Source organism: Hevea brasiliensis, chromosome 13 (genome assembly GCF_030052815.1).
Source record: "Hevea brasiliensis isolate MT/VB/25A 57/8 chromosome 13, ASM3005281v1, whole genome shotgun sequence".
Taxonomy (NCBI): domain Eukaryota; kingdom Viridiplantae; phylum Streptophyta; class Magnoliopsida; order Malpighiales; family Euphorbiaceae; genus Hevea; species Hevea brasiliensis.
The window spans coordinates 70,651,327-70,723,415 of record NC_079505.1 but is presented as its reverse complement, the minus strand read 5'-3'; the positions used below and the strand labels follow the sequence as shown (position 1 = coordinate 70,723,415).

General features: G+C 32.9%; 3 protein-coding genes across 3 annotated transcripts; 1 reads left to right on the top strand and 2 right to left on the bottom strand.

Annotated features, from left to right (window-relative positions):
* Positions 1-5,145: 5,145 nt before the first annotated feature.
* On the bottom strand, positions 5,146-8,020 carry LOC110655607 (probable receptor-like protein kinase At5g24010). The gene has a single exon (XM_021811993.2). The coding sequence runs from the start codon at positions 7,899-7,901 to the stop codon at positions 5,409-5,411; it is 2,493 nt and encodes an 830-aa protein (XP_021667685.2). The 5' UTR covers positions 7,902-8,020; the 3' UTR covers positions 5,146-5,408.
* Positions 8,021-45,999: 37,979 nt separating this feature from the next.
* On the bottom strand, positions 46,000-47,845 carry LOC110655763 (berberine bridge enzyme-like 14). The gene has a single exon (XM_021812214.2). The coding sequence runs from the start codon at positions 47,810-47,812 to the stop codon at positions 46,199-46,201; it is 1,614 nt and encodes a 537-aa protein (XP_021667906.2). The 5' UTR covers positions 47,813-47,845; the 3' UTR covers positions 46,000-46,198.
* Positions 47,846-64,649: 16,804 nt separating this feature from the next.
* On the top strand, positions 64,650-66,405 carry LOC131171915 (berberine bridge enzyme-like 7). The gene has a single exon (XM_058132185.1). The coding sequence runs from the start codon at positions 64,685-64,687 to the stop codon at positions 66,272-66,274; it is 1,590 nt and encodes a 529-aa protein (XP_057988168.1). The 5' UTR covers positions 64,650-64,684; the 3' UTR covers positions 66,275-66,405.
* Positions 66,406-72,089: the final 5,684 nt, after the last annotated feature.

Below are 72,089 nucleotides of genomic sequence, written 5' to 3'. Positions count from 1 at the left end.
ACTCCGGATGCAGATTTGAAGGCTCACCCGGTCTGATGTTGGCTGGGCTCCCCAGCTACGTCTCCAGTACCTGTGTGTGGCAAAAGCGACATGCTAAGCAATTTTGCTTAGTGGTGACAATATAAAATAAAATAAAATAACTAAAATAATGGAATTATGCAGAATGTATGTTTACATTTTTTGTAGACTTAATTTCTGATATTTATTGCAGTATTATTAGATTAAAATTTGGTAAGGTTTATTATCATTGCCCGAGTAACCCATACTAGTCGACTGGACTGGATAAATGGGTAAATTGGCACTGGGTACTAAGTACCTCGGACCATCACACCATCGGTTACATTGTGTCTCCCGGTGTGCAACAGAACAACTAATAAGCTGTAATAATTATCAGGGTTAAAACCCGAGTATAACAACTCAAATAACATAGCCAAAGGCTATTATGTCACAGAATGGCGTGGGAAGCCATGAAACATAGAATGGCATGAAGCCATATGCAGTACTGCTAACAGAACCCTATTGGCATTCCAACCTATCTAAACTAATCTTGCTAGGTATACTAGGGCATATTACACTTTTAAACTTTACAATTCTTGAAATTTAAGTTTGGGTGTTACTATTCATTTCATTGGTCAACTAAAATGTTGACTTTTGCATAGACAACAGGTACATTGGTTCTAATACTCCCAACATACCACATTTTGCATTTTAAATTTGTTGGTATTGATTGCTAATACCATTTCTAAACTTAATGTTAACTGGATAGAATTTTCAGTTTTCATGCTTTGTCTTTACTGTTTCCATTAGTCATTTTTGCAGTGGGATTTTGGCAAAATGATCAACATGAAAGTTGTTTCTGATTTTTTCTAGTTGCATTTCCTTTTTTGAATCACTCCATTTGGAGTTTTGTAGCTCTAGTTATGGCCCAAAAACCACAACTGGCCGGATTGAAATTTTTCCAGAATTTCTGGACTGACCAAATCTACAGTACTTGGAACAGTGATTACAACTCACTTCTTGAATATATTCTGGTCATAATTTGGGTTAGGTTTCTTTCATGAAAGTTATAGATCTATATCTCAGCTTGTTGCTGGTAAAATTTCAGGTCAATTGGACCTTTTTACACTGAGTTATGGCCAAATGACTAAACACTGTTCATTTGGTCATTTTGCCCAAGCAGAATGCAGGTCACCCGGATTAGGGCAATCTTTTGGTCAACTTGGTTTGGTTTTCTGGGCATGGTTTCTTCACCAAAGTTGTGCCATTATGTGTCTAGTTTCATGTCCAATTGGCTTTACACCAATTGAACCTCTACAATTCAAGTTATTGCTGCCCAAACCTACTGAACTCATGCCCAGTCCTGCAGGTCACCAAGGGCAGCCACACCAAACTCAAATCCCACTACACATTTCACTTCATTTCTGATTTAAACAGAACCAAATGGTCACTAATTGACCATTAAGACCTACTTTCATCATCACATGATCAAAGTCTCATTTTTCACCCCAAACCCTAACTCAAACATTACAACCCATGCATTTTCATTGCATTTCATCACTCCACTTACAAGATGCATATTAAGGGCAGCCATACTAGCATTTTAGTTCCATAAAGCTCATCACAAGCATACCCCAACCAAGGCTGCCGAAATTTAGGGATGGCATACAAATGGTATTCAACAATTTTTCTTGATAATTTACACTCATTCAAAGTCCTTAAACATAAATTTAAGGTGAAATCCAAGGTTAGGTCACAAACCTCTATGGAGTGAGATTTCCCACTTGTTAGGGTTCCTCTTTTCCTTTTCTTTTTGCTCCCAAGAGACTCTCCAAGGTGTAAGAACACTTTTTTGTGTTGGGAGTATAGGGTTTAGTGGGGTAGAAGCTAGTGGAATCAAGCTTTCAAAAGCTTGAAAATGGGTGGCTATGGAGGGAAGGTCACGGCAAAGAAGAAGAAGAGAAAGAGAATTCTGATTTTTTTTTTTTCAGCCCAATTTGTCTCTTTTAAGTAAGCTTATGCCATGTGTCAACATTGGATTGGTTGGGAGAATTTTAATGACATCATGATGATGTCATAATTCCATTTTCTTTCATTTTCTCTCCATTTCTTGTCTATTTAATTTCAATTAAATTTTTAACAATATTTATTCATATTTTATGTTATATAAATTATTTATTTAACTGGACAAGTTGGCCAAAAATCATCTCTGAAGACGAAATGACCAAAATGCCCTCCATTTGGCTAAACGAGCCAAAATTGTGTGTACCGATAGAAAAAATTTTCTAAGCATTTTCTTGGCATTCTAATGCCATAAGAACCTCAATGACCCTTCTCTGGAGTCCCAATAATTATTTTATAATTTTTCCCCCCGGTCTAGGGTTGCTAACGGCCTTCACCGTCACTTCCCCTTCGGGTTACTCATCTATGGTGTTTTGGCTCGTTTAACCTTAGTGTATTTGGTTTCTAAAAATTTTCCTTAATTGTTATGAACATTATTTAGATTCATTATAACTCCTCACTCTAGTCTATTTATAATTTCAAACATTCTAGCTGTCCGGACCGACATTGGTTACCAGAACAGGAGACTGTAAGGACTAGCTAAAGTGAGGATGTTACAACTCTTCCCCTCTAATAAAAATTTCATTCTCGAAATTTACCTGATGCAAACAGTTGAGGAAACTGTTGCCTCATTGTCTCTTCACTTTCCCAAGTTGCCTCTTCAGTGTTGTGGTGCCTCCAAAGTACTTTCACCAGTGGAATTTGTTTATTTCTCAGTTCCTTCACTTCCCGAGCTAGGATTTGTATAGGTTCTTCTGTATATGTCAAGTCCGGTTGGATTTCAATCTCTTCCATGGAAATGACATGTGAAGGGTCTGAGCGATATCTTCTCAGCATAGAAACATGGAATACATTATGGATTTTATCCAGTTCTGGTGGCAAAGCTAGCCGATAGGCCACTGGTCCCACACGTTCAATGACTTCATATGGGCCAATGAACCTAGGGCTTAACTTACCCTTTCTTCCAAACCTCAGTACTTTCTTCCACGGTGAGACTTTGAGAAACACTTTATCGCCAACTGCATACTCGATCTCTTTTCTCTTCAAGTCGACATATGATTTCTGTCTATCTGAGGCAACCTTCAGATTAGCTTTGATTATCTTCACTTTCTCCTCAGTCTGTTTCACCAGGTCTGGTCCTACCAGCTTATCTTCGCCCAATTCAGTCCAACACACTGGGGTTCTACATTTCCTCCCATATAGTGCTTCATACGGAGCCATTTGAATGCTAGCTTGGTAGCTATTGTTATATGTGAATTCTGCCAGTGGGAGGTATCTATCCCAACTCCCCTCAAACTCAATGACACAACTCCTTAGCATATCCTCCAGGATCTATCACATAATTCATATTGTTACCATTATTTCAATTTATTAATTGTGAAAATTCAATTAGTTCTTAGGTTTACCTGGATTACTCGTTCTGACTATCTATACGTCTAAGGATGAAAAGCCGTGCTAAAACGGAGTTGTGTGCCCAAGGCTTCTTGCAACTTTTTCCAGAATCTTGATGTAAACCTTGGATCTCAGTCAGATATGATGGAAAGTGGGATTCCATGCAGTCTAACTATCTCACTGATATACAATTCTACTAGCTTCTCCAGTGAGTAGTCAGTCCTAACTGGCAGAAAATGGGCTGACTTCATCAATCTATCCACTATCACCCATACTGCATCATGCTTTTTCTGGGTGAGAGGTAGACCACTAACAAAATCCATAGTGACCCGGTCCCATTTCCATTCAAGTATGCTTATAGGCTGTAGCAATCCTGATGGAACTTGATGTTCTTCTTTAAGTTGCTAACATGTCAAACACTTAGTCACATAGTCAGCTACATCCCTCTTCATACTACGCCACCAATAATGAGGCTTCAAATCATTACTCAATTCAATTTTTATAGTAAAATATCAATTTAACAAATTTGATTGAAAATTTATATATTTTTATATTTTTAGTAAATATTATATATAAAAGTAAATATATATTCTTAATTAGATATTAATAAATTCAACTAAATTAATTGAATTATTTTGATTTTTAATTTTATTTTTTTAATTTTATTTATTTATTTATTTTTGACAATTCAATTGAATAGACTAAGGGGGTATTTGGTTCACCTATTTGGTGCAGCTGATAGCTGATAGATACCTAAACAGGTGAACTAGAGTATTTGGTAAGTTTAAAAAAATAAAGCTGATAGTTGATGGGTAGCTGATATGGTACCCATCAGCTGCAGTTTGTATCAACTCTATTTTTAGAGCTGTTTCTCATTAGTTGATAACTGATTTGATTTTATTTTTTATTTTAAATATATTATTATTATTTATTTAACTCAAAAATTAATAAGGTTGAAATACGATTAATTAAAATGTTAAAATTATAAATAAAAATAAAAAAATTAATATTATTATTATTTTTTATTTATAATTTTATTAATTTTTTTTTATTTTTATTTATAATTTTAACATTTTAATTAATCGTATTTCAACCTTGTTAAAATATTTTTTTATTAATAATATAAAATATAAAATATTTATTTATATCTAAAAACTTAAAATTAATTATAAGTTTTTTCTTTATTAATAATAATAATTACTTTATTATTTTATCCATATTTTTAAAGTTATTTAATTATTTTTTAAAAAAATTTAATTATTTTCTTATTTCAATAATAAAATAAATGATATAATATAAAAGAATAATAATTTTATATTTATTTTAATAATATAATAAATGATATAATATATTAATTTAATAATTGTATATTTAATTTAATAATGAAATAAATAATATAATATAATAAATTTATAATTTTATATTTATTTCAATAATAAAATAAACTATATAATATACACCCTTATTAGTCATTTCACATATTAATAGCAACAGCTAAATAGAGTTTTACCAAATATTTAATATAAATCAACTATTATCAACTACTAGTTATCAGCTAACAGTAACAGCTATCAGCTAACAGTTATCAGGTGTATTCAGTAGTTAAATCAAACAGTCTTTGAATCCAATGAAATGTCCGCCCCTATGTTTATCATATGATACTTCATTTCTAATGCCAGCTTATGTTTTAGCAGATAACACAAAAACAAAATCAATCGATTTAATTTCCAGCAATCACACCTGCATCTTATTTATCACATTGATTTCTGCAGCCAGTGATAAAGACTAACTTACAGAAACCAACGAGCTCCTTCCTAGTAGGAATCAATTTTACTAAAAAAGAACTTACAGAACTATTCTCTTAGAACATCCACACATACTGATACTGGTCTAAATGTTGCAAAAATTCAATATAGTAGACGCTAGACATTGAATCATCTGAATGCTGATTGTGGAGATTATCTGGGATCATCAATCATTGATCGGGAGAAAATGGGCATCGAATCTGTTTCATCATCATCTCCGACAAATATTTCTTCATTGGAGGCGCTATTATAATGGGTCATTACAAAATTCGATGAAACGTCTGTTGTGCTATCCTCGTGTGGTTCTCTGGGCACTGGAGTTTGTTGTAGCTGAAGTGCATATTCCAAGTCCCAGCACACATCAATCATTGTAGGCCTGCCAGCTCCTTCTACCTTCAAGCACTTCTCAGTTATTTCTCCAAACTTTCTCAGCGAGTTAGGATTAATCTGACCAGCCAATGAAGAATCAATAATTTTTTCTAGTTGCCCTTTCTTTTGCCAGAACATTCCCCATTCAGCCAAGTTTATTTCCTCCCTCCTAGAGGAATTCACAATAGGCGGTCGAGCACAAAGCACTTCAAGAAGCACCACTCCAAAAGAGTATACATCAGACTTCTCTGTTAACCGAAGAGTTCTAAGATATTCAGGATCAAGATAACCGAAGCTACCTATCAGACTCATTCTGTATTGGTTTGGATCTGGAGGACCTGATTGCGAAAGACCGAAATCAGCAACTTTTGCCACATAATGTTCATCAAGTAAGATGTTTGTTGATTTAACATCCCGGTGAATGATTCCCCAATCTGAACCAGTGTGAAGGTAATGGAGACCCTTAGCTGCACCGATACAGATTTCAAGCCTCTGCTTCCAAGTCAAAACAGGTTGTGTAGATTCACTCTTTGAGTTCTCTTTCCAGATGTATAGGTGGTCTCTCAGAGTACCCTTTTCCATGAATTCATAAACCAGAATCATTTCAGATCCTTCATAGCAGTACCCAATCAAGGAAACAAGGTGGCGGTGTCGAATTTTGGATAGGACTGTAACCTCAGTCTGGAATTCTGGAAGCCCTTGGCCATGGCTTGAATCGCTTCGTTTCACAGCCACTTTTATTCCAGTGGGAAGAGTTCCTTTGTAAACTTTACCAAATCCACCTTCACCAATCAACAACTTGGTGTCGAAGTTGCTAGTAGCAGCAAGTATTTCAGAGAAAGGCATCTTTAACTTGAGGTTCAAATTAGGAAGAGGGGAGAAGGAATTGACAGTTGTTGCAGCTATCCAACTGTGAGGCGTTCCTCTCCCAGTAGGAGCGTCATCCTTCAGAAACATAGCTTGAACAGGTTTAGCTTTCCTACGTCTCACAGCAAACAAGAATAAGATTATTAAAATGGAAATCAGAACCACACCCCCAACTGAAAAACCAATAACAAGATCAAGATGTTTGCCACTTGGATGTTCTGGTTCAAGTTGATCCAATTTCATGCTTGTATTGGTTACAAACTCCATAATCTCCAATCCGTTTAGAAAGGCAATTTTCCAACCAGAATCATTGTTAGGGCCTATACTGAACCTTATATATCCAGAATCATCAGATTGAACAACGAAATCCTGGAAAAATGGTGCTGCCAAAGTGCTGCCAAATATTTGAGAATCAAAGACCCGCCTAAATTTTGTATAAATATAAAAATCGAACTTCCACAAACCAGCTGATGGACTGAGAATATCGCAGAAGTGTATACGAACAAGATGTATAGCTTTCTTCCGCACATTGAAACGCCAAGTTATGTTACCCATACTCACTTCTTTGCAGGTAACGTACACATAGTCCGGGGCAATATCTTGAATATACGTTCCTCCAGAGGCCTGATTAAGCTTACCATAATAAGGAGAACAATTTTTTGCAGAAGACCCTGGAACTAGATACTGATCATCCCCCACCCAGTTCCTCCAGAAGGGATCACTACCATTAACATTTTGTCCGACATCGATCCTGTATAGAGTGTGTAAAGCATTGGACAGCAAACCATGGAAAGAACCATTTGAAGTACCTAACGGAGGGACCGGTATCACATAATCATCCTTGAAGAAGTCCAGAGGAAGGATAAGGACTTCCATGGCACTAACGAAAGCAAAAGATGTCTCTGTAGCGGGTATGAAATAGATACTAAGCTTGTCTGAATTGATGGTGAGAAAGAACTCCTTTATCAATGGTAAACGGGCAGTGTTCTTGACGCTAAAATTAGATAAGAGCAAGAATTTTGAAGTGGAAACATTGAATAAAGCATCAGAAAGATCAGTCTCTTTGGAGCTGAATGGGAAGAAATGAAGACGTACCAAGTATATGCCATTATCAGTGATTTTGAGCTCATATGATGACAGCTTCTTGAAAATTCTCGCGGTTTGATAGATAGGAGAAGGGTTTTCAGGTAATACTGAACTGTTGCTAATAGAAACACCATTTCCGGCGAAGGAATCAGATTTTTCGTCACCCACAAAAATCCGGCCATCAAGACTAACACTGGACCCTGATCCACAGTTTATGGAGTAATTAATTGCTAGAGTGCAAGTAGATGATGAAAGAAGTAGCAGACAAAGGAATTGGATGAGAAACAGAGGATGAAGAATGGCCTGGAAATGAAAATTGGCCATGGAAATTTTTATGTTTTTGCACGAGTGGAAGAGAAATTTGTGCTTACAAGCAGCTCAAGAGGAAGCAAAGGGCAATCATTAATCCTAGCCACCCAAACAACTTGCAGAATAATATTGTAAAGGAAATATCTAAGGAAGACTTTCTGTTGACTTTGCATTTGCTAGGTCCTAATATTGCCGAAAATTGAATGATATATTTTGATTTCTTAATTTAAATTTTGCAAAAAGTACAAAAGTAATCCTATTTGGGCGTAATGGACACTGCAAAAAGTCTCAATTTTACTTTATTTTATTTTATTTTTTTATTTTTTAAAAATTTTTCTCAAATCTATCTTGATAAGTATTTAGTCAAATTTAATAAGAGGAAACGAAACAGCGAAAGCGGATTGTAATAAAAAAACAAGAGGAACCAAAAATTTACATATAAATCCTACTTTGCTACATATATATATATATATATATATATATATATATATATATATATATATATATTAACAAATATTTACTTTATTCATTCATTTATAAAAATATATTTTTTTCAAAAAAATATCTATATTTTCGTATTTGTGAGTTTATTTAATTTAGTTATTGTTAATAACTAATATTTATCGCTGTAGTTAACATATTTTTTTTCTCCCTAATTAAAATATATGTAGTTACTACTCTATTACTGGACTATGTCCACTTCTATTAAGTAATTAATAGCTGATAGGAGATACTTGATGGCTAATAATTGTTATCATTAAATAAAACATTATTAACAGTCATTGTTAATAAATTAAATTGCTATTAAGGATATGATATATATATATATATATATATATATATATATATATATATATATATATTGTCACACCTTACTTCTCTGTAAGGTATAACATAATCCCGTAGAATACCTAATGAACTACCGAACTTCACCTACCGATAACTCATTAAGTACACTACAAGGGATTTTAAAACCATTTTCTTACATTTTGAAAGTGGTGAGCGTTTTGGTCGGAATTAAAAACATTTATTCGAAGTTTTAAAACTACTTGAAATTTTTATCTTATTTTATTTTTCCACAAATTTTATAAAAATTTCGGCAGAGTGCCGTCTATATTTTGAGAAAACAGTTCTTCAAATACCTAAGAAAAACACTTCCAATAAATTTTTCCACAACTCCCAACCAAAATCAACTCAATTCCATTTCATTCCACAATTCAACCAAAAATTTGTCATCTCAAAATATTTCACAATTTCATTCACATTGCATATAGTACGAAATTTACAAATACAAATCTTACAAAAAGAAAGTCCAAAATATCATTATTACAATTTATTATACAACTGCTCAACTTTACATTGATACATAAAATATTACAATATTTACATCAATTAACTATAAGGGTATAAATAAATACCCATACAAAAGATCAGCGAAGGCTTTTCCAGTTCAGCAGCTCACTCTGCTACTTTTTCTTTGCTCTTATCTGCGACAGCAAAATAAGCTATCGCTGAGTATAAAAATACTCAGTGGTGCACAATAAAAATTTGAAATGCAGTACATAAAATATTCATTGACAAATCACAATTTAAATACTTCATAAGTACAATTCACAAATTATCAAAACTCATTATAGCACAATTTTGGTCAAACAATTTAATAAACATAGTGTTGCCAATTCATACACAACTTAAGCCATGACACAAAATTTCCGATCAATGTCGTGTTGTACATCACGACAAAGCGATCTACAACCCCACTAATCGAAATCAATGAGGGAGGTGGCTAGCTAGTTAATGAGTACTCATCCGATCTACAACCTCGACTGGTAAACCAAAGAGGAAGGAAAATAATCGATCTCACCCCATAAATGGAGGAGGAATAATAAGGCACTATCATGCTAAGTGTGAATCAAAAATCAATTTCAAACATTTTATTCAAATAACTCATGAGAAATCCAATAAATTTTCAAAGTCATAGTTTCATTCACAAGGTGGCAACACAATTCATAATTAACATCAAATTTTCATAAATCCTATTAAATCAATTTTTCAATGATAAAATGCTCAAATAAAGTTTATTGTGCACAAACCTGACGTGAGTCGCCTCTAGGCTTTGACTCAGTCTCTCAGACATTCCGAGTATTTCTCAGCTGAAACACAAAATTTATAGTGTCTTAATATTTTTGCTTCATAATAATTAAACTAGAAATTAAAAGTTTAGCTTACTAACCTCACTTTGAATTTTCACCTCTTCAAAACTTCTTCCTTTCTTCTTCTTTTTGTTGTCAAGTTCTCTATCAAAGGTTGAATTCAAGATTTAATGATAGAAGTTTAAATTTCTATAGTGGGATTTAGGATTTGATCAAGCTCAAAATGAGCTTCCATGGAGTTTCTAGAGAGAGATGAAGGAGAGAGTAAGGACGGCAAGATTGGGAAGGAAGATGACAATATTTTTCTTTTAATTTTTGTATATTTATCTTGCTTTTTGACTTAGTCAATTTTTATTTAATTAATTATTCTTTTATTGCATCATACATGATGTCACAAGGGTGAGGTAATAATTCATTTTTTTTCCTTTATTTTTCTTTAGTTCTTTAATTTAATTCTCAATTTTGAAATTTTTTTTTCTCCAATTTTATTTGACAGTTAGGTCAGGAGTCAGCTTTCGGGGTCAATTGACCAATTTGCCCCTCGCCAGTTTGACCCGGTTTGCAAATAATTCAATATTTCTTCTGGATCCCTAACCTAATTATTTGACTGGCTTAGCAGTCCTTTTCGTGATTTCCTCTTTTCCACTGTGTTCGCAATAGTCCTAAGGACAGCAGCGTCACATTTTATAATTCGAAATTTGAGTTTAAATCGACTCGCAGTCCTTCCCGAGAAGGTCACCCATCGCTGTGACTCTCGGCTCGTTTAACTTCTTATATTCTGTTTTTCTTATTTATACTTAACTAATTGGCAATTACTAATTATTTGTGTTCAGGGCTTATCTAGTTATCTTAAGTGTGATTCTAATCTTCTCAGTTGTCCGCACCAACACCGGTCACCCGAAATAGTGAAATATACTAGGCTATGCAAATAGGGGTGTTACAATTCTCCCTCCCTTAAAATAAATTTCGTCTCGAAATTTTACCTGGTATCAATCTTTGAACAACTGTGGGTGCTGTCTCCTTATGTCCTCCTCTCCTTCCCAAGTTGCTTCTTGGCTCGAATGATGGTTCCACAGCACTTTCACTAACGGTATTTTCTTGTTCTGTAGCTACTTCACCTCATAAGCCAGAATCTCTATGGGTTCTTCTTCATATATGAGGTCTGGATTCACTTCAATTTCTTCTACTAGTAGCACATGAGATGGGTCTGATCGATACCTCCTCAACATGGATACATGGAAGACGTTATGTATCTTCTCCAACTCTGGAGGTAGTGCCAACTGATATGCCAAAGGACCCACTCTTTCCAGAACCTCATATAGCCCAATGAAATGAGGACTCAGTTTCCCCTTTCTGCCAAATCTCATAATTTTCTTCCAAAGGGAAACCTTGAGGAATACTTTCTCACCCACTGTGTACTTAATATCCCTTCTCTTCAGATTAATATAGGACTTCTGACTGTCTGATGCAGCCTTGAGTCGATCTCTAATCATCCTGATCTTCTCCTCAGTCTGCTGAACAATTTCTGGCTCAATCATCTTTTTTTTACCTACCTCATCCCAACACAGGGGAGTTCTGCATTTTCTGCCATACAAAGCTTCATATGGAGGCATCCCAATGCTTAATTGGTAGCTGTTGTTGCAAGCAAACTCAATCAAAGGCAAGTGTATGTCCCAACTGCCCTCAAACTCAATCACACAAGCCCGTAGCATGTCCTCCAAGATCTGAATTACCCTCTTAGACTGGCCATCTGTCTGTGGGTGGAATGTCATACTGAAGTTCAATCTAGTTCCTAGGGCTCTTTGAAGACTACCCCAGAATCTAGAAGTGAATCTAGGATCTCTATCTGACACAATGGATACTGGCACTCCATGTAGTCTCACAATCTCATCAATGTACAACTTGGCCAATCTTTCTAAACTGTAGTCCAACCGAACTGGTAGAAAATGAGCAGACTTGGTCAATCTATCAACAATGACCCAAACTGCATCATGACTCTTTTGTGTCCTCGGAAGTCCCATCACAAAATCCATCGTTATTCTCTCCCATTTCCATTCTGGTACTGGTAGTGGATGTAACAACCCAGCGAGTACTTGATGCTCTGCCTTCACTTGCTGACAAGTTAGGCATTTGGAAACAAATTCTGCTACATCTCTTTTCATACCCATCCACCAGTAATGCTCCTTTAGCCCTCTATACATTTTTGTGCCCCCAGGGTGCATGGCAAAAGGAGACTCATGTGCTTCCTTCAAAATAATCTATTTTAAATCAACATCATTAGGAACACACATTCTACCCTGGTGTAGCAGTAGACCATCATCTCTAATTGAGAATTCTGGTTTCTTGCCCTGCCGGACTTCTTATAACAGCTTCTAATACTTCTGATCATTCTGAGTAGCCATTCTAATCTGATCACTCAATACTGGCTGTACATGCCATACAACTGTTGTCTGCCCCTCATCATCAATCTCAAAGCTGGCATGTAATGATCTCATCTCATATACCATAGACAAAGGAGTAACCCGTAGACTTGCCATAGTCTTGCGACTTAAGGCGTTAGCCACAACATTAGCTTTCCCTGGCTGATAGTCTATCAGACAATCATAGTCTTTTATCAACTCTAACCATCTCCTCTGTCTCAAATTCAACTCTTTCTGAGTGCCCAAATACTTCAAACTCTTATGATCTGTGTAGATATAGCACTTCTCCCCATACAAATAATGTCTCCAGATCTTAAGAGCGAACACAATAGCTGCAAGCTCCAAGTCATGTGTCGGATAATTCCTCTCATACGATTTTCAGCTGGCGTGATGCATAGGCAATGACATTTCGATCTTGCATCAGTACACAGCCTAACCCATTGTGAGAAGCATCGCTGTAAACTGTATATTCTTTATCCGGAGTAGGTAAAGTCAGGACTGGAGCATCGGTCAAACATTTCTTCAATTCATCAAAACTCTATTGGCATTTATCCATCCACTGAAATTCCACATCTTTTCGAAGTAATTTGATCAATGGAGATGCCAACATGGAGAACCCTTTCATAAATCGACGGTAGTATCAAGCTAACCCCAGAAAACTGCGAATCTCAGTGATATCTCTAGGTGGCTTCCAATTAAGGACAGCTTCTATCTTGCTAGGATCTACCTTAATACCTTCTGCTGATACTATGTGCCCCAAAATGGATATCTCCTTCAGGCAAAACTCACATTTCGACAATTTGGCATATAGCTGTTTCTCCCTCAAAGTTTGCAGTACAATGTGTAGATGTCTATCATGCTCTTCTGCATTCCTCGAATAAACCAATATATCATCTATAAACACAACTACAAACTGGTCGAGGTATGGTCTGAAGATAGTGTTCATCAGATCCCGGAGCATTAGTTAACCTGAATGGCATGACCAAGAACTCATAATGGTCATAGCGGGTTCTAAAGGCAGTTTTAGGAATACTCTGCTCTTGTACTTTCAGCTGATAATAACCTGATCTCAGGTCAATTTTGGAGAACACAACTGCACCCCTCAACTGATCAAACAAGTCATCAATGCGGGGTAATGGGTATCTATTCTTTATTGTCACCTTATTCAATTGCCGATAGTCAATGCATAACCGGAGAGTGCCATCTTTCTTCTTTACAAACAATACTGGCGCTCCCCAAGGTGACACACTAGGGCGAATGAAGCCCTTGTCAAGCAGCTCTTGCAACTGCACTTTCAACTTTTTCAATTCTGCTGGTGCCATTCTATATGGCGTTATGGAGATTGGGTCCACACCAGGCATAACATCAATCTCAAACTGCACTTCTATTTCTGGAGGTCCTGGCAATTCATCAGGAAATACATTCAAAAAGTCACATACTGTGGGAATGTCTTTCAATGCTGGACTACCCACTTGGGTGTCTATCACCTACGCTAAGTACGCTTCACACCCCTTTCTAATCATTTTTCTGGCCAGTGCAGCTAAAATGATGTTTGAAGGCAATAACTGCCTCTCCCCATGTATTACTACATCACCATACTGAGGAAGACCAAAAGTGACTGTCTTCAGTCTACAGTCAATCATTGCATGATGCCTGGCTAACCAATCCATGCCCAAGATAATGTTATAATCTCTGAAGGGAATTTCAATCAAATTAGACAAAAAAGTGTGTCTTTGGATCACCAAAGAACAATATCTATATAATCTATTTACCCTGATCTCCTGGCCTAATGGACTAGTTACTCGCACATCATAGTCCATTGGTACACACTGAACAGCAGTAGAACACATCACACTAGCACTGACATATGAATGTGTGGAGCCAGGATCAAACAACACATATACATCTTGGTCAAGGATGGAGAAAATACCAGCTATTACGTCTGATGTTTCAGCCTCCTCCCTCTGATGCATTGTATACACTCTGACTGGTGCGCCAATGGGTACTGGCTAGTTAACAGTGCTTTGACTTCCAGGAGTGTTACCAGGACCCCTACTTCTGCCTCTACCTCTACCAGCTAGCTGTGACCATCTAGGTGCAGAGACTTGGGCTGATCCCTCAGATGTAGTAGAAGGTCCAGACCAGCGCGGACTAGTACAATCCTTAGTGAAGTGTCCACTCCCTCCACAGTTAAAACATGCACCAGTGGCCTTAAAGCACACCCCACCATGAGTTCTACAACAAGTTTTACACTGCCAGACTGATAAAGCTCCTCGGGGTGCTTGCTGGGTCTGTTGACCAGACCGGGGTGGTCTTTGGCCATAGAATCTGCCTCTGCCAGGTCTGCGAGAGCTAGATCCTCCAGACTGTTTTCTCTTCCCTAAACCACTTTCAGGTGCTTGACTAGTAGTCTTTTCACTCTTCTCTTTCTCTGGTGTACTCTTCTTCACTACCCCTTTTGATTCTATCCTTTCCAGTTCCAGGGCCTGTGAAATCAGCTCAGAAAAATTATGGTGTCTGAATCCCACAACTTGCATTCTTAAGCTAGGCCTTAACCCAGCCTCAAACCTCTTACATCTATCTTTGGGAGTGGAGACTAAGCTTTCAACATAGTGGCTTAGCCTTGAAAAGTCCCGCTCATACTCTGCTATTGTTCTGTCCCCTTGCTTCAAACTCAAGAATTCTTGCAATTTCATATCCACATAAGTATCGGGAACCCACTTCTGTCGAAACTCCCTCAAAAAACTGACCAGGTCAACACAGGTGGCTCAACCAGACTGTGGGGGATGGTCTTCCACCATTTATATGCATCCCCTTGCAGTAGAGAAATAGAGTACTCAAACTTCAGCTCTTCTACACACTGCAGCTTTCTAAAAATCCGTTCCATTCTCTCTAACCACTGTTCTGCCTCCAGTGGATCCACAGTGCCCTTAAACTCAGTGGCCCCAAATTTTATTAATTTTCATATTGCCGAGCCGAGGGCTATGGTTGTGCTGTAGGTGCTTGCATCTGAGCTTGAGGTGACACATTTCTCACCATTTGTTAGAAAAATGCAGGCATCTGTTGTGCAAAACTGAGCAGGAAACTGCAGTGCTGGAGTAGGAGCTGGAGTGGCTGACCCACTCACGTTCTGGAGTGCTGGGGCTTCCCCTTGAACCTCAGCCTCAACAGATTGTTTCACGAAATGATCTCCCTCTTCCATTCCGTTTCCCAAAAATTTCTACTTTCTGAGATCAAACACAAGGAGGTTGACCTCCATTAGTGCATATTCATGATGTAAATATGTCATATGTATCAATTAAAGACACTTGAGCAATTGTACTTATCAAAGAAATATTCACATACATAGTCCAAATTTATTGTAAAACCATGCTCTGATACCACTAAAACATGTCACACCTTACCCCTCTGTAAGGCATAACATGATTCCGTAGAATACCTAATGAACTACCGAACTTCACCTACCGATAACTCATTAAGTACACTACAAGGGATTTTAAAACCATTTTCTTACATTTTGGAAGTGGTGAGCGTTTTGGTCGGAATTAAAAACATTTATTCAAAGTTTTAAAACTACTTGAAATTTTTATCTCATTTCATTTTTTCACAAATTTTATAAAAATTTCGGCAGAGTGCCGTCTGTATTTTGAGAAAACAGTTCTTCAAATACCTGAGAAAAACACTTCCAATAAATTTTTCCACAACTCCCAACCCAAATCAACTCAATTCCATTTCATTCCACAATTCAACCAAAAATTTTTCATCTCAAAATATTTCACAATTTCATTCACATTGCATATAGTACGAAATTTACAAATACAAATCTTAATTTACAAAAAGAAAGTCCAAAATATCATTATTATAATTTATTATACAACTGCTGAACTTTACATTGATACATAAAACATTACAATATTTACATCAATTAACTATAAGGGTATAAATAAATACCCGTACAAAAGATCAGCGAAGGCTTTTCCAGTTTAGCAGCTCACTCTGCTGCTTTTTCCTTGCTCTTATCTGCGACAGCAAAATAAGCTATCGCTGAGTATAAAAATACTCAGTGGTGCACAATAAAAATTTGAAATGCAGTACATAAAACATTCATTAATAAATCACATTTTAAATACTTCATAAGTACAATTCACAAATTATCAAAACTCATTATAGCACAATTTTGGTCAAATAATTTAATAAACATAGTGTTGCCAATTCATACACAACTTAAGCCATGACACAAAATTTCCGATCAATGCCGTGTTGTACACCACGACAAAGCGATCTACAACCCCACTAATCGAAATCAATGAGGGCGGTGGCTAGTTAGCTAATGAATACTCATCCGATCTATAACCTCGACTGGTAAACCAGAGAGGGAGAAAAATAATTGATCTCACCCCATAAATGGAGGAGGAATAATAAGGCACTGTCGTGCTAAGTGTGAATCAAAAATCAATTTCAAACATTTTATTCAAATAACTCATGAGAAATCCAATAAATTTTCAAAGTCATAGTTTCATTCACAAGGTGGCAACACAATTCATGATTAACATCAAATTTTCATAAATCCTACTAAATCAATTTTTCAATGATAAAATGCTCAAATAAAGTTTATTGTGCACAAACCTAACGTGAGTTGCCTTTAGGCCTTGACTCAGTCTCTCAGACCTTTCAGGTCTTTCTCAGCTGAAACACAAAATTTATAGTGTCTCAGTATCTTTGCTTCATAATAATTCAACTAGAAATTAAAAGTTTAGCTTACTAACCTCACTTTGAATTTTCACCTCTTCAAAACTTCTTCCTTTCTTCTTCTTTTTGTTGTCAAGTTCTCTATCAAAACTTGAATTCAAAATTTAATAATGGAAGTTTAAATTTCTATGGTGGGATTTAGGGTTTCATCAAGCTCAAAATGAGCTTCCATGGAGTTTCTAGAGAGAGATGAAGGAGAGAGTGAGGACAGCAAGATTGGGAAGGAAGATGACAATGTTTTTCTTTGAATTTTTGTATATTTATCTTGCTTTTTGACTTAGTCAATTTCCATTTAATTAATTATTCGTTTATTGAATCATGCATGATGTCACAAGGGTGAGGTAATAATTCATTTTTTTCTTTTTCCTTTATTTTCCTTTAGTTCTTTAATTTAATTCCCAATTCTGAAATTTTTTTTTCTCCGATTTTATTTGACAGTTAGGTCAGGAGTCAGCTCTTGGGGTCAATTGACCAATTTACCCCTCGCCGGTTCGACCCGATTTGCAAATAATTCAATATTTCTTTCGGATCCCTAACCTAATTATTTAACTGGCTTAACAGTCCTTTTTCGTAATTTTCTCTTTTCCACTTTATTCGCAATAGTCCTAAGGACCACAGCGTCACATTTTACAGTTCAAAATTTGAGTTTAAATCGACTTCGCAGTCCTTCCCGAGAAGGTCACCCATCGCTGTGACTCTCGGCTCGTTTAACTTCTTATATTCTGTTTTTCTTATTTATACTTAACTAATTGGCAATTACTAATTATTTGTGTTCAGGGCTTATCTAGTTGTCTTAAGTGTGGTTTTAATCCCCTCAGTTGTCCGGACCAACACTGGGTTACCCGAAATAGTGAAATATACCAGGCTATACAAATAGGGGTGTTACATATATATATATATATATATATATATATATATATATACACACACACACAAAATTAACTCCTAACTAAGATTCGAACTCAAAATTTCGACTTAAATACCACTGAGCTAATGCTCAATGGTAAATATTTTATATTATTTTCATAAAAGTAAATAATAACAAAAAATAATTAATAATGACATTTAATTTAATTATATATAATTATAATAAATAAAAATTTTTTACCTATACATAGAAATACAATCATTTTTTCAAGTCATTATTTATAACAAGTTAATAATTATTTGTTATTTTTAGTGAAAAAAAAATAATTTCATGAAATACAACTCATTTAAAATGTATATTATTAATGAGCATAAATAAAGTTATTTTAATTTAAATAAAAAATAAGTCAAAATAGTTATCAGTTTGTCGGGAAAATCTTCAAAATAGAGCTTTTAAGATCAGCTGTTGTTGGTGGCTCAAGCAGTTAACGGTTGATGCTTGCGTGAAGTTTGCAAAATGATTCTTAAATACCAAACATGCTCCTCTTCATTATGAAAACATACTACACTATCATTAATGAATACAACCACAAAGTGATCTAATGCTACATTTAACAAATTATAATACGATATAATGCAATCAAATTTTCTATTGAATTACTTGAAAAGACATTATGCCCCTCGTAAATTATCAAACAGGTCATCAATTCGAGGAAATTGATACTTATTTGTGAACTATCATCTTATTTAACTACTTGTAATGAATACATTATTGCAATGACCAATTTTTCTTCTTAATAAACAATATTTGAGCACTACAGGGTGATGTATTAGGTTGAATGAAATCCTCATCCAATAAATTTGATAAAATTAAAAGGGAAGGGAACCTTTTGTGATATAGCTGCCTTGTAAAATTATTTGTACTATTAAAACATTCATTTGATTGTTTCATCCACATGGTTAGTTAGTATTTAAATGATACTCGCTCCTCTTCTTCAATCTATCCCTATTAGGGACAAGAGTAACGGATGCAATCAATAAATTTTGGATTAGGAAGCTTTAGATTTGATGTAGTAAAATTTATATATTTTCTTGTCCATTTTATTGAGTTATTTTGAGATATGTATAATTTTAGTTATTTTGGCACTATTTTAGATATTATCAACTTTTATAATAATATTACATTAAAGAGATCTCGTCTATTTAAAAGAGAAGGGGAACCTTTGGTGATATAGCTGCCTTGTTGTAAAATTTGTGCTGTGAAAACATTCATGTGATTGTTGCATCTACGTGGTTAAACAATATTTAAATGAGACGTTTTCTGTTCCCATTTCTCTACTCACTAGATTTATAAACTCACTCATCTTCTTCTGTTTATCTCCATCAAGGACAAGAGTAAGGGATGCAATCAATAAATTTTGGATAAGTCAGCTCAAGGTTTTATGTAGTCAAATTTGTATATTTTCTTTTCCATTTTGTAGAGCTATTTTCAGGCATGTATAATTTTGGTTATTTTGGCACTGTCCTTGCTATTATTAGGGGTGGCCATGGTCCGGTTTTGAACCAGAATCGAACCAGAACTGGTTCGGTCAAAATCGGACCAAAACCGATTAAAACCGGAACCGGCTTCGAACCGAACCGAAATCGTCCTTTTGCAATTTGGTTCAGGTTCATATTTTTTAAAAACCGTGAATCGGCGGTTCCAAACCAGATTGAACTGACGATTTCAAACAGGATTAAACCGGCGATTTAAATATAAAAAAATTCAATAAATATGTTAACTCACTCCTAATTCATTTATATATATCATTAATTCTCTACACAATTATTCTCTGCATTTTCTTCAATTCTTAATCTTTTTTTAATTTTTCTCAAATTCTCTAAATAATTATTTTCTACACTCATTTTAATTTCTAATACTCTCTCAATTTCCTACTTTATTATTTTATATACTTACTGAAATTTTCAATACTATCTCAATTACTTTGTTATTATTTTAAATCCTCAATAAAATTTCCAATACCCTCTATTTTAATTTTTTTTCTCTTTTATACTTTTTAATTATCAATTATTATATAATTTTTAAAAAAAGGCAAGTAATAGAACTAGAAATTTTTATTTCTCTAAATCCTAAAGGGATATTTAGGTAAAATTAAGTTCATACATTTTTTGCTAATTTTTTTTAAAAAAATTAATTACATTTCTAGTTTTTTAATCAAGTTCAAGTCTTTATTTATTAAATTTTTCTTAAAGATATTATTTTCTTTCTTTTTTTTCTTATTTTATTTTGATTGAAAGATTTCTAAGAAAAATTAAAATATTTTTACAAATATAACTTAAATTTTGAATCAATAAAATTTTTCTCTAATTTTTTTTGTCTAAGCTACCATTAAACCATCCCTAAACCACTTCCAAACCATCCTCCAAACTGTCTTGAACCGTTCTTTTTCGAATCGCCCTTCAAACCGTTTTAAACCGGGGCTCAAACAGGAACCGGCGGTTCAGGAACCGTCTTCCAAACCGTCCCCTGACGGTTTGGTTCAGGTTCATGATTTCATTGAATCTAAACCGGCTGTTCAGGAACCGTAACCGGCAGTTCCTGAACCATGGCCACCCCTAGCTATTATGAACTTTTGTAATAATATTGTATTAAAGAGATCTCATCTATTTTATGAGACAATATACACTTGCGAAGTAATAGTGAAAGTCCAAGTGAACAGAAAGTCCCACTTACTTATATTCATCTCCAATGAAACAATATAAACGATTATTATCAAAAGATTTCCATGGCCAAATAAAATGAGTTTTGTAGATATGAAAGTGCAAACTAGTAGTAAATTGGGAAAGTATAAATGAAATAATGTTTATGGTTAGCATTTTAATGGGTCCTCCTCATATGTATGTAAAGATAATATGAAAGAAAAGAAGAAAGATTAAGGTTTAGGCTTATTATGGGTTATAGTGGCCTTATGCCTCCTCCCAGTGCTTTAAAGCTGATAACAATCTAGATTTGGGTTATTACATAACTAAATCCACTAAAAATCCTTTCCACACTAACACATCATTGACATCGATAGCCATTAATGACAAACACTCCAAATCAAATACTGATCTACCAAACCTCAAGGAAAATGTAATGGAATCAAATGAGTGCCTACTACCAAGTAATTAGATCTACTAACATGTGTGCCTCAAGAGAACAAACACTAAGAATACCTCAAGCAATTGCATTGGATGCCTATGCATTTTGGTGTTCAAGGTAAGAAATTGTATCTATCCTTTACCTAACTGAACCTTACCCTGAGTCTATCCCGTACCTTTTACTCTAGCTCATGAACATTTAGCACTATACTCAGAACCCTACTAGCCATTGTACTAACTATCTAAATGAAAAGCACTAAGGGGATTGGATTAAACTGGCTCAATCAGACTAGCCATGGACTCCTATGGCAGAACCTGTTGACCTCCAAACTAAGGGCACTCCTAAACAAAGTGGCTCAATTGACCACTCTTGTAACAACCATCCAAATTTGTGAAACAAGGACCTGATGAACCCAAGCACAATGTATGCATGAAGTAGAAGTAGAACCCAATCCTAAATTAAAGTCATCGTACCCTAAATTATGGATGCTCCCACTACTAATATGACAATAACTCTAACCTCAAATTGTATGTTTGGATCCTCTTTTCTTGTTATTCCTAGGCCTTCCACTATGTCCAATATAACCAAAATCACATGTTGTACCTATATTGAAACTCGTATTGTATGTGAAACCCTATCTACTAAACAATTGTCCCTCCTATATATTCTTCAACTATCTACTTCCATCACCACTCTGAAGTTTTATCTCAACCTAACTGGCCTTTTCCACCATGTAGTCAAAAGGCTAAGGATAATATTATTTTATTATAATTAAAATATTGAATTGAATTAACTAGTTTGATTATTGGATTAGTGTGGTTAATATTTTTTAAAGTTGTGATTTTCAATTATTAATTTGGTTATCTTTAAAATAGAAACCAAATTAATTGAATGTTTTTATTAATAATATATCATTACAATTTTATTTTTGTTAATAATTTTAAATTAATATAATTTAAATTATAGCTAAAATTTTTTCTATTAATTCGATTATAACCCCTAGTGCTAATACTCCCAAAATTTGCCCTTATCATAAGAAATTTTATGTAATATTGTCAAAAACACTTCTCTTAATTAGGATGGACCAAACACAAACCAATGTAAAAATCTCAAAAAACATAAATCTAAGAGAGGGGCAACCCTTGCCGACAAACACCAACCCCCCCCCGCAAAAAAAAAAAAAAAAAAAAAATCTCTTCTAATTCTTTTCTCTCTTCTTTGTCATTTTCCCTTTCTTCTCCTTTCACATTTCCCTCCCCTTTCTTCCATGAGTTCTCTTTTTTAGTTCTTTTTTCTTTTTTACAATTTCATGTCCTCTTAGATTTTGTGCTTCCTTTGGATTTTGGACTAGAGAAAGTGTTCTACCTTCTAATGTTCTAGGCGAGACTAAATTTTCATAACTTACTTTAGATCTTTAATTTCTTCACTAACTATAGTTTGGTTAGAGATCTTTAGTTCTTAAGGGATGTAGTAGTCTTGCAAAAGCTTATGAGAAGTAGAATTAACATGCAAAGCTCCACCCATGACTTTTGGGGAGTAGATATGTCATGCACAACTCCAACTATGGTCAGTAGGGGTAGAAGTTGCATATGCAAGTGGAATCTTAAGAGACTAGCTAATTCTTATTTCCTTAGTGCCAAACTTGTCGTCCAATAGCACAAAGAGTCTGTTTCATGAGTTTCCTTTGTGTTCTGGTACATAGATGTTGTAACTACTAGAAAAATCAATATGGCCCTAACCCTATTAGATCAAGCATATTAACCCATAACCAACCTTGTATCACTAGTCCATATTTAATCACATATTACCCATGAAATAAATAGAAAATTCACAGTCTTAATGTACCTGGATTGTAGATAATTCTTAAAGAAATTGTAGAGAATAAAGCACCAAATGAAAGCACCTAGGTAGGACCAAAATCACACCAAGGAAAAATGCCAATATAGAACCATAAAAAAAGACCCTTTTTCTCTCCTTTTTGTCTTCGAAATTATGCCAAAGAATGCAGATCTCCTTTTTTTTTTTTTTGGCTCTTTTTCTTGGGTTTATATATGGCTCTATTCTTCTATTTAATGTCAACTTGTATTACCCTATTGTAATACTTCACGCAGTACAAGTAAAGAGAATTGCTCCATGCAATTATCATTCCAATAGGAAATCTACTCATAATGGGGTCTTATAATAATAAAGTTCTAAGCCTTATATTTTGGGCTCATTTAAATAAAGCCCATCATGGGTGTTCATGCCTTCTTCTCCCACTCACTCATGATGGGATTAGCTTTCTTTCTCAATTACTATAATCTTCATACTTAACAAATAAACTGTGTGACCAGTGCATACTTTGAGAGCTCAAGTGCTATATATTTGTTAGGATAATATAGCTCCTTGAATGGTGGAAATGGAGTAGATGTAATATGCAGTACCCTATATCATTATGTCACATTTACATCTCTTCTGGTCTCATTAGATGTATTTTGAGTTCATAATTATGTCATATCCATTGATGAATATAATTGATCAATCTATGAATACAAATTTAATCTGATAGTACTCAATGATCTTCCTCTTCTCTCGATTCTCTCAACCTTAATTTAACTCGCTTTTCTATGAATGTCCCGCTAAACCTTATCTTCCATAATCCTTTAGCAACTCCCTAAGAATGCAAACATTAAACTAAGTCTCAAGCAACAGATTGGAGTCATGAGGATACGAATAAAGATTACTCATAATCTTTTAGGGTCTCACACAATTACAAGCAAAGTCTTTACTTGTATTTCCCTAGTTAGACACTAGCACATGTGGTACGAATCACATGTTACAGTATAAACTCCTTTCTCATGGAGCATATGTCTTTACTCTAGATACCATACAGATGATAATTTAGGCACTCCTAATTCCCAAATTGGAGTTCCCATATCTACTCTGTTCATTCAGAACTCACATCTGGCATTTAAGATAAATAATGTGACTTATTCACATGATGTAAATGTACTTATTAAAGAGACTCAATAATCTTGACTTTTTGAGATGACTTTGCATTTTATAAGTTTTGAGCTCTCAATATTATCTGACAGATAATATAAAAATTATAACTATCTCATCTTTATTTTCTCTTTAGTCAATAAAACAACTACCTGTGTGAGAAGGCTAGTCTTTTTATCTGTCTTACATACTACTAATAGTAAAAAAATTATGTCCTTAAACGTAAATAAAAATATGTATGTATATTTTGCAACAAATTGCAAGTAGGGGCTAATAACATTACCATAATAATGTGTCTTACATGAACATAAAATAAATTTACTAGTACATTTGACATCTACACAATCCTAATGATTTTACATGCCTATAGAAAACATCTTTTGCTATAGGCTTAGTAAATGGATCTATTATCATCTCATGCTTGGAAATATACTTCATGTTCACTTCTTTGTGTGCAATCATATCCTTAAAAAGTTGTACTTGATGTCAATGTGTTTGGTTTTTCCATGATACTTGGGATTCTTTGTATAACTATTGTGATTTGACTATCACAATAAACAATTACAGGTTCAACAACACTATTAAAAATTCCCAAGTGTGCCAGAAATTGCTTTAACCTAATAGCTTCTTACATAACAACTACAAATGCTATGAACTCAACTTCCATTGTTGATAGAGCTATACATGATTGTTTCTTATTGTACCAAGATATGGCTCTATTGTTTAGTAAGAAGGCATAGCCAGAGGTAGATTTTCTCTCATCTAAATCACCTCTCTAATCAGCATCTGTATAGCTTTCAATTGTAGACCACTTCCTTGATAACAAAATAAGTAATCAGCTGTGCCCTTAAGATACTTTAATATCCTTTTTACTGCTTTCCAATGTGCTTGCCCCAGGATTGGATTGATATCGACTCACCAGGCCAATAACATGGCAAATATCAGGCCTTGTATACATCATGGCATACATTAGACTTCTGACTGATTGGCATAAGGAACATTTTTCATATGCTCTATCTTTTGAGGAGTCTTAGGACCTAGTCTTTGGCTTAGAGCTTTACCTTTAAAAATAGGAGTATCTATGGGTTTACAATCTTGCATTTTAAATCACTCTAGAACCTTTTGGATATATGACTCATGTGAGAGATAATAATTTCTTTGAAAGATCCTTTGAAATCTTAACTCCAAAGATATATGCAGCTTCCCCTATGTTTATCATCTCAAAATTAAATGATAACCATCCTTTAATAGTTTTGAGATACTCACTATCATTTCTGGCTATAAGTGTGTCATCTATATTGTAACACCCTCACTGTAGCAATTCCACACATTCTACTGTTCCGGTGACCGGTGTCGGTCTGGACAGCTAGAACGCCTGAAAAAATATTTAGACTAGAGTGAGGAATCATAAATAACTCAAATATTAATAAGAAAAATTTAGGAAAAATTTTAGAAATAAAATAAAATCAAGTTAAATGAGCCGGTGCCCTAGTGATTGGTAACCCAGTGGGAAGTTGCAGTCCTCGCAACTAGGAGCCCTAGACCTGGGTGAAAATTCATAAAATAATTTTTGAGACTCCAGAGAAGAGTCATTGAGGGTTCTATGGCATTAGAATTCCGAGAAAATGCTTAAAAAAATTTTTCAATCGGTGCAGACAATTTTAGTCTATTAAGCCAAATGGAGGGTATTTTGGTCATTTCGTCTTCAGAGATGATTTTTGGCCGACTTGTCCAGTTAAGTAAATAATTATTATGATTTAAAATATGAATAAATATTAAAGAAAAATTAATTAAAAATGAATAAAAAAAGAAATCAAATAAAATGATATTAAATAACATTTATGACATCATGCACATGTAAAGATTATGCAATAAAAGCTTACTAACCAATTACCATAAGACACACACATTTAAAGAGATAAAAACAAAGCAAATAAAAGAAGAAAAGTGGTCATCTTCTTCATTTGAACTTCTTGGCCGGAAATGAGTTTCCCTCTTCCTCCATTTTCTTCTTCAATTCAAGCTTGAATTTCCTTTAATTTCCACCATAAAAACCTTAGCCCCCAAAACAAAAACTTAATTTTAGATCTTGCCTAAGAGGTTAGGACCAAAAGGGAGTGGAGAAAGTGAAGTTAGCAAGCTTGGAAATTTTATCAATTGAGGTTAGTGCTATTTCTCTCCCTCTCTCTTTTTGTATCCAAGTTAAAACCTTAAATTCAACTAGGAATTGTGGAAAAAGAAAGAAAAATATGCATGTTAAGGTCACTTCAAATTTTAGCAGCTAAGAGAGGGTGAGGGTTTGATGGTTTAGTTTCAATTAAGTTTGTATATTAATGTCAATTAATGTATACATGTGATGGATATGATGGATAGGTTGATAGAGTATAGGTTGCATGGAAGTTAAGTATGGAAGTTAGGGTTTAGAGCAAACTTAGGGTTTTGCTCAAGTGTTGGTGAATGGAAGTCCTAATGGTCAATTAGTGACCATTTGATGAATTTTGACCTTAAATTGGAGACCATTATGTTATTGGAATTGAAATGGTATGCTGCCTTGAGTGGCCCTGTAGGTCTGAATGTGAGTCCAGCAAGTTTGGACAGCTATAACTTGAGTTGTATAGGTTCAATTGGTGCAAGGCCAATTAGACATGAAACTAGACACATAATGGCACAACTTTGGTGAAGAAACCCTGCCCAGAAAATCAAACCAAGTTGACCTAAAAATTGCCCTAGTCCGAGTGACTTGCATTCTGCCTGGGCAAAATGACCAAATAAACAGTATTTATTCATTTGGTCATAACTCAGTGTAGAAAGGTCTAATTAACCTGAAATTTTACCAGCAGCTAGCTGAGACATAGACCTACAACTTTCATGAAGAAACCAAACCCAAATTTTGAACATAACATATTAAAAAACTGACCTGCAGTTAGTATACAAAACACTGTAGATTTGGTTCTGTCCAGAAAATCTGGAAAATTTGCAACCCGGCCAGTTATGGTATTTAGGCCATAACTTGAGCTAAAAAACTCCAAATGGAGTGATTCAAAAAAAGAAATGTAACTAGACACAATAAGGAACAACTTTGATGAAGAAAATTTTACCAAATTTCCACTGTAACAGTGACCAATGGAACAGTAAACTTAGGGTATGAAATCTGAAAATTTTGAATAACATGAAATAAGCTTTGAAATGGTATTGGCAACCAATACCAACAACTTTAGAATGCAAAATATGGTATCTTGGTGAACTTAGGTTTAATAAATTTATTATGTATTAAAAAGTCAATAATTTGAGTGAATAATAATGTGAATAGTAATACAAAGACACAAAGTATAAAAACTAACTTGGTAGAGGAAATTAAGGCATGAAATTTGGAATCCATGAAATGTTCATGGATTACTTGGAATAGGTAATTGAGATTTATACTCCCAACACCAATGGAGTTCATAATATATTAGCAATACAACTTGAAGTATGAAATGTAATTTACATGAATAAATTGTTAAATGTATAAATGAGATTAAAATGCCATTTGGGATTTAAGTTCCCATCAAGAGAGAAAGGAAAAATGTTTTGAATACAGTGGTACATGTGAACCATTGTTTTGAATTGTGATTAATATGAATAACATAATGAATAAATAAATGAACCATATTAATGTATGAATGAGACATTAATTCTCATTATTGTAGAAAGGAAAAGTACTTTGAGTACAATGGTATAAAAGGATAATTGATGTGAATTGTGATCATATAAATGATCAAATGAATGTATAAATTATAATTGAAATTTATCATGAAATAATGAAGTCATAAGATATAATATATTAATATTTAATGATATTATGTGTCCTTGTATTGCCTAAACATGTGTATCAGATTGGATAGTTTGGCATGCCAATAGGGTATTATTTTAGCAGTACTGCGAAAGGCTTTATGCCTGTATTCAAGGCTTTATGCCTGTATTTATGGCTTTATGCCCGTATTCATGGCTTTTATGCCCATATTCATGACTTTTATGCCCGATTATGTGTTATCATGGCTTTTTAGCCATACTGATTGCATACGTGGTTGACGTTCTGCGTCCCATGGTATGACGGCCCGAGACACCGCGGTGTCCAGTGCCAACGACCCGTTATCCAGTTTAGTCAGTCTGTCGTAGGTTACTTAGGCAGTCTAATTTATTAAAATAAGTTATGAATATTAGCAATTAAAAATGCTAGAAAGTAAATAAATGAGAATAATTTCTGAAATAAATTAGATTAACTCCAAAAATTTGTTCCTTAGAATGATTTGAAGTAAATTAAACTAGTTCTAAAAATTTTAAATACTACGAAATGATTGTAAACAACTTAGAAAGTATCAAAGAAGTGATAAAAAGACTAGTAGAAGAATTATAACTTAAATAACATTACAAATGTGACTTTCATAAGAATATAAGTATAAGTATAAATTTTAGATTTATTTGTACATTATATAAATGATTATTGTAAACTTATGAAAGAAGTGATTCTAGAGAGCAACATAAATGACGAAAGATATATTGTATGGAAAATTTCATATGAACACAGTAAAATTCTTGAGTATAGAAAATATGCTCCAATTATTTTTATTTGTATATATTATTTCTTATTATATTATTGCACCACTAAGTTGCAATGCTTAGCGCGATGGATTTATTTTTCTGGCGCAGGTACTGAAGTTAAAGCCCAACGAATACTAAACAGAGATTTTGGAGTCTGATCTGTAGAGTGTTCAAGGTTGTCACCTCCTCAGCAATGCATGTAGACAGGACTCATATAGATCATATTATGTATTTTGTATAATATAATTAGTTATTATTTGTAATGTAAACTATGAATTGTATGTTGAAATATAGATTATGGAACTGTAATTAATTTGTAGATCATGTAAATTATGAATTTATGTAATCAGTCTGTAAATCATGTAAATTAATGAAACTTGAGAACTTATATATATAAATTGTGCATGAATGGAAATGCATGAAAATGAATATGAAATTGAGATATATGAACGAGATGTGAATCATGAGATGATTATTATTAGTATGGATGAGATTTTTATTTTAAAATATTATTGAAATTTTCAAACAGGTGAATAGTAAAATACGTCAAACGATAATAAATAGAGGAAACTCCGTTAGTTTCTCCATCGAAAAATAATCGATATTAAATATAATGAGAATAAAATTTTTAAAGAAATAAAGTAAGATAAGTTAGGGTGCTCCGGCACCAAATGTAGCACGCCTTGTTCGGCTACACTGTAGTCGGGTGAGGGGTGTTACATATATACAATGATAAGATTACAAATTTATCTTTAGATTGCTTGATATATACGCAGTGGTCCTCATGAATCATACTGAAATCAAATGACATGATTGCATTATGAAACTTAATATACCATTGCCTTAAAGATTGTTGAAGGCCATAAATTGACTTCAAAAGTCAACACACTTTGTGTTCTTGGCCTTTTTTGACGAAATCTATTGGCTATTCCTTATATATTTCCTCTTCCAATTCTCCATTGAGAAAGGCAGACTTCACATCCATTTGATGTAAATCAAGATTTAAATTAGCTACTATGGCTAAAATTAATCTTATTGAAGTAAATCTCACAAGTGAAAAATTGTCCTCATAGTTGTGTATACCCCTTAGCCACTAGGCGAGCTTTGTATCTTTCAATATTGCTGTCAGCCTAACACTTTATCTTGAGAACCACTTCTTCCCCATTGCCCTACATTCTTTAGGTAATTCAAAAAGTTTCCAAACTTGATTGGATTCCATACACTCCTTTTCCTCTTCTATTTCCTTAATCCATTTTTCTTTAGCTGGGCATAAAATAGCCTCTTTTATATTTTTTAGCTCTTTTTCATCGGGAGTAGCTATAAATGCGTCCCTTTCAATCTCAAAATGATGATGGGGAACCCTTGTACAACTTGTTCAACATAGCTGAGATTGATTCATTGACTCATTAATAGGTATGTTACTTCAACTCGAACCAGGCATCAAAGTGGGACTCACTTTAGGGTGCAATGGTGATTCCAGATGAACATATTTATCATATTTATATTGCTACTACTCGAAAGTATATCCATTTGAATTTCTATAGTGGAAGCATATTGATCATGATTTTCAAATAGAGATAAGTCTTGACCTATCTCACCCTACTTTGGAAAATCATTCTCTAAGAATGTGACATCTCATGATTCAAATTCAGTTATACTTCCATTTTCTTGCTCACCTTTTATAAGATATCCTTTCTATTGTTTAAAGTATATTATAAAGATACACTTACTTCTCTTTGGACCTAGTTTTTCAAATCTGTGGGATGGATCATGAGCAAATGTAGCACATCCCCAAGGTTTCATAAAACCTAGGTTTGGTTTGTATTTTGTAACGACCAACACCAGGGGCCGTTATTGGTGCTAGGAATTGAGTCAGCTTAAGGCTGTCGGAACCCATAGCAAGCCTAAAACCTAAAAAACATACATCCATTCCTGCATCTCACCATATAAGCATATTTCAAATCATTACCCCTTAGTTTTTTTCATCCATACATAAACATCCTTAACAAATAATGGTTCATAATTTGAACCTTAACATACGTAAGATCAAAAGTGTAATGGTTCAACATGCGTACCCTCGAAAGAGTTAACAGAACATATATATCATCATACTTAAAAAAAAAAATTACATATTTCTAATTTTTATTTTTTTATTTAATCACCAGCAAAGTACTATCCATTCATAAATTACATGTCCATCTACACATACATCGTACATAAAGGATTTGCTAACCCTTGAAGCTTTCTCTTCGAAGAACTGTTCTAGTCCTGCAACCTTGCACCTGGGTGTTATGGGAAGGGGGTAAGCTTACATAAGTTCAGTGAGTAAATTAACCATCATTAATTGTATCATTCATTCATACATGTGCAATGCATCATTCACATGGAATTTCATATCATAAACATTTCACCTAAGGTAAATATTATCACCAGTAACTCCCCAAAATTTCCTTTTAAACATGACCTATGTCATATACCCTAGGGTAACTTATAAATCTTCCTTGAAGGGCAACTTAAAGATCTCCCCATGGGATTTGCTTATGGATCCATAACATACATAACATTACATAATCATAACATGGGGAGAATTAGTGGGTCATCTGCACCAACAACAAATTATGAAATAATGCAACATTTTCATGTTCTAGGTACATACATCCTAAATAAATATTAAATGATGCATGAGGATGCTCATTAATTACCTGCAAATATTTTTCATTTTATTAAGGTTAGAGTTACTTACCTCTTGTAGCCTATTAACTACCTTACTCGAACAAGGGCTATCCTCAGATCCTTACCCTTTTGAGTCCCTTAAGCTCAATCCTATAAAATCAGACCCTAGAGGATTATACAAGGTTCTAAAAATCTATACATATCATAAACATCATATTCTAAGCCCTTAGGAACCATGAAACAATGTTTTGAAACCTTAGAAAAGAAGGGAGAAAAAGTTAGGCAGAACATACTTTGGTTGCCAAAGTCTTAGGCTTTGGACAGCACTTTTGTCCAGTGCTGACTTTGGCTATCAAAGTCCAAGACTTTGGCTGCCGAACCTAGAAATTTTCTAGATTTTCTGAGAAACTGCATGCTTTGATTGTCGAATCTCTAGCTTTTGACTATCAAACCTAGGAATTTCTATAATTCCCAAGTTAAAAATCTGCAAATTCCTTCTCCCATTAATGCTTAAACTCATTTCAAAGTTCCAAAACATAATTTTGTCACATATACACATTTTGGGGTCGAAAACAACTTGAAAACATGCTTACTACCCATATACATTAATCAAAAACTGAAAACATAGGTTTCCCCTATACCCAACTTAGCATATAAATGGATTTCTTCAAATCCATCAAGGAAAACTAGCCATTTAAAGCCCATAATACTTAAACATAACTATTCTAACTATAAAACATCCAACTTAAATAAAAGATCACAAAACTTTAGCTCTAACATATACAAATTTCCCCAAAACTCAATTAAAAAACAACTTTTCATAAAATTAAAGTTATAGAAACCTCATCTTTCATCAACTTTCTTATATCTGCCCATTATATCAAGAAGAAAATAAAGTTACCTCTTTTCTTAGAGCTTGGAGGTGAGAGAACTAAAACTTAAAAACTTGAATCTACTCTTCCACACTTCTAAATGGAAGAATTCCCCTCTAGATCTTCAAAAATCTAAGGAAATTTCTTCAAAGAGCTCCTTGTATGCCCCAGTAGTTGAGGGAGAGAGAAAAGAAGGAAAACGAAGGAAAACCCAAGTGTTTTGGGTAGAAAATAAGTTATGGTCCCTTTTTATAACCTTGATAGTTAGGGGACTTTTGGCTACCAAAATCCATATTTTTGGTTGCCGGAGTTCGTTCTATCCAAATGGGAGTCCAAATCATAAAAAAGACTTCAGCTCCCGAAAGTCTATCCTTTGGCTGCGGAAGTTTCTTCTACCCAAAACAACCACTTTAAGGAAATAAAACTTCTAAAACATTTTTCTTTCTTAAATACATTTTGAACATTTTAAACCCACATACATGAACATACTTTCACACCTTACCGCCACTTCTTTATCAGAGAAGTTTTTCTTTTCACCAAAATTTAATGTCAAGGATAGATATTCTGACATTGAAAAATGGCGGGTATTACATTCACCTAGCCCCCTTAAGAACATTCATCCTCGAATGTTAAAACAAACACATAAAAGCATAACATAAAAAACATAACATATAGAACAAACTTAGAAAAGGAGGAGATATTTTTGTATCATGGAATCACGGGTTTCCCACGTGCACTCTTCCACGTTGTGGTGGTTCCATAATACCTTAACCATAGGTATCTCCTTGTTCCTCAACTTTCTTACTTAAGGGTCTATAATCCAGACAGGTTGTTCAATATAAGAAAGATCTTCTAAAACTTCCTTATCTGGTTCACTTACAACCTTGTTCGGATCTGACATGAACTTCCTCAACATAGAAACATAGAACACTGGATGGATTCTTTCCATTTTTTATGGCAAAGCTAACCTATAGGATACATTTTTTACCCTTTGCAACACTTCATATGTCCCATGTACCTTGATGCTAGTTTGCCACTCTTTCCAAATCGAATGACACCCTTCATTGGAGACACCTTTAGAAGCACCATATTCCCTTCCTGAAAAACCACTTCTCTTCTATGGAGATCTATATAACTTTTCTATCTACTAGCTACTATCTTCAACCTTGCCCTAATTGAGGGCATGGCTTAATTGGTGACTTTCACCAACTCCGTTCCTACTATAGCTCTTTCACCTACTTCTTCCCAACACACAAGAGACCTATATTTCCTCCTATACAGAGCTTCATATGGTGTCATTCCAATGCTAGAATGATAGCTATTGTTATATGCAAACTCAACTAGGGGCAAGTAATTTTTCCATGATCCACCAAAGTTAAGTACATACATTCTCAACATATCCTCTAAAGTTTGTATGGTCCTTTCGTATTGTCCATTTGTTTGAAGGTGAAAGGTTGTGCTGAAGTATAACCTAGTGCCTAACTTATTTTGAAGATGGTGCTAAAACCTTGATGTGAACTACAAACCTCGATCAGAAACTATTGTCACTGGAGCTCCATGCAACCTGATTATCTTCGCTATGTACATTTGAGCCAACTTATCCACCGAATAGTTAACTTTAATGGGAATGAAGTGAGCAGTTTTAGTCAACCTGTTCACTATAACCTATATCGAGTCATGTCTGTTGGAGACTACTAGAAACCTCACAACAAAGTCCATGGCCACATTTTCCCATTTCCACTCTAGAATAGGTAGTGGGTTAAGCATTCCTGCTAGTTTCTAATGCTCCAGCTTCACTCTCTGATAAGCCTCGCAAGCAGTCACAAGCTGTGTAATCTCCCTCTTCAAGGAAGGCCACCAATACACCTTCTTCAAGTCCTGATACATTTTGGTAGTTCCAGGGTGCACATTATACTTAGCATTATATGTTTCCCTCATAATGTCTCCCTTGAGTTGGATGTCATTTGGTACACAACAAATTGCCAAATCTTAACACTCCTTTTCTATCGAAATGGAACTCACTGCTCTTACCTTTCTATACTGCTTCTGCTATTTTTACCAACTTAGGGTCTACATGTTATTTCTGCCTTAGGTACACTAATGTCACTTTCATTTGAGCTATCCAGGTACCCTTGGCTAATAACTCTAGCTGTTACCCTTCTCTAATTAGCTAGTGCAACTCCTTCAAGATGGGCCACCTTTCTATGGACATATGAGCAAAACTACCAAATAATTTTTGATTGAGGGCATCTGCAACAACATTTGCTTTTTATAGATGGTACTAGATTATACAGTCATAATCAATGAGTCGCTCTACCTATCTTCTCTATTTGAGATTCAGCTCTTTCTGCTTGAAGATGTACTGGAGACTCTTGTGGTCTGTGAAGATCTCACATTTTGCTCCATAAAGATAATGTCTCTACTTTTTTAAAGCAAAAACTATGGCTTTAATTTCTAAGTCATAAGTGGGATAATTAGCTTCATGCTTCTTCGTCTTGAAGCATAAGCTATTACTCTTCCCTTCTGCATAAGAACACATTCCAAACCCACTCCAGAGGTATCACGGTAGATAGTGAATCTTCATTACCCATAGGCAAAGCCAAAACTAGTGCTAAAATCAAACACTCGTTAAGCTTCTGAAAGCTCTCCTCACATCCATCACTCTATTCACACTTCCTATTCTTCTTAGTTAACCTAGTCATTGGAGCAACTATCTTGGAGAAATCAGGTACAAATCTCCTATAATAGATAGCTAAACCAAGAAAACTCTTGATCTCTGTCACTAAGGTTAGCCTAGGCCAATCTGCCACTGCTTCTACCTTCTTAAGATCCACTTCAATTCCATTCTTTGACACTATATGTCCTAAAAAGGATATACTTCTTAGCTAGAACTCACACTTAGAGCACTTGGCATATAACTAACACTCCCTCAGTGTTTGAAGTACTATTCTTAGATGTTGTTCATGCTCTTCTAGACTTCTAAAATACACCAATATATCATCAATAAACACGATTATAAAGTGATCCATATATTATTTGAACACCCTATTCATGAGATCCATAAATGCAGCTAGGGCATTTGTTAACCCAAATGGCATCATAGGAAACTCACAATACCCATATCTAGTTTGAAAAGGCAGTCTTCGAAATATATGACTCCTTAATCCTTAACTAGTGATATCCAGACCTCAAATCTATCTTTGAAAAACAACTAACTCTAGCCAATTGATCAAACAAATCATCAATATAGTGTAGAGGGTACTTGTTCTTTATAGTTACCTTATTCAACTGCTTATAGTCAATGCACAGCTTCAAGGATCCATCTTTCTTCTTTACAAATAATACTGGAGCACCCTGAGGAGAAGTACTCCATCAAATGAATCCCTTATCCATTAATTCCTGCAGTTGTTCTTTCAATTCTTTCAACTCTACAAGAGCCATTCTATAAGGAGGAATAGATATGGGTTTAGTACTAGGCACTAGATCAATTTCAAAATCTATCTCCCTCTTTGGTGACAGTCTAGGTAGTTCCTCAAGAAATACATCTAGAAACTCTCTTACCATAGGAACTAATTCTGATCCACTTCTACTCTCCATAACCTCTCTAACATGAGCTAGAAACCCTCTATATCCTTTTAAGAGCATCTTACTGGCTTGCATCATGGAGATCACCCCCTTCACTGCTGTTGTTTGATCTCCCTGAAAAACTACCTTCGACCCATCCAATCCTTTGAACCTTACTACCTTGTTTCTGTAGTTTAAGGTGGCACAATTGGCTGAGAGCCAATCCATCCCTAGAATGACATCAAAATTTGTCAATTTTAAGACCACCAAGTCAGCTAGAAAACATTTATCCTCCACCATCACTAGACAAGCATAACAAATCATTTTTATCACCGATGGATCACACTTAGGCCCACTAATAAGCAATGGAAATTATAGACTCAAAACTACTAAACCCAATCTCAGAATTGTTTCAGGTTTAACAAAAGAATGGGATGCACAAGGATTAATCAAAACATGTATATTGAAACTTCTAATGCAAAGATTACCTGACACCATAGTGTTGGAGCTATCGACTTCCTGTTATGTCATGGTAAAGATCCGTGATGGTGCTGTTGAACCCCTTCCTTGAGAGCTTGCTATATAGGAAGAAGAACCTCATCCTCTACCTTGTCCCCTTCTTGATGAGGGGCCCATAAAAGTCTATCTTGCCACTAATTGAGCCACACTACCTGACCCAGTCTGCTGCTGTGAAGCCACCCTTTCCATGTTAGAACACTCCCTAGGCATGTGCCCCTTTTGACCACACCTGTAACATTGGGAAGTTCCAAACTTACAAACTCCTCGATGAAGCTTCCCACATCTAACACAGTTAGAGGTATCCGAACTAGAATTAAATCTGCCTCCCATCTTAAGGCCTGACTTGATTCTGTTCTAAAACTTATTCTTCTTTTTCTTCTTGCCAAACTTCCCTCCTTTATCTTTCTTACTTCTGGATGAAGAAATAATCTGGGTTAAGTGATCAAACCTCCCTACATCAGTTGCCTTAGGAATTACAGATTGCTTGGCATTTATACTTTTCAACTTCAAACTTCCTTCAATGATAGCCCCAACCTTTATCTTTCTTACAGCATCTACTATGGAATGAAAGCTATGGGTTTCTACAGCCAAAATCAATAAAGAGTATATGGAGTGCAACCTCTAAGTGCACCTCTTTTCCTTCTTCTTATCTAATCATACTCTTGCCCCATATACTGTAGAAGCTCAACCAACTTGTTTGTATACTCGTCCACTCTCATATTAGCAGTTTATCTCAATTGTTCAAACTCCACCACCTTCAATTCCCTAGAGCTTTCTGGAAAAGCCTAATTTGTAAACTCTATCACAAACTGAGACCAGGTCATACTGTCAGCTCTATCAATAATATAGGACTTATACCACTCCTTCTCCTTTTTACATTTTAAGATAAAGCCGGCCATCTGAATGGCCTTACTATCATTAGGTCTAATCATCAACTATCATTTTGACCGCCGTAACGTACTCAAAAGAATAATCTCCTTCCTTTTACTCAGGAGCATCTAACTTTAAGTAATCTGTCATCTTTGCTTTACTTTGACTATTTATCCCAGTCTCTTGTGTAAGAACTATTGGAGCTGTAGGGGGGTGGTGGTGTTACTTGTTCTCTTGTCACTCCCTCAATGGGATTTTTAGTTCCTATGGTGGTAGAAGAACTTTAGGGGTAGTGTTGTGGAGGGTACATGGGATATGGGTTGTGTAGAAAGAGATGATTCTCATTGATTTCAATTAATCTGTACATGGGTATATATATACAATTGATTCCTATAATTGTGTTCTACTAATTAGGAAAAAATCATAAATAAGAAATCCTAAATAGGAATACAGAATACAGAATATACAGAGAAATAATATAGTGATTGACTTTCCATAACATAGTGATTGACTTTCCATAACACTCCCCCTCAAGTTGGAGCATAGATGTTAATCATGCCCAACTTGTTACAAATGTAGTCAATCCTAGCTCCATTCAGAGCTTTTGTGAAAATATCTCCTAACTGCTCTCCAATTTTGATGTGTCTGTTGAGATGATCATTTGTTGAATCTTTTCACGAATAAAGTGACAATCAATCTCAATATGTTTGGTCCGCTCATGAAACACCGGATTAGAAGCAATATGAAGAGCCGCTTGATTATCACACCACAATTTCGCAGGCAGGGAGGTCTTAGAACCTGTCTCATCTAGTAATTGAAGTATCCACATTACCTCACATCGATTGTGCCATGGCTCTGTATTCGGATTTAGCACTAGATCGAGAAACTACACTCTCTTGCTTCTCCAAGACACCAAATTTCCTCCAATAAAACGCAATATCCAAGAGTTGACCTCCTGTCAACCTTAGATCCAGCCAGTCGGCATCGAAAAACATTCAACATTCAAATGCCCATGATTGCCATATAGCAAACCTCTTCTGGGCGCCCTTGGATAACACAAGATTTGTTCCAAGGCTTCCCAATGAGCAACGGTTGGGAAGACATAAACTGACTTACCACACTAACGACATAAGCAATGTCAGGAAGAGTGACTGTAAGGTAGTTCAATTTTCCTACCAATCTCCTGTATCTCTCTGGATCTTCAAACAACTCACTATCCGCTTGTAAAGTTGGAGTCATTGGTGCGCTACAAGGCTTAGCACCTAATTTTCCTGTCTCTGTCAATAGATCGAGGACATATTTTCTTTGAGACAAGAAAATACCCTTCTTACTTCTTATAACTTCGATACCCAAGAAATACTTTAACAATCCCAAGTCTTTGGTCCAGGCGAGTTTGGAGGAAGGTTTTAAGAGATGAAATACCTGCAGAGTCACTCCCAGTGATGACAATGTCATCCACATAGACTACCAAGAGAATTAGGCCAGCCTCAGATTGCCTATAAAATACTGAATGGTCACACTTACTCTTTTGCATACCAAATTCCTGTACTGCTTCACTGAATCTCCCAAACCATGCCCTAGGACTTTGTTTCAAGCCATAAAGAGACTTCCGAAGCCTACAAACTTTACCCAACTCCCCCTGAGCAACAAACCCAGGTGGTTGCTCCATATACACCTCCTCCTGAAGATCACCATGAAGAAAAGCATTCTTGATATCCAATTGATGCAGGGGCCAATCATATGTAGCTGCTAAAGAGATAAACAAGCGAATAGAAGTAAGTTTAGCTACAGGAGAAAAAGTATCAGAGTAATCAACCCCATATGTCTGAGCATATCCTTTTGCTACAAGGCGTGCTTTTAACCTAGCCACAGAACCATCAGGATTTACCTTTACTGTAAATACCCATTTGCATCCAATAGCTTTCTTACCAGTGGGCAAAGGCAATAGTTCCCATGTACCATTAGCATCTAAAGCCTCCATTTCCTCTTTCATAGCATCACACGATGAGACAATTGCCTCATTAATGATTAGGGATAGGAGCGAGTCTAAAGAAGTAACAAAACACCGAGAACAAGAAGACAATTGATTATAAGAAACAAAAGAAGAGATAGGGTAAGTACATGAGCGTTTACCTTACGAAGAGCAATGGGTAAGTCTAGATCGGAATCATGATCGATGAGGACAGGATCGCCCAGAAGTAGTGGTGGAGGATCTCAGTCGAGGAATCTCCAATCTCTGGAATAAACCTCAACATCGGGAGGTCGAGTAGGTCTAGAGAGAAGGAACAGGCTGTGGGAGAGGACTAGACATTGGTTGGACAGTATATATTAAGAGATCATCCTCCTCCCCCTGACTCTCATACACAGATGATGGAGGAAAAAATGGAGTGGACTCAAAAAATATGACATCTGCAGAAACAAGATATCGATTAAGAGTAGGAGAGAAACAACGGTACCCTTTTTGGAGCCGGGAGTACCCAAGGAAGACACATTTCACAGATTTTGGATCCAATTTAGTAACACGTGGGCGAACATCACGCACAAAACAGGTACAACCAAAAATACGGGGTTCAATAGGAAACAAAGATTTTGTAGGAAACAAAGTAGTATAAGGAATATCCCCATTAAGGACAAAAGACGGCATGCGATTGATCAAAAAACATGCCGTAGAAACTGCATCCGCCCAAAAGTGTTTAGGTACTTTCATCTGAAAAAGAAGAGCACGAGTTACCTCAAGAAGATGACGATTTTTCCTTTCAGCCACGCCATTTTGGGATGGGGTATCCACACAGAAGGCGATGAAGAATGCCATTTTGTGTCATATAAGACTAAATTGTCTTTGAAAAGTATTCTTTAGCATTATCACTTCTTAATATAAATATTAAATTGAGTTTTGATTTCATTACAAAAGGCACAAAAGATAGAAAACAACTCGAGCGATTCTTCATTAAATATAACCAGTAACACGAGTAATCATCAACAAAAGTAACAAAATAACGAAATCCAGTTTTAGATGTAATAGAACAAGGACCCCAAACATCGAATGAACTAACTCAAAAGGGGATGAAGCGTTTATTGACTCTAGACACGTAAGGCAAGCGATGATGTTTTGCAAACCGACATGACTCACATTCTAGTCTTGATAAAGTGAAATTGAGGACACAGCTTCTTCATGGTAGACAAAGAAGGATGACCCAATCTACAATGAGCTTCAAGAGGTGTTAAGGTCTGGAGCAAACAAGCGACGCGGTACATGATTTTCGAATGTAGAGACCTTTGACTCGCATCCTCTACCAATAATGCGCCGTCGTAAGATCCTGAAACAAACACCGATCGGAAAAAGGAAAGCAGAACAATTTAAGATACGAGTAAGTTTACTAACAGAAAGTAGATTAAAGAGAATTTTGGTAGACACAAAGCAGAAGACAAAGAAATTGTGAAGTCGGGTTCGCGATTCAGAACCCATGACACAAGAAGTAGAACCATCGGCTAAAGTAATGAGGAAGTGAGATTAGACTAAAAAGCAGATAGAAGACTAGAATTACCTGTCATGTGATCTGTTGCACCAGAATCAATAACCCATTTGGATGAAGAAGACACAAGGCATGTAGTGGATTTACGACTCGTGATCGCGATGTGAGGAACTGGTAGGCTTTAGAGATGCCTGATACTGGGAAAATTGTGCAAAATCCTCTGCAGATACCAAAATAGTTTTCTCAGAGGAAGATACTGTAGAATTCTCTGCTGCCATATTTGCCATCTGTGATCGCTGATTTTTCCTCTGAAGTTGCGGACAATTATATTTTGTATGGCCAGGCTCATGGCAATAATAACAAATGACTCCTCTTGAGTCCTGATTAGAATTAGCCTCTCCATTACGCTGATTACTTACATTTGTAATTCCTCCTCTACTTCCTCTTCTATTACCCTGTTGTCCATTTGGATTACAGCTAATAAGAGCACTACTGGCAGGCTGTGAAGATTGAGTACTCTCTGTACGAAGGACCCGTGTGAACGTTTCATGCAAAGAGGAAATCTCAGGCGGAGAGAATCGAGATTTAGCGATCTCATACTCGAAGGAAGGCCTGCAAGAAAACTCATAACTGCTAGTTGCTCGTTGGGACTGCTGAACTTTTACATCAGGACTAAAAGGCAACAATACATTAAGTTCCTCATATACCCGTTTAAAATCCATAAAATAAGCCGTGAGAGACTTATCCTCTTTCTCAGCACGGTAGAATGCCTTACAAACATCATAAATACGAGAGATATTCCCTTTACCAGAATACAGAAAATCTAAGTAATCCATCAATTCCTTAACAAATTCACAGTGATTAATTAAACTAATTACCTCACTATGAATCGAGTTCCGAAGCTGCAAAAACAACCGGGCATCCTCCCTTAGCCAAGTTTGTCGTGTATCATCAGTGGGTGGATCTTTAGTAAGGTGATCATCCTTATCAATGCTACGCAAATAGACCCTAACAGTCTTACTCCACTCCAGGTAATTCGAACCATTAAGTTTGTGTTTCGTGATCTTAGTCATCACCGGAATCACATCAGAAATAATATTCTTATTGTCTGCCATTTGTTGAGACAAAGAAAACTAACCGAAACGCTCTGATACCATGTAGAAAGAGATGATTCTCATTGATTTCAATTAATCTGTACATGGGTATATATATACAATTGATTCCTATAATTGTGTTCTACTAATTAGGAAAAAATCATAAATAAGAAATCCTAAATAGGAATACAGAATACAGAATATACAGAGAAATAATATAGTGATTGACTTTCCATAACATAGTGATTGACTTTCCATAACAGGTTGTACGGTGGGAAGTAAGGTGGGTAAGGCATAAAAGGAGGATATTAGGGGTAGCTCATGAACCCAAGGTTTTCAAAACTCCCCTATTGCAAGTATTGATACCCAAACCCATACTCTGATTCTAGCTATGGAAGAGATACAAATTCTGACTCATCTCCTCCTTCCTCAAAATTGTCTTCTCTCATCCTTCCCACACCAGAAGGCTCAGAATTCTCATACTGTTAGAAGAAGCCATAAGAACTCCTTTGTGCATCTTTGGACATTCTAGGTGCTTGTGCAGTCCGCTTACTGACTTCAAAGACCTTCCAGGACCTCTTGAAGATTGTCCCCTTTCACCTTTGGTTGCTATCTCCCTGACAATAAGGTTGATAGTTTGTGCTCTAATACCCTCATTCTCGAGTGGAGCATTGGTCAACTCAGCGAACCATTTTGAATCTCACATTTCTGAAAGTAAACAAGAGTGTTGAGCACATAAAAAGTTCATGTGCATTCACATGAACACACAACACATAATCAAACATAACATGAAATCTAAAATTCACATAACATTCTTCACATAACATACAAGGATTCAATCCTACTGGACATGTATTTTCCTAACTGTGCTGGTCGACAAACTTCCTTTCATGTCTCTTCTTTACTTTTACTAACATCTATGTCCACTCATCTAACCTAGGGCTCTGATATAAACTTTGTAACACCCTAAATCAGGAGGCCATTACCAACGCAAGGGATCGGGTCAGCTTAAGACTGTCAGAACCCGTAGTGAACCTAAAACCTAAAAAACATTTATATATTACTGCGTCTCACCATATAAATATATTTCAAACCATTACACCTTAGTTTTTTCATCCAAACATAAACATCCTTAACAAAATAATAGTTCATAATTTGAACTTTAACATACATAAGATCCAAAGTATAATGGTTCAACATGTGTACCCTTGAAAAAATTAACATATACATCATCATACTTAAAAAAAGAAATTACATATTTCTAATTCTAGTGAAAAGTAAAACTTCATTGATAAAGGAGTGGAGGTAAGGTGTGAAAGTATATTCATGTATGTGGGTTTGAAATGTTCAAAATGTATTTAAGAAAGAAAAATGTTTTAGAAGTTTTATTTCCTTAAAGTTTTTGTTCTTTCATCCTTACACTTATATAGCTAGGTTACCACTTAAAACCCTTGCCACATGTCACCTTCTGATTGGTTCTAGGTTTAATTGACCCAATCACATTGTGCCAAGTGTTAAACCTATATTTAATCTTGACTTTGATCATCTTACATGATTAAAAGACATTTGGCAAGCTTATGTGTAGTGCCATGTATCACCATCTCATGGTGCCACATGTCACCCTGTGAAATGACCAAAATACCTCCAGTGTCTTAATTTTGAGTTCTCAACCCAAAATAATTATTTCTCTTCTTTTAATCAATTTATATCAAATATAAATTAATTAATTAATCTCTATTAATTAATTTCTCATAATTAAATTCATATTTAAGCACTTTAAATATAAATTTAACTTATACTATTCATCTAATAACCTAGATTTAGTTTCAAGCCATGCTAGAAACTTTGCAATCTAATTGCAAACCAGACCTATTTAATTAATCAATTAAATTCTTTAATTAATTAATTAAATCATATTTAATTTAGTGATTACTTGTGTATGTGTGTGACTTACTAGGCTCATCACTAATTGGCAATGAGACATGATATCAACTCTTAATATCATCAGAACTCTTTCTTACCATAAATGATTTCTCTAAATCATTTTATGCAGCTCATAGACTATGGTTAACACCTAGCATAGCATGCCATAGCCACCCAATCAGTAATAAGGTTTACCTTAAATGAACCTATAATCATATGTCACCATGCACTAGAATCTCTTTATTACAAAATCTCAATTCCAGATGGAGTCATGGTTTATGTCAAACTCCATTTGCTATGAATATTATGTTCTCTTTTTAATTCCAGTTCTTCTCATCTTAATTAGGGATGACAACGGGCGGGGTATCTGGAAAAATCACTATATCTAAACGCGAATTCTACTTAATATTTTTAAATCCGAACCCGTTCTAAACTCAATTAAAATTTATTCTCAATTATTTGAATCCGTCCTAAACTCGATTATTATTATTCGATAAATATCCAAACCCATTTAATTTTATATATTTTAATTAATAATCTATATAAAAATTATTATTATTAATAATTTCATAAAATATTTAATTTTTATTTTATATAGAATAAAATATACAAAAAATTTTATCTATTATAATAAAAAAATATTTTATATTTAATTAAATATTTATATAAACAAATTTAAATAATAAATATTTAATATATAAAATTTAAATTTAATCTCAATTCATCATAAATATTAAATTTTAAAATGAATAAGGTTCAATTTACCTCCTGTACTTATTGGGGAGGTTCAATTTAGTCCATTTTTAACTTTTTATCTAATTTAACCTATAAGTTTTGATTTATGTTCAAATTAACCTAATTAACAAAAATATTATTTTTTAATATTAAAATATAATATAAAAATAATTTATTTAATATTTTAATTATACAAATTTTACAATATAAAAATAATATTTAAATATTATTTTTAAAATATTTAATTATTTTGTTTAAATAATATTAAAAAATATTTTAAAAATAATATTAAAATATTATTTTTATATTGTATAGTTAATTAATTAATTTGTTTATATATCAAATAATTTATTTAAATAAATTATTTAATATTTAATTATTTTTTAATATTAAAATATTATTTTTTATATTATATAATTAATTAAATAAAAATATTATTTTTATTATTTAATATTATTAATTGAAATAATAATAATTTTTAATTTTAATTAATTATATAAAAATATAAATTTTTTTTATATTTTCAGTTTGATTAATAATATTAAATAATAAAAATAATATTTTTATTTTTATTAATTAATTATATAATATAAAAATAATATTTAATATTTAAAAAATAATTAAATAATTACATATTTTTATTAATTAGACTAATTTAAGTATAAATCAAAATTTATAAATTAATTTGAATCAAAAATTAAAAGTATACTAAATTAAATCCCCCAAAAGACAAATTAAACCTTATTCTAATTTTAAAATAAACGTACATTAAATTTGATCACATACTTCCTAAATATATCCTACTAAAATTCGGCAGATCGGATGCTCGTAAAAAGCTTAGTTTCCCTTCTTCCAAAACGTGACCAGAGCCGCACACCCCCACCCCAGCTCTCTCTACGACTTATCCCCTAGCCCCTCTTCTCTGTGTTCCTGCCATTCTTCACCTTCTTCTTCTTTGATCTTCCCTCAATTCTTTGCCTTCCGCGTGACCTTACTTGAGTTGCTACTCACTTGCTACCTTCGAATTTTTATCTTCTTGTTTGTTCTTCTCTGAGTCGTGACTCAACCACCACTTTCAAATTTCGATCTTCTTCTTTGTTGTTCTTTGAGTCGTTACTCTCCCTTATTGCCTAAACTGAATTGATTTTGGTTGTTTGTTTTTGGTCATTCTACTCTTGCTGTTGACAGCTTGTTGCACAACCATGGTCTCCCATCGCAGTTTCCTGCTCGCTCTTGTCTCGTGCCTTGCCTTTCTTCTAGGTTATGGCCATTAATTCTTCCTAAAGAAATCATGATTATATCGAGTGATTGTTGATGGATTGAATTTTTGTTGGAGGTTACTTTTATATCAATTTTAGTTTAGGCTAGTGATTTGGTTATTGTATTTTGATTTTATTTTTGGGCAAAAAATATTGATGGATATCTGTGATTAATAATTTATTTAAGGGTTTAATGAATCTGGGATTCTTTTTTTTTTAAGATTTTGGTCCAATGAATCATCACGAATGTGAGTTTAAATTTAATTTATAATAGAGTACCAATGAATAACAATAATACTGAGAACTAAGATGAGTGGCGACAATTGGTAAGTTAGTACGCTCCCATCAAACGAGTTCTGAAGTAACTTCATTTTCCAATGCTTTTTCAATCAGCAAGCAATAACTCAGTCAAGAAGTTATCTAGTTATTAAAATATTTAGATGGACCCAACTGTGCCCTTGGAATATACCGATGCCGATTGAATTGGAATACTCTGTTCATACCTGAAGAAATTTTCAGGATCAACTGCTGTCTTTACACGCACCAATCTGTCAAAGTTGCCCTTGAAGTAACTATGCCCATAGACACTTGCTTCCTGGAATGTACCAGTTCCACTGCTGCCAATGCTGCCAATGTCAACATCTCGATAGTTGAGAAATGCTTCCCTCGGGTTCTTTGAGACATAAGGGGTCATGGCGTCATGGAGTGTTCTTGTCAAATTCAGGTAACGGAAGGTGGTTTCAATACCATCTTCTTTCCAATTTACAAAATACTGAATCTTGTATAAGTTTCCAGCTCTGTGTGGGAATGCAGTTTCAGTCTCTGAAATTTCACTCATTTTTCCCCCATAAGGGTTCCAAGCCATTCCCACTTCTCCTATTTGAGTCATAACCTTCCAAATAGATTCCAAATCTGCCTTTGAAATGGGTTGTTTCACATAGTCTGATTTGCGTTTCAAGTAACTCACCGTTGCTTTTGAAGTTCTGTTAAGTAAAGCTTGGATGGGAGTTCCTTTTGGCATACCAAACCAAAATACAGTAGACTCGATCCATCTCATTTCAATAGCATCATTCTTCTGTAAACCCAATTCAGGAAAGCTGGCATCCATCAACGGAAGGAGTTTTTGTGCATTGCCAAGAAACATGCCAACGAATATTGCGTTTATGGTTCCATTTGTGGGTTGCAGCGTCAATCTAATGAACAGGTCTTGATCTAGCTTGTCTGCGACTTGTTGCCACTTCCAAACAAGGTCTGTGCCACCTTGCTGCCCTATACTTCGAACAACTTGAAAAACGGTGACGCGTTCAGGGACAGGAACCAATTTTACTTTCCAGGAAAGAACGACTCCAAAGCTCGCTGCACCGCCTCCTCTGATGGCCCAAAATAGATCTTCTCCCATTGATTTTCCGTCAAGAATTCTTCCCTCGACATCAACTATTTGTGCATCAACAATATTGTCCACTGAAAGGCCATATTTCCTCATCATGTTCCCATACCCTCCTCCTGAAATGTGTCCCCCAAGGCCTAGTGTAGGGCAGACTCCAGCAGCGAATCCATGGACATTACTTTTCTCAGCAATTCTATAATAAAGTTCACCAAGAGTTGCCCCTGCCTGAGCCCAAGCAGTTTCATCTTTTATGTCGATATCAATAGATCGAAGATTAGACATGTCGAGGACAATAAAAGGGACTTGTGATACATAGGAAAGTCCATCATAATCATGACCCCCACTTCGTATTCTGATCTGCAAGCCAAGACTTTTAGAACATAAAACAGTTGCTTGGACATGGGATTCATGTTTTGCTGCTACAACTGCAAGTGGTTTTGGAGTTGAGGGAGTTGAAAACCTGAGGTTTCTGACATAATTCTCTAAAACATCTTGAAATGAAGAATTGTTGGGGGTATAGATTGCATCAGAAATGGGATTTGGCGGCTGAGACTTGCTAGAAAGGCATTGGAGAAAGTCTTCATGATCGTTTTGCGGTAATCTTGCAAAAGAAACTGATGAAATGAAAAGAAATGAAAATAGAGGAAGAGCTAAAAGCCTCATTTTGTTTCTGCAAGTATACAAAATGAGGAGAATAAGTATTTAAGGATAATTGGGTGTGTATTTATAGGGGAAATTAAGGCATTGAATTACAATTGAAAACGGAGGATGAAAAGAAACTTGACCCAAGAGGCTCTCATTTACTCAACGTAATTTGCTTCTGCGCTTTTCATATCAAATATTTCATGGTAATTAATTACAATATATTTTTATCAATGAATAAATTGTTTTCAATCACTAAAAATCAGGGTTTCCAATCACTAATTCTGACAAGAAATTACGTAGAAATAAAAAGAAAGATAAAAGAGAAATAATTATGATGTTATATATTATATATGTATATTTTTAAGTGATGATCACTAATATTTTTTTTTTTCTTATGAAAAATGCTAGTTTTCAAGCTCAATTATCATAATAGATATCTTCTTATTTATTCATTTCCGTATATGTGAATTATTAATTTTTCTTTTTTGAAAAAACCTATATCTCATATTCAAAACTTTAGAGCTTGAATTTTAAAAATATAAATAAATGGACAATTTATGAGAGTTTAAACTAATGAGTTTGAGCTATTACGGTTCAGTGCTATTGAGTGTGTAGAAATATATAAAAATAAAATTAAAATATTTTAAAAATATTTTTTTTTTCCTGTAATTTACATGGCCAAACAAATGGGACTTTCTTTTTATAATTTTTTGGGGAAAGGTTATTAGCAGTCTCACCAATTAAAAAAAAGAGTGGTATGCAAGTGAGAAGATGGCGGTGAGATGCACTTGAAGCAAAGATTTAAGCAAAATTTCAACCACCAACTTCTAGATATATCAAGGCTGCGATTGCTTAAGCCGAAATGCACCTTCAACTACAAACTGAAATGCGAATCAGCAGAAATTCCTTAGGAAACTCAAAAATATTCTTTTAAGTTCTTTATATTTTTATTATTTATGTAAAAAAAATAAATCGAATTTAACCCACTACCTTTCGATAGCCGAAGATGGCACATGTTGTTTCTAAGTTTATTTAGATTGAGGAAGCCTCTATCGAAGTTACCTAGAATAATTATCCATTATTTTATTAATGGACACAATTTACACAGGCCCAGGCCTAACGTTCCTCTAGGCCCAGGCTTGCTGCCTTAAGGGACAAGAATGATATTATCCGGACAAATAAAATAAAAATTTAAATTTTAAAAATATTTAATAAGAAATCATAAAAATAAATGTTATATAATTTTTTTATTTAATTTTAGTTTGATACAATTTCAATATAGTTATGATTCGATTCACTATAAAAAAAATAAAAACAAAATTAAAATAATAAAATAAATTTAATTTAATATGATTTCTTAATTTGATTTAGAACCCTTAAAAATCATGCACACCCCTAACATTAGGGTCATCAAAGTCAATCTCAATGGCTTTTATATGTCAATAGACTAACAGAGTGCGGAAAATAGTAGACAAAGTTCTATTTATTGAATTTGAGGGTAATTCTACTAAATTGACTTAAATTAATTTTACTCTCTCATATTATATATTATCTTATTTTTCTTATTTATTAATGAATTAGGAATCCAATCCATTTCTTTTCTATAACTTTCCCCATCCGATTTCAAGTGTTGTTTCAAAAAATTATTTTTTTCCCGTTTTATTTGTCATTTTAAAAAATTAAGTATTAGTTTTCTTTTTATTCTTTTACCTTTGTTTATTATTATTTCTAATGCATTCATCTCTTCATATGGCCTTTCTAAGTTCTAAGAGTGTAAGGTGTTTTAATCAATTATTAGTATTTTTTTATATATATAAAAGTGAGATTATCTAATTATTTTCTTAATTTTTATTAAAAATCTTAAAAAACATTTGAAATGGCACAGAGGAATATTATATTGTCATACTAGTGTGAACTTTTTAACTTAAAATATAATTTATACAAAAAATAATTATTTTATTTATTAAATTTTTTGGACTTAATAATTAATTAAATTAATATTTTGTGAAATTAATTTAATTAATTTCATTTTATTAGTTTAATTAATTTGTTACTTGAGATAATTAATAATTAATTCAATTATGGTTACTAGATGGTTATCTGAAAAAAAGAGAGTTGACAACAGTTTTAAACTGTTTCAAGCAGTTTTAAAGAGTAGGCAGGTGATTACAAGTAATTGCAGAATGTGACAAAGTATGCTCTAGAATCTTTCAGAAGTCTTGTAGATAACTACAAGCAGAACTATAAAAGTCAGATATACCGTAACGTGAAAACCCTCCAACAACATTAAATAATAATAACTCAATTAGACTCTAGCAATCTTTTATCTTTATTTTATCAGTCATTTATTTTTTCAAAGCTCTTACCTTTAATTTTAAGCTTTGTACTCTTTTTTCAATTAATCTAAACGTGTTTTCGATTTTCAATTTACTTGTCCTTTTAATTTTAGAGTGAGATTGATGAAACTGTATTCACTGTAGTAAGTTTTCATAGTCGTTTCATCCAGAAGTGTAATCCTATGTAATATACTCAATATTTGACACGCTCGCACATTTCCTATGTTGTGAGACAATCAAATTGCTTCCAAAAAGGAAACAAATTTTAGTATAGACATTAATATTATTATGTTCAGGGGCGAAAGGTAGGGGGGACAAGGGGTAGCCGGGGCCCTCACCAAGCCTTCTAAAATCATTATATATATATATATATATATAGAAGGTTTCGCTTTAATAAAATTTTGGATCAAGGAACTTGAACCCAAGAAGATGAAAAGACTATTTTTTTTTTAATAAATCCAAATTTTGAGAGGGTTTAGGAAGGGCTTTTTCTTAAACCCAAGAGCATGAAAAGATTATGTTCTTAATAAATTAAAATTTTGAAAAGGTACAAATTGTATTTTAAAATTGAAGTTTAGAAAGATTTAAAGAAGGCCTTGAACCAAAAAAAAAAATAAGAGAAAATTACGTTTTAATAAATTAAAATTTTAGGAATGGTCCAGGAATGACTCTCCCTTGAACCCAAAAGAAGTAAATGTTGTATTTTAGAATCAAAATTTTAGGAAAATGATCAATTTCTATCCAAAATATAGCATCTACACAGCATATGAAACTTGTAAAGGGATTAGTAAATTCTTTTGAACAAGTTTATAAATTATATTGTCAATGTACCCTATAAAAAAAATGAATCCTATAAACCATATGAAAAACATTTGCTAAAACTTACACCCATTGCAATAACCTTCATACAAATAACACTTTTAGGTAGTGTTTGGTATAATTTCACAAAATTTTGTGGAATTTATTTGTAAATTTAAAATGTTAGTATTTGGTTCAAATGAATATTTATTTGAAATTTTTAATAATCAATTTCATGAAATTTATTATAACTAAACTAAATTCTATTAAAATTAATAGAATTTGCAAATGAATTTCAAACTTAAAATCATATATATTTTAAGCAATAAAATTATCTTCTTATTATATATTATTTATTTTATTTTATTTAATTTTATTTATTTCAAACATAAAATTCATTTCATTTGAAATGAATTTCATATTTAATATAAAATATATCAAACAAAGAAATTTATTGGTAAACGAATTCTATTATTAAATTTATTTACAAATGAAATGAATTTTACTATAGAATTGAACCAAACGGGGACTTATCTAATAATGGACGGGACAACAATACCTAAATAAATGCCTTGAATCATTTCTAAGAAGTTGACTAATACTAAGCATATTTCAAATATAAAAAGAACCTAGAATGGCAACTAATATAAAAATATAACATAAACAACATTATATGACAAATAAAGTCTCAAAGTTTCAAAAGGGTTATGCATTTTATTCCTCTAGAACTAACAACACTCATTTGAAAATCAACCCAAAACTCATCAAAACACCTTTTTAATCAATAAAAATAATTAAACAAAAATGGGTATTTATTTTAAAATATAAACATAGAATTGAAGGTGATGCAGAGTGTTGTTGAATCTAAACATTCATTCTATCAATCCCAGAACCCAACTTCACATTTGACTAAAGTGAACACTTGAACAAAACATTAAACACATAGAAAACAATAGGGAATCGTCAAGACAGCCTTGAATCTACAAAATCTTAAGCCAAAGAGATGAATTATAGAGGTTATGTTTACGGCAAACCAAACCATGAGACAAAGAACATCCTTGCTACTACAAATGAAAATTTTGAACAAAGAAATTAATACCCATTCCCACAAAGACCTATATCACAACAAACAAAAATATCACAGGTAGAATATCACACAAAGTAAAATCAATTGACAAAAAATATCCATAACCCAACCTTAGAAAACTAAAGGCCAAAACATGATGGTAATAGACAGAAACAATACTAAAATCACAGATACAAATATGAAGTAAGCCTTCACAAAACCACCCCATGCCATCTGAACTAATAATTTATCAATAACAATAAAAGTAAATATTCTTTAATTTCAGAAATTAAAATGCACAATACATAATGATGAAATAGCCTTCTACCGAAAACCCACTAGAAGAGAAGCGAAGGGTGGAGATTTTTATAGAGCCAATGATGGTGGAGTATCCTGGTGACTCTAGTGGACTGACACAAGGAATGGCATTGTGTTGAATTGCAATAAACCCGTGGATACTATGCAAAGTGGGTCTAAGTTGTTAATGTGGCATTGAGAGAGACAATGGCGTTATTTGAGTGCTCAGAATCGAAGAAGAGATGGGCCTGCGAACTAATTTCAGGATAGTACTACCGAGGGAACAAGCTAATGGTGAGAGAGGAGGAATGATGGTAAGGCATTATTCTGATGTTCTGAAAGTGGAGAAAACGAGTTACGTTACGTAGTGTTTTGATGCTAATGGAAAGATCAAGGCAAATGGGTCTGCTAGGCTATGGGATATTTTAGTTCAAATGGTTGAAATGCTGTTTTTGAGAATTGAGTATGCTAGCAAAGGAAGTCATTTTCTAAGAGAGCATATTATTCTCTCTCATAAGTGACCCTCCAAAGTTGTTGTCTCTAAAATTCTCCCCCTTTCAACAGTAAAAGAAAGGTATTTATAGTAAAATGAAGAGTCTAAATTTAAAAAAAGAAAATGGAGGGCTGAGAATAAGAAGGACAAAATTTGATTATTTATTATTATTAATCCAATAATTCAAAATTAAAAAGAGAAACGATTAAGAGCTTAGATTAAATTGAGAACTATTTTGTTTTATCTCTTTTGATCTAAGGTCAAGAATCCTTTTCTTTTTTTTTTTAAGAGAAATAGATACACACATATGGCTTAGTGATAGGAATGAACACTTGTTAAAATTATGGCAATTTTAACAAGGTCCTTATTCCCATATAAGCCACACACGCACGCTGTCCACAATCGATGTGGGATCCCGAAGGACTAGCCTCTACTCACGCCTGACCCACTCGCGGACCTCAACCTACACCAGAACACTCAGTCTCACCTTTTGTTTTCACTCAAGGTCAGTGACGAGAATGAACACTTGTTAAAATCATGGTAATTTTAACAAAGTCCTTGTTTCTATATAAGCCATACACGCACGTTGTCCACAGCCGATGTGGGATCCCAAAGGACTAAAAATCATTCCTTGCAAATTGAATCAATAGTTAGGATCATATTGTATTAATTTATCTTTATTTTTACTTTAGCTAATTCTTGATCTAACGGTGAAAATTAAATCTAAAAAAAAATAAAGGTTAGGATTTAATTGTATTAAAATTTGTTTTTATTTCTGTTAATCTAAGGGTAAAAAATAAAAGAGACAAAAATTAAAGGCTCAGATTGAGTAGTACTAAATTTTGTTTCTATTTCTTTAATTACCTAGTATATCTAAAGGTTTAGAATTCATCCTTATAAAAGAAATCAAAGGTCAAAATTGAAGAGTATTAATTTTGTTTTTTTCCTTTTTAACAAACTTTATATCTAATAGTCTAAAATTAATTCACAAAATATTCAATGGTTAATATTAATTTGGGACTATTTTGTTTTAATACTTTTAATCTAAGGTTCTAAATTTGTTCTTACAAAAACAAAGGCCTAAAATAAAAAGTACAAAATACTTTAACTAACTTTAATTTAACAGTGAAAATTAAATCCTAAAAAAAAAATAAAGGTTAGAATTAAAAAGTACCAAATTTGTTTTTATTCTCCTAAATCTAATGGCTAAGAAACAAAGTAAAAAATGAAATTAAGGGTATGGATTAAAAACAATAATTTTACTTTTTTTTCTTTAATTTTTCTAAAATAAAATTCTAAATCTAATGGATGCAATTAAATCTTCATAAACAATCTAATTAAGAATTAGAGATGTAAAGGAAAACTAAAATAAAATTTAAAATCTGATTAGGCTCAAAATAAAGTTAAAATTGAAGATAGATTAAATTTGATAATTGCAATTAAAATTTGTTTTAAAATTAATAATTGAATTGACATATAAAAGAATTAAAATTTGATTATTATTATTTTTATCATTTTTATTAAAATAACTGGATAAAATATAATGACTATATAAATCTATTTATATTATAAAATAGACTAAATTTTTTCTGAAAGTTACCATGTGATACTTTCTATGCCTTTACTGCCCTAAAACTTTATATTGGAGATTTTTTTTATTAGAAATATTGGAGCATTAATGGTAAAAAAATTTTTTCAAATATTGGAGAATCTAAAGTTGACATATAAAAGGTTAAAAGGTCAAAAACAAATCAGAGCTGATGGGGAGATTTAATGGCAAAAAGAAAAGGGATCACATTTTTCTTGAAGGGCTTCCACGAATATGATCATGATGACCTTATGGGCAAATGGGTCATTTCACTAATGCAGTCCAAATAATTTTCCAAAAGCAAATTTCCTCGTTTAATAAAAATGCCTAATTATGTGACGTAATTTTTTTATCTTTATTTTTATATAAAATTTTAATTTATTATAATAAATATCAACTTTTTATGTAAATATTATTAAATTTTAATTTAAAAAATCTTATTTCATATATAAAATTGTTTCTTAATAATTTTTAATATTTTTAATTTATAATTTCAAATATTATAAACTTACTATATTATATATCTAACTATCAATATTTTTCATTAAACTTTTGGTTAAATTAGAAAAATAGTGAATTATTCTAAAATTTTTAGGTTTTGCCATTATTTACAATAAATTTAAATATATTTTTAAAAATTAATTAATATATATTTAAATAATTATTCACTAAAAATTAATAATAAAATTTAAAATTTATTTTAAAAAACATTTCTTTATATATAAAATTTAATAATTTTAATAATGATACTTTAAAAATCACTACGTGATATATATTATTTATTTTTATATTTTAATCAAACACAAAATTATTTTAATTCCTATTAAAAATTTATTTTTATTTAAAATAAAATTAATATTAATTAAAAATTTTATCATTAAAAAAATTTTATTTTAAAAATATAAAATATAAAAAATAAACACATTGCTGCAAACAAAATGATTAGTATTTCAGTAAAAGCTTGAGAGAATGCTCTAAAAATAACCAAACACAATAATTTCAAGTTCTAAAAATATTTTTATTTATGTTTTCTTTTATTTATAATTAAATAATATAATATCAGATCCCTCAAATTATTTTATTTTCTTAAATTTACTTTCTCAAAAAGGTGATACTGTACTGTTATTTCCATAATTAAAATGTCTAAAAGGCACATCCTGCTAAATAAAAAATAATTTTCTTTTTAATTTTTCGGTATTATGGCTTAACTATCCGAAAATTATTTTGTTAATCTTCCCCTGATCTCCCTTAATTCAAACAGGACGATAGTATTATTGGCAAAACTTTCTTTAACTCTCTATATAGTATGCTTGATTACTATATTAATGACAGGGCATTGTACATACTAGGCATGAATCCAAGAAACATATCAAGAAAAATATTATCATAAATACCCTATAATCTGTTTTTTCTTTCTTATATGTAAATTTTTTATTATTATAAAATAGGAAAAATTTAGCATTTATCCAATTAAAATTTAGTCAATAATCTACTCCGATACACCCAACGTAAGATACAACATGCTAAGTGAAAAGAATAACAATAGAATATCCTATCAAAATATTACAGAATGGCATAATAATAAAATATCCTATCGACTTAGCATGGATATAACATGCTATGTTAGCACGTTACATGAAATAAAACAATAGAATGTAAGTGAATATATATAAATACAATTAATATATATATATATATATATATATATATATATATATATATATATATATATATATATTTATTTATTAACCGCTTATTTATCATTTCACGTAGAGAATCTCCGTGTACTATATTACTAAAATGGCAGTAAAGAAACAAAACAAGCGGCTGGTCCCGATAAGAATGCAGCCAATATCATAAATGCCGCATCATACAATTGAATATCACCAACTAAGCATAACAGATTTGGGTTGCTCCTTGCCTACAAATACAAGTTAAAAGATGAAGTGTAAGCAGGAAGAAAATAATCATCACCCTCAAAAATGAAGGTTTCAATATGTTTTATCATTTTTTATTATTTCAGTTTTTTTGGCAGCTTGTGATGATTCAACCTTGGAAAGCTTTCTCCAATGCCTTCCTACTCATGTTAACTCCTCTAACCCAATAGCTAGAGCCCCCAAGCCTCTACCTAGTTTCACGCTTACATATGTATTAATTTTTACATAACTCAAAAATAATAATAATAATAATTTATCCAAAAAATTTTTTTATAAATTTTTCGTCATTGTTTTCAAGAAATTATAAATCAAGGTTAATCAATCACTACAATAAGAAATATTATTGGCACATTATTAGCACAGAGCAATTACTTCTTTTAATGCTTAAATGGAAATGACACTATTTATTATTAAATTTAAGAATAATTAATTGCATTCTATATTTAAAATATAATACTAAATTGATTTATTTCCTTGTTTGGAACTAATTTCCATGTAAAAAAGAGATTTTTAACTCCAGACAAAACCTATTATTAAACAATTTTACACTAAATGAAATTAATAAGTACTATTCATTATACAGGGACACCTTGTTTGGCCTTCGGTCGCTTAAATGGCTACAAGAGATTGAGATTGCCAAATGAGCTCTGTCGCCTCCTTGAAGAGTCTTGAACTTTGTTTCCTTTTTGACCTTGTAGATGGCCAAGATGATGGTTGTTATTAGGGGATCTTCTTTTTTCGATTGGGCTATGACAGCTTGCTTGCTTTCTAGTTGCCAGATTTCCTTTGCTTTGCTTCTTTGATTGATGTCTTTTTGCTGCTAATACCTAGGCGCTGCAGGCGATTCTACGTTTGTCTCTCTATTGTTTGACTTATGATACATGGGTCAAATCCACTCATATAAAGACTTTTCTCTCTCTAACTTATTTAGAGAGAGATTTTCCTTTCAAAGATTGGGTTTTCTTTGGGGTATCAGATCCTCATTTTCTCAGTTGTTTGGTGCCATCTCTTGTGCTTTGGGATAAGGGATGGTTTTCATCTCCTCCCTAGAGGATATGTGCCCTCCTCATCAATAAGTGAGGCTTTGTATAGATTTGTGGTTTTGGTTACAGGATAAGTGGCTTTGGTGAGGGATTCTTGTGGTCCTGCGGTGTCATTTTATGAAAGAGGAAAACATGTTCACGTGGCTCTATCTCTATTTGGTGCCAATGGTCTCAGTTCGTTTGAAAGGGTAGGTGATCAATTTGAGAGGAGGCTTCCAGGATGGCGTATCGAGGGTTAGAGTCGATGCTCATAAATTTCTTTATTGGTTTTCCCATGGTTAGGATGCCATGGCCTCTACTATATTCTTCTCCCATGTTGATGGTGTCTTGAGCATCGGCGAATGCAGTTTGTGCTGCTTTTAATCATTTTCTCCTTGAATTACTATACCAACTCTAGTTACTCTATTAGCTCTAACTATAGGAAGTCCAGCGATGCTACGTGGTGGCTATGGAGATTTCTTGTTTCTATTGGTAGTATGGTTTGCAGGTTTGGGTGGTTTTATTGGGTTGTTGTTGGTAATCCAGGTTTGAGTTGGATTGCTATGTGAGGCAAGTTTTGAGTTTTTCCCTTTTATGCTTTATGTAATTAGACGATGTTATATCTGGCCATTGGGCCTTGTTTAATACATTGAGGTGCATTTTGAAAAAAAAAAAATCCACTCAAAATTTCTAGGGTTTTCTTGATGGGTTATGGGTTGGTATTTATCTTTTAGGCTTTGGGTGACTTGGGTTACATAGGGGTACATTTCTACAATGAGGCCTTAGGCCTTGGACTTTTATTGCTCTTTTACTGCTTTATACTTAATGAAATCCTTTTATCTTTCACAAATAAAAAAAAGTCATAATAATACAAGTACCAATGCACCCAAAGCTCTAAATAATTTCTTCTCTATAAGATTTTTTTGCTTTTTATTGCCTATCCATAGTCTCTATGTTAAGCTATAAGCTCCAGCCTCCAGGAGCAGAGGGGGTGGGCCAAGGCTTGGCCCAACACTAAAAAAAAAACCTTAAATAAATATATAAAAGTCGATAGAAGAAAGACAATAAGGATTAGGAGTTGTGGCCTTTCAAATATTTATAAAAATTTTAAATAAATGTAATATAGTTTATATAATTTTGTTTAATTAATTTCTCAATTTTTTTTTGTTTTTGAACGAATTTATAATTTAATTTAAGTTAAAGCATTAGAGTTATTTACTTATTAATAAATAAGTACCAAAGGGTAATTAAAAATTATTTATTCAAATTTTATTTCTTAAATTGAAATTTTATTAGTAATTATTATTAAAAATTAAAAATAAATTAGCTTAATAGTTTTCTGTTATACCATCTCAAATTAAATGAGATTTCTTATCTTATTTTTTTAATTTATTATTTTATTAATCTCTAATTTTTTATGAATTTTTAATTTAATTAAACAGTGATTTTTATTGTTTTAATCTTATACTATTATGCTATCTAGTCTAACCTTCTAGGATTTATATTAATTTTTTTCCTTTTGAATTTGTAAATTATATGTAAGGATTTGATGCAATACCTTGATGTCACATATATAATTTTTATTCCTTTAAATAATAATTATAATAATAAAATTTGCTTCTATTTATTATATATAAAATTTATTATAATTTTTCAAACTAGCAAAAAATTTTAAACTTTAATATGTTATGTATATATATACAACTCAACTAAGCCTTTATCCCAAAAATTTGGGGTCGGCTATATGGATTCGCTTTTTCCACTCTGAACGATTTTGGGTTAAATCCTCAGAAATGTGTAATGCTTCTAGGTCATGTTGTACTACTCTCCTCCAAGTCAATTTAGGTCTACCCCTTTTTTTCTTTCTATCCTCTAACCTAATGTGCTCTACTTGTCTAACTGGAGCCTCCGCATGTCTATGCTTCACATGACCAAACCACCTCAATCTCCCTTCTCTCAACTTATCTTCAATTGGCACCACTCCTACCTTTTCTCTGATATTCTCATTACGGACTTTATCTAGTCTAGTATGGCCACTCATCCACCTTAACATTCTCATCTCTGCAACTCTTATCTTAGATGCATACGACTCTTTCAGTGCCCAACACTCACTACCATATAACATAGCCTCGTATGGTCATGCGGTAAAATTTTCCTTTTAATTTATTTGGAATCTTACGATAACATAAAACTCCAGTGTCACGTCTCAACTTCAACAATCCTGCTTTAATGATATTACTAACTTCCTCATAACATCCCCATCTACTTGAAGGTGAGCCTAGATATTTAAAGTGATTACTTTGGGACAGTACCACTCCATTCAAACTAACTCCTTCCCTATCACCAGTTTGGCCTTCTTGAACTTGCAATGCATATATTACATCTTCGTTCTACTTAACTTAAAACCCTTTGACTCTAAAGTACTTCTCCAAAGTTCTAGCTTCCTATTGACTCCTTCTCGTGTCTCATCTATCGAACAATATCATCCATAAACATCATGCACCAAGGAATACTCTCTTGTATATGTTTAGTCAGTTCATCTAAAACTAATGTAAAAGGTAAGGGCTTATGGTGATCCTTGGTGTAATCCAATTGAGATCGGAAAATCACTTGTGTCCCCTACCACATTTCGCACAATAGTAGTTGCTCCTTCATACATATCTTTCAATACTTGTATGTACCTAATAGATACCCTCTTTTGTTCTAACACATTCCATAAGATCTCTCTTGGAACACTATCATAAGCCTTCTCCAAATCAATAAAAACCATGTGTAGATCTTTCTTCACATCTCTATATTTCTCCATCAAGCTTCTAATGAGAAAGATCGCTTCCATAGTTGAACGATGGGCATGAAACCAAATTGATTGAGAGAGATAGAAGTATCATGACGTAGTCGATGCTCCACAACTCTCTCCCACAACTTCATAGTATGGCTCATGAGTTTAATTCCCCTATAGTTTGAGCAACTCTGTATGTCTCCCTTATTTTTAAAAATAGGTACTAAAATACTCTTCCTCCATTCATCAGGCATTTTCTTTGAGTTTAGAATCTTATTAAATAATTTAGTTAACCATGCCACTCCCATATCTCCCAAATACTTCCACACTTCAATTGGTATTTCATCGGGTCCACAGGCTTTACCCACTTTCATTCTCTTAAGTGCTTCCTTTACTTCTAAAGATCGAATCCTTCTAGTATAATTTACATTCTTTTCTATTGTTCTATAATCTATATTCACGCTATTACCATTTTGACTATTATTAAAGAGATTATTAAAATAATTTCTCCATCTTTCTTTAATGTCCTCATCTTTCACCAACACTTTTCCTTCTTTATCCTTAATGCACCTAACTTGATTGAGATCTTGACATTTCCTTTCTCTACTCCTTGCTAATCTATAAATATCTTTCTCCCCTTCTTTAGTTTCAAGTTTCTCATATAACTTTTCAAAGGCTTGTGCTCTTGCTTGACTAACTGCCTTTTTTGCCTCTTTCTTTGCTATCTTGTACTGTTCATATGCCTCATTATTATCACATTTAGGTAATTTCTTATACTATTCCCTTTTTCTCTTCATTGCCTTTTGTACTTCCTCATTCCACCACCATCTCTCTTTTGAGGGTGGTCCATGTCCTTTAGACTCTCCAAGTATTTTTCTAGCGACTTCTCTAATATTTGATGCCATCTGTGTCCACATATCATTGGCCTCCATATCCAACTTCCATACTTCAGACTCGAGAAGCTCATTTTTGAACTTCACTTGCTTTACTCCTTTGAACTCCCACCACTTTGTTCGAGCTACACTATTTCTTCTGACCTTACTTGAATTGTTCCTAAACTTGACATCCAAGACCACCAAACGATGTTGATGGTTAAAGCCTCTCCTGGAATGACCTTGCAATCCTTGCATAGAGCTCTATTTGTCTTCCTGGTTAAGAGGAAGTCTATTTGGCTTCTATGTTGCCCACTTTTGAAAGTCACTAAATGTGACTCTCTTTTTATAAAGTAGGTATTTGCTAGTATTAGGTCGTATGCCATAGCAAAATCCAGGATGCCTTTTTCCCTCCTCATTTCGACTGCCAAAACCAAAACCTCCATGAACATTCTCATAACCTTGTCTATCACTTCCTACATGTCCATTCAAATCTCCACCAATGAAAACATTCTCTTCATTCGGTATGCTTTGCATTAAATCATCTATATCTTCCCAAAACCTTTGTTTACTCTCACTGTCTAGTCCTATTTGTGGGGCATAAACACTAACTATATTTATTGTTTCTCCTTCTAGTACTAGCTTTACTAGTATAATTCTATCTCCTACTCTTTTCACACTACTCTGCGTCTTTCAATGTTCTGTCTATGATTATACCCACTCGTTCTTGTTTCTCTCCTTTCCAGGTAAACCACGGTTTGTACTGAATTACCCACGTCCTTACTTTTCTCTCCTACCCATTTAGTCTCCTGAATGCAAGCAATATTCACCCTTCTCCTTTCCAAGGTATCCACAAGCTCCATTAATTTTCATGTAAGTGATCCAACATTCCAAGTACCAACCCTGATCCTCCTCCTATCCTGCTCCTTCCTAATTGGTCTCCTTCTATGATATCTTCTATTGTTTTCTATATCTATCTTGTGTTCTGTTCCACTATTTGTTCTACTATCTGTCCTATGGACTAACTTCTTTACCCACACCCGTCCATGATGTGGGAACCCTTGCTCACTTAACACCACACCCGGGCACCGGCATGGCGCGTCGCTTTCGGTGAACGCCCTACACCCTTGCATATTTATCACTACACCCGGGCTCCGATGTAGCGCGTCGTTAGTAGAGGACGCCCCAACGTTTATATCATTTGAATCCATATCATAGGGTGTGACGAAATTTTTACGCTGGTTGTCACCTACCGCAACCCTCCTCCTTTATCTGGGCTTGGGACCGGCTAAGCGCAAACTACTTAGGCGGAGTTATGTTATGTATATATATAATAACTAAATTTATAATATAAATAAATATTTTACTAATATATATATTTTTTTACCAAATTACATCAGACAAAGCATCAAAATTAATTGATTTTCAAAGAAAGCTTATCAACTATAGTATTTGAATTAAAAAATATAATCTAAATGTTAAAACAAATTTCGGAAATTCTTGTTTTGTAATTTTTATGAAAGAAAATTAACTTGAATAATAGAATGATCATAAAAAGAAGGACAAAGCTAAATGTTCATAGAAAAGCATGCATGCAGTAACTAGAAATATTATAAGAATTGTTATGATTATTAATTTTTTTTTATAATCTAAAATTTTTAAATTTTTTAACATTTTATTTTTAGAAATAAATGCTTAACAATTTAGATATTATTTAAAATTTATGAATCTTCTTGGCATAATTTCTGGCCGCCCACAGTGGATGTTTTAAAACAAAAGAAATTAAGTTTGAAAATGTGGGATTGTAAATGTCAATAGATGGAATGGAATACACAAACAAAAGCCCACTTCTGGAAGCACCAATTTTTGAGTTTTCCAACAAAACTAAATGTCACGTGCATCATCTTTGATAATTCTATACCAATCTGCCATTTCAGTGATCAAAATTGTCAAATTCAACTATTGATTATAACGCATTAGCGTGTGTGTATTAACCACTCATAAAATTCAATCATTCTTATCACGAGCAAGGTTTTCAAATTTCAATCAGATAAGTTATCTCAAATTTTAGAGATTAAAATAAAGATGTTCTTAAACGTAAAAATATATAATAAAATTTTTTAAATTTTAAAATTTTATACATAAAATTTTTCTAATTCTTAATTGTTGATTTATAAATAATAAGTTGATATGGATAATTCAGAGTGATAATAAATACTTCTAATCAGTTGCTATACATCTAGCCTTTTATTATTTTATACGGTTGAAATTATTTCATGGTTGATTTGCGAAGAAAATCATAACTAATTTGCTACTATTACAGAGAGCATAAAAAATTGTCCATGTCACCGTCGCTCTGGATTGTATTAACTGTTTATTAGAGTAAAAAAATTGTGTAAAATTTTAAAATTCAAGAAATTTTATATTGTATTTTTAAATTCAAGACAACTCTATTACAACTACTGAAATTCATGGACAACTATTGAAATTCATTCAATTCTAATCTCATTAATTCGGTTAAAGTAAAAAGAATTAAAAATTTAAGATTTAATATATTATGTGATTTAATTATTTCAAAGAATTAATTTTTCGTTCAATTTTTAAGATATATTCCATTAGATATATTCTACCAGTCGACAACATGAAATGATTAATATTTAAGTACAAGCTTGAGAGAATGCTCTAAAAATAACCAAATACAATAATTTCAAGTTCTAAAAATATTTTTATTTATGTTTTCTTTCATTTATAATTAAATAAGATAATATCAGATCCCTCAAATCATTTTATTTTCTTAAATTTACTTTCTCAAAAGGTGATACTGTACTGTTATTTCCATAATTAAAATGTCCAAAAGCCACATCCTGCTAAATAACAAATAATTTTCTTTTTAATTTTCGGTATTATGGCTTAATTATCCGAAAATTACTTTGTTAATCTTCCCCTGATCTCCCTTAATTCAAACGGGACGATAGTATTAGTGGCAAAACTTTCTTTAACTCTCTATATGGTACGCTTGATTACTATATTAATGACAGGGCATTGTATATAATAGGCATGAATCCGAGAAACATATCAAGAAAAATATTATCATAAATGCCCTATAACCTGTTTTTTCTTTCTTATGAGTAAAATTTTTATTATTATAAAATAGGAAAAATTTAGCATGTATCTAATTTAAATTTGATTAATAATATACTTTGATACACCCCACTTAAAATATAACATGCTAAGTGAAATGAATAACAATAGAACTATGGACTTAGTGTAGATATGCCATGCTATGTTAGCACATTATATGAAATGGCAAAATAACAAAATGTAAATAAAAATATACAAATACAATTACTATATATATACATGTGATTCAATAGAATATATATATATATATATATATATATATATATATATATATATATATATATATATATATATATATATATATATATATATATATATTTATTTATTTATTTATCTATTAACCGCTTGGAATATTCTATTCTATTGAATCACATGGAAGTAAATAAACAAAAAAAGTGGCTGGTCCCGATAAGAATCCAACAGGCAGCCAATATCATAAATGCCGTAACATACAATTAAATATCACCAACTCAGCATAACAGATTTGGGTTGCTCCTTGCCTATAAATACAAGTTAAAAGATGAAGTGTAGGCAGGAAGAAAATAATCATCACCCTCAAAAATGAAGGTTTCAATATGTTTTATCATTTTTATTATTTCAGTTTCTTTAGCAGCTTGCGATGATTCAACCTTGGAAAGCTTTCTCCAATGCCTTCCTACTCATGTTAACTCCTCTAACCCAATAGCAAAAGCCATACATAAGCCTTCTGATCCCTCTTTTCAATCCACCTTAGAAGCCTATGTGAAAAACCTGAGATTTCTGACCCCTACAACCCCAAAACCTCTTGCTATTATAGCCGCCACACATGAATCCCATGTCCAAGCAACTGTTATTTGTGCCAAGTCTCATGGCTTGCAGATCAGGATTCGGAGTGGTGGCCATGATTTCGAGGGTCTTTCCTACACATCAAAAGTGCCATTTATCATCCTTGACATGTTCAATTTTCGCAAAATTGTTGTTCAGCCTTACCAGGAAGCTGCATGGGTTGAAGCAGGAGCAACCCTTGGTGAACTTTACTATCAGATTGCCAGTCAAAGCAGCATCCATGCTTTTCCTGCTGGGATCTGCCCTACTGTAGGCACTGGAGGTCACTTTAGTGGAGGAGGATATGGGAACTTGATGAGAAAATTTGGTCTCTCTGTGGACAATATCGATGATGCACGAATAGTTGATGCCAATGGTAGAATTCTCGACAGACGAACCATGGGAGAAGATCTATTTTGGGCACTTAGAGGTGGTGGCGGAGCAAGCTTTGGGGTCATTCTTTCTTGGAGGATCAAATTGGTTAGAATTCCTGAAAAAGTAACCGTATTCAGGGTGGGCAGGACTTTAGAACAAGGTGCAACTGACATCGTTTATCGGTGGCAGGAAGTTGCTCCTGAGCTAGATAATGATCTTTTCATAAGAGTAATGCCAACAATTGCGAACGGTACACGCAAGGGTGAGAAGACGATTCAAGTACTTTTCATTGGCATGTTTCTTGGAAAAACGGACAGACTTCTTCCATTGATTAATAAGAGCTTTCCTGAGTTGGGTTTGCAGCGAAAGGATTGCGATGAAGTAAGCTGGATAGAATCAACACTTTTCTGGGCAGAGTTTCCCAAAGGAACCCCCATTGATGTTCTACTCCAGAGACATAACACAACACTATTCCTTTCCAAAGCTAAGTCTGATTATGTAAAAGATGTGATTCCAAAGTCTGGTCTTGAGGCAATTTGGAAGTCGATGCTTAAAGTGGGGCGGATGTTCATGCAATTTAACCCTTATGGAGGAAGAATGAGTGAACTTGCAGAAACTAGCAGTCCATTCCCTCATAGAGCTGGAACCAGGTTCTTGATTCTATATTCTACGAATTGGGAAGAAAAAGATGGGATTGATACAGAAAAGCAGGTAAATTTGTTAAGAGAAATGTATGATGCAACGGCTCCATACATGACCAAGGAACCAAGAGAGGCTTTTCTCAACTATAGAGATCTTGATATTGGTAGCAATCCAAGCAACCATACAGACTTTAAGACATCTAAAGTTTATGGGCTCAAGTATTTCAAGAACAACTTCTTCAGGTTGACAGAGGTGAAAGCCAGAGTTGACCCCGATAATTTCTTCAATCATGAACAAAGTATTCCACCACGATATGCTAATCATAATTAATCGAGTAATTAACTTATTGTTAAGTTCATGTATTACTTATAATGATAGAATTATCAAATATATAGAATAACATCCGTTGCTTTGCTCATGAATGGCATCAATGAAAACTTTTTTACTTTCTTTTCATACAATTAACATCTATTGAATTCGAGATTTACAGTTTAGAAATGATTCCATGCCATTAAGCTAAGGCACAATGATCATTTTCTTTTTTTTAAGAATACAAGGTCTTATTTTTAAAACTCATTTCTTTTTTTTATTTTTATTTTTAAATTCCATAGGTATATATCTAGTTCAACGATAAGGACTAATGGGTAAAACGCTGCCGATGGGTATTTTTTCTATTCATGAAAATAAAACACTTGACACCGCTTAAATGATTAGAGTGTCGAACCACTCATACTAAACACTTGTTGGTTTTTAAAATTTATTTTTAATAAACCATTAATTAATTTTTTTAAATACCTAAAATTTATCATAACTAATTCAAATTAACATTTTATATTACTATGTAATATATATTTCCATATTTATAGAAACATGCATGATCTATCATATTTAAATACTGTCCACAGTTCAATTCAAGTTGAGTAATTGAGATTTTATAAAAATTTAATTTAAATTTTCAGAAAATGATAATTATTTATTGAGAAGTGAAATTTCAATCACTAATAATAAATTCTATAATTAAAATTATACTAATATGAGTCTTAATTTTTTATTCTTTGTGTAACGTTAGTCGCATGGTAATGATTTTATTATCCCTATAAAGTCTTCATATTATCAAGTATGATAATGGCAATTTTTAATGCAAGGTGATTTTATTCTCAATTCCAATTGTAATGAAAGATTATTATATTACCACTTAATATTTTTATGTCTCCAACAATATTATTGCATGTCTTGATAAAATGTTGATTTCTTTTTCATCTTCAGATGATATTATTTTACATTTTTAAAGTGATAATTATATATTAAAAAGTTTTTTTAATTCTCTTTTGGATGTTTTTGTTGCATATTATATATTTTCGTTTAGAATATAATAAGATAAACGAAAAATCTTATTTTAAGAAGTAATTCTAGCAAAATCCTATTTTATAAAAGTTTTGATTCTACAAATAATATCTATATTTGCAACTTAATTAGTTTCATGCTTATATATGCTAAATGATTTTTTTTATTATTAAATTTCATTCACAATAAAAAAAATTTTAATTTAAGGCATTATTCATTGACAACATTCACTAGTTTCATGGTATTGCATGCTTTTGCAATATAACTATATCAATGATTTTTCAAAATAAAAATAAAAATATTGATGGACAAACAATAATCTTTTAAAAAAATTATAAGTAAAATTTTAATTTTGAAAATTTTTAAGGGGCAAATAATAATTTCAAAAAAAATATTAAAATTAATGAGTAAAATTATAATTTTAAAAACTTTTGGGGCAAAGGCCCCCAAGCCTCTACCTAGTTTCACCCTTACATATGTATTAATTTTTACATAACTCGATAATAATAATAATAATAATTTATACAAAAAAATTTTTTATAAATTTTTCGTCATTGTTTTCAAGAAATTATAAATCAAGGTTAATCAATAGCTGCAATAGGAAACATTATTAGCACAGAGCAATTACTTCTTTTAATGCTTAAACGGAAATGACACTATTTATTATAAAATTTAAAAATAATTAATTGCATTCAATATTTAAAATATAATACTAAATTGATTTATTTCCTTGTTTGGAACTAATTTCCATGTAAAAAAGAGATTTTTAACCGCAGACAAAACCTATTATTAAACAATTTTACACTAAATGAAATTAATAAGTACTATTCATTATACAAGGACACATTGTTTGGCCTTCGGTCCCTCAAATGGCTGCAAGAGATTCTTGAGATTGCCAAATGAGCTCTGTCGCCTCCTTGAAGAGTCTTGAACTTAGTTTCCTTTTTGACCTTGTAGATGGCTAAGATGATGGTTGTTATTCGGGGATCTTCTTTTTTCGATTGGGCTATGACAGCTTGCTTGCTTTCTAGTTGTTAGATTTCCTTTGCTTTGCTTCTTTGATTGATGTCTTTTGGCTGCTAATACCTAGGCACTACAGGCGATTCCACGTTTGTCTCTCTATTATTTGACTTATGATAAATGGGTAAAATCCACTCACATAAAGACTTTCCTCTCTCTAACTTGTTTAGAGAGAGATTTTCCTTTCAAAGATTGGATTTTCTTTGGTGAATCAGATCCTCATTTTCTCAGTTGTTTGGTGCCATCTCTTGCCCTTCGGGATAAGGGATGGTTTTCATCTCCTCCCTAGAGGATAGTTGCCCTCCTCATCAATAAGTGAGGCTTCGTATAGATTTGTGCTTTTTGTTACAGGATGAGTGGCTTTGGTGAGGGATTCTTGTGGTCCTGTGGTGTCGTTTTATGAAAGAGGAAAACATGTTCGTGTGGCTCCATCTCTATTTGGTGCCAATGGTCTTAATTCGTTTGAAAGGGTAGGTTATCAATTTGAGAGAAGGCTTCTAGGATGGCGTATCGAGGGTTAGAGCCGATGCTCATAAATTTCTTTACTGGTTTTCCCATGGTTAGGATGCCATGGCCTCTGCTATATTCTTCTCCCATGTTGATGGTCCAACGACGATGGGGTGTTCTTGATCTTGAGTATCAGCGAATGCAGTTTGTGCTGCTTTTAATCATTTTCTCCTTGAATTACTATACCAACTCTAGTTACTATACTAGCTCCAACTATAGGAAGTCCAGCGATGCTACATGGTGGCTATGGCGATTTCTTGTTCCTATTGGTAGTATGGTTTGCAGGTTTGGGTGGTTTTGTTGGGTTGTTGTTGGTAATCCGGGTTTGGGTTGGATTGCTATATGAGGCAGGTTTTGAGCTTTTCCCTTTTATGCTTTATGTAATTAGACGATGTTGTATCTGCCCATTGGGCCTTGTTTAATACATTGAGGTGCATTTTCGAAAAAAAAAAAATCCACTCAAAATTTCTAGGGTTTTCTTGTATGGGTTATGGGTTGGTATTTATCTTTTAGGCTTTGGCTGATTTGGGTTACATAGGGGTGCATTTCTACAATGAGGCCTTGGGCCTTGGACTTCTATTGTTCTTTTACTGCTTTATACTTAATGAAATCCTTTTATCTTTCACAAATAAAAAAAAGTCATAATAATGCAAGTAACAATGCACCCAAAGCTCTAAATAATTTCTTCTCTATAAGATTTTTTTGTAGTTTTTTTGCTTTTTATTACCTATCCACAGTCTCTATGTTAAGCTATATGCTCCAGCCTCCAGGAGCGGAGGGAGGGGGCCAAGGCTTGGCCCAACACTGAAAAAAAAACCTTAAACAAATATATAAAAGTCGATAGAAGAAAGACAATAAGGATTAGGAGTTATTGCCTTTCAAATATTTATAAAAAATTTAAATAAATGTAATATAGTTTATATAATTTTGTTTAATTAATTTCTCAAATTTTTTTGTTTTTGAACGAATTTATAATTTAATTTAATTTAAAGCATTAGAGTTATTTACTATTAATAAATAAGTACCAAAGGGTAATTAAAAATTATTTATTCAAATTTTATTTCATAAATTGAAATTTTATTAGTAATTATTATTAAAAGTTAAAAATAAATTAGCTTAATAGTTTTCTGTTATACCATCTCAAATTAAATGAGATTTCTTATCTTATTTTTTTAATTTATTATTTTATTAATCTCTAATTTTTTATTAATTTTTAATTTAAGTAAACAGTGATTTTTATTGTTTTAATCTTATACTATTATGCTATCTAGTCTAACCTTCTAGGATTTATATTAATTTTTTTCCTTTTGAATTTGTAAATTATATGTAAGGATTTGATGCAATACCTTCATGTCACATATATAATTTTTATTCCTTTAAATAATAATTATAATAATAAAATTTTCTTCTATTTATTATATATAAAATTTATTATAATTTTTCAAACTAGCAAAAAATTTTATACTTTAATATGTTATGTATATATATAATAAATAAATTTATAATATAAATAAATATTTTACTAATATATTTTTTTTTACCAAATTACTTCAGACAAAGCATCAAAATTAATTGATTTTCAAAGAAAGCTTATCAACTATAGTATTTGAATTAAAAAAAAAATAATCTAAAATGTTAAAACAAATTTCGGAAATTCTTGTTTTGTAATTTTTATGAAAGAAAATTAACTTGAATAATAGAATGATCATAAAAAGAAGGAGAAAGCTAAATGTTCATAGAAAAGCATGCATGCAGTAACTAGAAATATTATAAGAATTTTTATGATTATTAATTTTTTTTATAATCTAAAATTTTTAAATTTTTTAACATTTTATTTTAAGAAATAAATACTTAACAATTTAGATATTATTTAAAATTTATGAATCTTCTGCGCATAATTTCTGGCCGCCCACGGTGGGTGTTTTAAAACAATGGAAATTAAGTTTGAAAATGTGAGATTGTAAATGTCAATAGATGGAATGGAATACACAAACAAAAGCCCACTTCTGGAAGCTCCAATTTTTGAGTTTTCCAACAAAACTAAATGTCACGTGCATCATCTTTGATAATTCTATACCAATCTGCCATTTCAGTGATCAAAATTGTCAAATTCAACTATTGATTATAACGTATTAGCGTGTGTGTGTTAACCACTCATAAAATTCAATCATTCTTATCACGAGCAAGGTTTTCAAATTTCAATCAGATAAGTAATCTCAAATTTTAGAGATTAAAATAAAGATGTTCTTAAACTTAAAAACGTATAATAAAATTTTCTAAATTTTAAAATTTTACACATAAAATCTTTTTAATTTTTAATTGTTGATTTATAAATAATAAGTTGATATGGATAATTTAGAGTGATAATAAATATTTCTAATCAGTTGCTATGCATCTAGCTTTTTATTATTTTATACGGCTGAAATTCTTTCATGGTTGATTTGTGAAGAAAATCATAATTAATTTGCTACTATCATATAGAGCATAGAAAATTATCCATGTCACCATCACCCTGGATTGTATTAACTGTTTATTAGAATAAAAAATTGTGTAAAATTTTAATATTTAAGAAATTTTATATTATATTTTTAAGTTCAGGACAACTCTATTATAACTATTGAAATTCATGGACAACTATTGAAATTCATTCAATTCTAATGTCATCAATTCGGTGAAAGTAAAAAGAATTAAAAATTTAAGATTTAATATATTATGTGATTTAATTATTTCACAGAATTAATTTTTCGTTCAATTTTTAAGATATCTTCCATTAGATATATTCTACCAGTCGACAACATGAAATGATTAATATTTAAGTACAAGCTTCAGAGAATGCTCTAAAAATAACCAAATACAATAATTTCAAGTTCTAAAAATATTTTTATTTATGTTTTCTTTCATTTATAATTAAATAAGATAATATCAGATCCCTCAAATCATTTTATTGTCTTAAATTTACTTTCTCAAAAAGGTGATACTGTACTGTTATTTCCATAATTAAAATGTCCAAAAGCCACATCCTGCTAAATAAAAAATAATTTTCTTTTTAATTTTCGGTATTATGGCTTAATTATCCGAAAATTATTTTGTTAATCTTCCCCTGATCTCCCTTCATTCAAACGGGACGATAGTATTAGTGGCAAAACTTTCTTTAACTCTCTATATGGTATGCTTGGTTACTATATTAATGACAGGGCATTGTATATACTAGGCATGAATCCAAGAAACATATCAAGAAAAATACTATCATAAATGCCCTATAACCTGTTTTTTC

What these genes read in the sequence shown, in the direction of transcription:
- LOC110655607 (XM_021811993.2), bottom strand. Translation starts at nt 7,901, where the DNA reads ATGGCCAATTTTCATTTCCAGGCCATTCTTCATCCTCTGTTTCTCATC.
- LOC110655763 (XM_021812214.2), bottom strand. Translation starts at nt 47,812, where the DNA reads ATGAGGCTTTTAGCTCTTCCTCTATTTTCATTTCTTTTCATTTCATCA.
- LOC131171915 (XM_058132185.1), top strand. Translation starts at nt 64,685, where the DNA reads ATGAAGGTTTCAATATGTTTTATCATTTTTATTATTTCAGTTTCTTTA.